At 38.1% G+C, this 72,089-nt stretch overlaps 1 protein-coding gene across 9 annotated transcripts; it reads left to right on the top strand.

Annotated features, from left to right (window-relative positions):
- The first annotated feature begins 25,003 nt into the window (after positions 1 to 25,003).
- tfap2a (tto transcription factor AP-2 alpha) lies at positions 25,004 to 44,263 on the top strand. 9 transcript variants are annotated; one of them, XM_012964483.3, is made up of 7 exons: positions 25,004 to 25,228; positions 33,408 to 33,842; positions 36,364 to 36,415; positions 38,874 to 39,045; positions 40,675 to 40,793; positions 42,297 to 42,438; positions 43,186 to 44,263. In XM_012964483.3, exons 1-7 carry the CDS (start codon positions 25,196 to 25,198, stop codon positions 43,463 to 43,465), a joined length of 1,233 nt encoding a protein of 410 aa, XP_012819937.1. In that variant the 5' UTR covers positions 25,004 to 25,195; the 3' UTR covers positions 43,466 to 44,263. The 9 variants fall into 9 exon arrangements, with proteins under 9 accessions (XP_012819937.1, XP_012819934.1, XP_012819936.1 ...); XM_012964480.3 differs by having other exon boundaries at positions 38,814 to 39,045; XM_012964482.3 differs by lacking the exon at positions 25,004 to 25,228 and adding an exon at positions 29,237 to 29,985.
- Positions 44,264 to 72,089: the final 27,826 nt, after the last annotated feature.

The raw sequence follows: 72,089 nt of genomic DNA, 5'->3' as shown, positions 1-72,089 counted from the left end.
TCTTCCACATGTTTGCTGTGTCCCCCACATGGCTTGTGGCAAACTGCAAACGGGATTTCTTATGGTTTTCTGTTAACAATGGCTTTCTTCTTGCCACTCTTCCATTAAGGCCAACTTTGTGCAGTGCACGACTAATAGTTGTCCTATGGACAGATTCCCCCACCTGAGCTGTAGATCTCTGCAGCTCCCCCAGAGTCACCATGGGCCTCTTGGCTGCATTTCTGATCAGCACTCTCCTTGTTCGGCCTGTGAGTTTAGGTGCAGTTGTGCCATCGCTTGAACAGTGCTCCGTGGGATGTTCAAGGCTTTGGAAATCTTTTTGTAGCCTAAGCCTGCTTTAAATTTCTCAATAACTTTATCCCTGACCTGTCTGGTGTGTTCTTTGGACTTCATGGTGTTGTTGCTCCCAATATTTTCTTAGACAACCTCTGAGGCCGTCACAGAGCTGCTGTATTTGTACTGACATTAGACACACAAGTGCACTCTATTTAGTCATTAGCACTCATCAGGCAATGTCTATGGGCAACTGACTGCACTCAGACCAAAGGGGGCTGAATAATTACGCACACCCCACTTTGCAGTTATTTATTTGTAAAAAATGTTTGGAATCATGTATGATTTTCCTTCCACTTCTCACGTGTACACCACTTTGTATTGGTCTTTCACGTGGAATTCCAATAAAATTGATTCATGTTTGTGGCTGTAATGTGACAAAATGTGGAAAAGTTCAGCTGAATACTTTTGCAAGCCACTGTAAAGTTTTTACACATATCTTCCCCCTGAGGTGGAAGAGAAGCCGAGGTAGTGACAGGCAGACTTTTAACAGTATCTGCGTCAAGTTTGCAACATTTGTTATAGGCTGCTGACATTGTATCAAATGGCCTCTGCCTGACCCTCGTCCATAGAGTTTGTAACAGTCTGCTTACATTGTTTCAAATGGCCCCTGCTTAAAGTGATTCTGACACTAAAAAACGACTCCTCAAAATATGAATTTACATAAAAAAGTTGCCTGTAGGTCGTATTGATTGATTTTCGCTGAGAGATTTGCTTTTGTAAATAATTGTTATATAAAGTTCCTAAACCTGACTGTTTTGCCAACCTGACTATCCCTTCTCAACCTGTCAGTTATAGCTTCTAATGCTAACCGACTCCTGCTGGACAAATATGGCAGCCCCCTTATAGGAGAACATGGGGGATCAGACAGGTAATATAAAAGCATTGCGCAAATACTTTTATGACAAAAATGAAGGTCATGCAAGATGTATGGTATGATAGATGTAAAAAAAAGGTTTAATTTCTGGTGTCAGTATCTTTTTAAGAACCTCTGGTACCCTCTGTTTTCATTTTTCTGCATAGCAGTAAGAGAGGTGTAGTTGCACAACACCCTCACCTTCCTCTTCCACTTAGCGAAGGCCCATTCTGGGTAAGAGAGTACAGTGTAACCCATGTTCTACTGGTACTAGTCCGGGAAGGCAGCTATTGAGCTGAAATAGAGGTTACACATGTTTACAGATAGTATTAATTTTTAGACCAAAGTAAAACCAGCACCATATATTATTCATAATTGCCTACAATATTACAAACATTTTTTTTGTATCCTTTATGTTTTCTTTGATAACTATTGTTGTAGTGCACCTTAATGAAATATTAAATTGTATCAGTAGATGGCAGCATTGGCTATGTTTTGAGCATTACAATTTTGAACTACAAGTCATGTTATAAAATTGACTTAGTGGTTATCCCCATATCTTTGTGAATTTGTAACCTGCCCACTCTCCAGCTCATCAGTTGGGTATTCTACAATTTAGCTTCTCAAAAAATAATTTTCAAAAATTGCCTACATAGAATTTACACTGCATCAGGTTTTGGGTTTGGGTTTTAGTCAGATCAACCCAAGGGGAACCCATACATCCAGTTCTCAAGCAGAACAAAAACTTGGAGAGTTTCTCTGCACAAAGCACAACTAGCACTGTAAAATATCCAGTGAATATTTTGCAATGGGCTTCCCCCATCCACTTTAGGAAGATGATGCCTGCAAAAATGATTAGTTCTCCGCATGGACCCATGCACTATGGGGAAAATTATCTACCTTTGACATGAAAAATATTCATTTAATCTGGCACATCTTTTTATTACAGACATTTTTCCATTTACAAGCAGATTACTTCTTGCAGAAAAGCAACTATAACAGGCAACATTGTGCACACAGTAGAATTTGAGTTTTTTCTTAATATTGAGAGATAGTTCCTGACAAAGGATTTTAGGGATGGAATTCCAGAGGTATGTTCTCTTGCATCTATTTTTTCCACAATTCTTTTAGTAATTGTTCTAATAAGAGCTGAGCCTCAGGGTGCAAATGGGCAAACTGGGAAGTGCAAAAAATAGGGGAGGCAATGTGGATACATTTTATTGCATGAGCTACTGTGGATTTATGAGTTAGACAGTGTAGCGCCTCAAGGTTTGTGTAAGGAAACCAAGTTCTTATAAATATTGGCATCATTTATTGCTGTTATTGATGCTGGTAATATTCCTATATCACACATAAAGTTTCCAGTTGAAAGTACCTTCCATTATGAACTTGTTATAGTTCCAAAATAAAAGTAGTTAGAATGCCAGTATTATTCATGTAATAGGGAAAATGTATTAAAGGTTAATTGTAGAACGTATATATTTTATCTTTCTTGTATATTTTTCCAGCTTTTTTTTTCCATGCATGTGCGGTGAACTAGCTATGTGTCCAGACCCCCCCCCCCCCCCCCACTGTTGCATGCTAGGCACTTGCCTTTTCTGCCTACCCTTAGTTCCAGCCCTGGTTATGGATTGGCATGTAAAGGACTTTATATTACATTACCCTGTTGAACTAATATCTTGAGAGCCATTTTTTTCCAAACTGCCCAGCGTCTGTGCACACAGGTGGATTTTATCCAGGTGGATGTTCACAGTTAGGAGCAATAGTAATTCTGTTTTTTTGGTGGATAAAACACCACATGTGCCCACTCTTTATAGTATTAATGTGATTATTAAGGCAGTTGTTATATGCACTTTCCCCTAACAGTTTTTGATGGTTTTCTCAGAGCAAAAGTCAGTAGGGGTTCTAGAAGTGTAGGAATTGTTTGCTTCATGGTGTTCCAGGGCTAGGCCAAAAAGTACTGTTACACATTTTTAAATACATTTTTAGAGAGTTTTGCAGAAAAATGAAACTGCTGAAAAATTTGTGAAATGCAGTGAATTCAATAGGCGACAACTGTTACATGCAACAAATTTTTACACACACATTTCTTACTCGCAACTTTTTTTTCTTACTCTGAAAACATTAAAAAGTCAATGGGTGGTTTTTTTTGCGCAGACTTTTTTGTGAAAATTTTTCCCGTGGTAAAATGCAGAGTTTCGCCATCGCTACAAATTTCATCCTGAATTATCTGTACATTCTTTTAATTATTTAACATTATATTGAGTCCATTAAATATATTCTCAATTCTCAGCATCTTTTACTGTAATAGAGCTGAGATAAAGTTGCACCTCTGATGAACGTATCAGTTAATATTAATAACAATTATCATAGATCATTTGTTGTTGGTCAGTAACACGAGAGATCACAATATTATATACACTGTATATAAGGCCAAAAGCTTTTCCTATAATAGTAATAGGGGTCACTGTCTGTATAGGATTCCAGTACAGAGCTTGATAGGCATTGTATTCTAAATCAGTGGATTGGGCTGATATTTAACATTCAGGTCATTAGACATGTTTGTGGGACTTTCTGATACGAGGGCAAAAGATTAATTAATAGTATTTGTTTCCCATATTTAAAAAAATGGCTCCTCCAAATCTGCTATTGCTCCAGCGGTTCATTACTTTTGCACAATCCATGTCCATAAAAACAGTAGCATCAATACCTGCAACCACTAAGATACTTAAAAACAAGGAAACAAAAAAGTATTCTTAATTGTACATGAGAGTAAAGTACGCAATGCATTTCAGAGCTCTCTTCACAAGACCCACCCGGGTCAGAGCCTTCTATTATTTAAATATATTGTATTGTCATATACTATCACTATACTATCAACTATCTTTATACAAGTGATGGAACTTATGTGATACCAGTGTACTATACAATATTGATATCCATAATTATTTGTACAGTGAGTCTCCTTGATGACTCCTCTCTATCAGTCTTTACTAAACATAATAAAACATTATAAAACCTCAATTATTATTGTAATACTGATATCACATTTGCAAACTCATGAAACTCTTTTCTTTTATTAGAGTGGGTTCTGTAGAGAGCTCCTCAGCAAATTCTGAACTCACACCAAAGTGTTCTGTTATATTTGTCTAATTATAATAAATGGTAACATTCAGTTTTCTTCTAAGATCCTTCTTTTATTATATTTATAGGAATCTAGTGATAATGGCATTGAAGCCACACCTACAATTACCCCAAACCCCAAGCATAATGAACAGAAGAAGGAAAAGAAACTGAGAAGAGAAAAGAAGAGAAAAATTAATTGTTGTGACAATGGCAATGAAGCTGCACCTAGAAATCATCCAGAACCCAAACCAGAGGATGATCTAAAGATGGAGCTTCTGGAAGCCATTAAAGATTACATGGAAGACAATGTGAAAGAGCAGAGAAATATGGAATCCAGTGACCCAAACATATCGAAGCTATAAAGAGGCAGCTTTAGGAAGAAATTAAAAAGAAATGGAAGAGAAATTGAAATAAAAGGGTGAGATGGAAACTATAAAGAAGAAGCTCCAGTGTGAGATGGAATCTGGTGACCATGGCAATGAAGCAGCACCAAGAATTCCTCCAGAAACCAAAGGAGCTATAAAGAAGAAGCTTCAGGAAAAAATTAAACAAAAAATGGAAGAGAATTTGAAACAAAAGGATGAGATGGAATCTGAAAACAATGGCAATGAAGTCACACCGAGAATTCCTCCAGAAACCAAAAAAGCTATAAAGAAGAAGCTTCAAGAACAAATGAAACAGCGAATGGAAGAAAAATTGATATAGAAGGAAAGGACGTGCTGAGTGAGAATCTCAGATACTTACGGGTGACTTATTATATTTTTGCTTATCTGATCAGTTACACCAGCTAGATTATTGTGTAGCAACACTTTTATACTATCAGGCTGATTTTTACATTTAAAGATTGAATTTTGCCTCAACCCATGTTTCTTTTTCTATTGATTGCTCTTTTCCCAGGATTTTTATTCCCTTTAGAAAAAAAAAAAAAAGGAGGAAACATTTTGGTCAAGGAAAAAAACTTTAAAGTTTGTAAATCAGCCCCCAAATAGAGTATATACAAAGAGCATAGACTCATCAGTTAAGTTACACCTATATCCCCAGTAAGTCAATTAGAGCTGCCATGGCACTATAAATGTGAATATGCTTATTATAAGCCTATTTGCAAATTATGATGTGCTTGTATTTATTTTAATATTATTTTATAAACCTGAGCTTAGAAACAACCTGAGGCAACGCTGCTCTATAACTAACACTATAATCTACCCCCACACAACCTTTATTCAGGATGCGCAAATGAAAATGTGTCCAGTAAAGAAATTGTACTAAGGATTTGCACTGACTCTGCCTTTTTTTTATTATTAGAGTCTTCAATAAAAAACTCTAAATTTGTACTCAGATGGTGAAGGTGAGTTTAGATTTGGGGAGACGAATGATTGGCTGCTTTATGCAGGCCTATTTAGTTATGATACAATGATAAAACACTGTAAAGCAATGTATCCAATATTACAGTAACTCCTGAGACCCTATAAAAAACCACGGCCAGAGGCTGGAGTTATCTTTCCTTTTTACACTGTAGATTCCTACAGGTGCAGTTTTAGAGAAATAAATCTGATTTTCCTCCTTAATCTTGAAGCAAAGTAATGATTAGAATTATACTCTAATTAAACTATAAGTATTTGGGAGGTGCAGGTATATGTTAGGGATCTAAGGCAGGAGTCATAGGTATTTGACTGCCCATTTAACCAGATAATCCAAAAACTAAGTTAGAGGCTAATGTTATAATGGGATGGAAACCAGCAGGCTTAGGCCTTCTTCTAGGTAGTGGTAGCGGCTCATTTCTGAACCTTTTGTTTAATTTTTCAGGACCTTTAAAGAGACAAGGGACATTCGCTAATCCTGAGAAACAGAAGGTGAGTTGTTAAACCTGGAGGCTGAAGGAGTCTGGCAGGAGAATTTACTCATACATGGAATAATGATCCAAAATTAATGGTATTTCTTTTCCTTCTCTAGAATCCTCACTTTTATTCTACTATTGAAAGGGTTAATAGAATCACGAGCCACACAAATCTAATGAGATCTAACCCATAGTAGATCAATGTCCCACTAGAATATCTGTTTAGGCTGTGGTCTCCTGCTAGGTATATGGATTTTATCCCAGAGCAGAGAAGGTTCCATGAAAACATTGATACAAATACAAACAGTAATTGGGTTAATCAAATGTATTTATTCTGTTTCAGGTTTGTGCCTGGAACCCCACCATTGATTGAGGACTTCAGGCTTCAATCAATTCTTGGTGAGGGAGCATTTGGAAAGGTAAGTTACTGGGTTTGTAACTAAGATTAAAAATATTGATTCATTTAACCAGGGATTGATCAGACAGGAGACTGAGCACCATAGTGTAGGGTTCCCCTATTGCCAGTGCTGTATATGAGCTACTCCTCAGATCTAACTACATGAATTAAGGCAACATTTGGAGATTTTACCCCTGTGTCTATCCATTTTAACTTTGTTTGTTCCATAGTTCTAACACACTAAGAGCTGTAAGTATGGATGTAACCCTATGGCCCCCTCTCATTCCAGGTCTATCAAGAGCAACACAGGAAACAGGAAAGACTGTCGCCATTAAGGCTATAGAAAGCCCCTGCCTGAATATAATGTATGCATATGCTGCGTAAGTTACACTGAGTTTAAGGATTAACAATAATTAAGACCTGTAGGGTGTTGGCTGTGTATTATTTAAATATAACTCTAAACCTGAAATAAGGTGCCATTAAAAAACCCTTATTAGGATAAAATATGTTGCTAAAATGAATGCACAAGTATAACAGACCCTCAATAATTCCATACTCAGTGTATGTAATGGAAAAGGGCAGTTTATTTTAGCTTGTCACATACAAAAACTGAGCTTTACATATTTTGAGCTGACATTATTTGCTCTTTATTTATTATTTGCTCTGCTACTATTCTATATGTATAATTTGTTCTGTGCATCTTTTCCTGTATTAACTCTTTGACTTTTTTTATTTCCCAGGGTTCTCCGAGAGCAATGCATCCTTCAGCTGGCGAAGATACAATATTGCCCCTTCCTGACTACACTAATTGCCTCCTTTAGAACGGAACATTATATCTGCCTTGCCATGGATTTTGCTGAAGGAGGAGACTATTATGTTACTATTAGGTGACCATGCAATATCCCAGGAGAGAGCTACAGTATGTAAGTACCAATGGGTATAGGCAAGGCCACACACTTACAAATCTGCTAGTTCCCTCCCCACTGGACCTAACTAGCACCATTACTTTGGGGAACCCATAGATAGTGTGTGGGATATTGCTTTATCCCAGTCCCACTGCTCCTTTGGAAAGATAGACAGACAAATAGCCATGGGCCACTGAATATTTAGGCTCAGTAATGACTGGCATTTGTTGCACTTATAGATGAATAACCCTGCATTTATACAACTGATATCATTTTCCTTTTTATCTTTGAAGATTCTATTCAGCCTGTATGGTAATTGGGCTGCAATTCTTGCATGATTGCAACATTGCCCATAGGTATGTAATGAATAATACACACACATGGTGCCTTGCCCTGAGATATTTGTGCCTTCTTTACATTATTAATACTAAATGGAAATGTTTTTATTTTGTTTTATTTAAAAAAAATCCTTTTTTTAATGCAGGGATATAAAACTAGAGAATGTTCTACTGGATAGAGAACAGATATGCCAAACTTACTGACTTAAAGTCCATAAATATAATTACTGAGCAGTCATTGAGTGAGGGACTGATGTGACTGACAATCTCTGTTGGCTCTATATGAATAATGACAAATAATAACTGCATGGATAGAATCTCACTTACTCTTCTCTTTCTGCTTCAGGAATTGGATTTTCGGACATAACCAAAACAGAATGTGGAACTGCATTTTAGATGGCCCCAGAAATCTTTACATTTCCCCAATATACAAGATCAGTGGACTAGTGGGCACTGGGAGTGGCCATTTATAGAATGCTTGTCGGCAAGGTAAGTGCCCCTTAAGATCATCAGACTAACGTAGGGGGCATTACACCAAACAAACACTCAGCCCAAGGCAGATTTACATTCCTGTAATTTGTACTTTTAGGGCTCTGGTACATGGCTCTTTGAGAGACAACTTCGGAGATTTCCGCAAATCACGGTGCCGCGTATGCCATCCCACCCGCGATTTACATTTTCGCCAGTGGGATGTCATATCGGGGAGATTAGTCGCCCGCAACAGGGGAGATTTATCGCGGGCGACTATTCTCCCCGTGTACCAGAGCCCTTAGGGGGATATTTATTATGCTGTGTAAAACGAATTCGCCGATAAAACGGTGTAAAAAGCTGTGTAAAATAAACAGAGAACATCGCCTTCCGAATGCCAGATTTTACACCATTATTTTACATAAGTTCTGATGCAAGAAAAAAAAATTACGCCAATCTTACGCCATTTTTTACACAGCGAAGCCTGGCGATGTGTGGCGAATTTTCTTATGCCCCTTAAAGTAAAAAATATTTTATTGGGGGTTCGATTGATTACCGTATATACTCGAGTATAAGCTGATCCGAAGATAAGCCGAGGTACCTAATTTTACCTAAGAAAACTGAAAAAACTTATTGACTCGAGTATAAGCCTAGGGTGGGAAATGCAGCAGCTACTGCTAAGTTTTAATAATCAAAATAAATACCAATAAAATTACATTAATTGAGGCATCAGTGGGGTGTATGTTTTTAAATATTTAACAGTAAACTAGCTCTGTAAGTGGAGAAGAGGGTCAACAAAAACAATATGAGTACTACCCCATGCTATTGCACATTGGCAAACTGGCGGCAGTCCCGATCCCGGAGGACACGTAAGGGGAAATAAGTATTGCAACTGGGAGCGGGTCAGGGCACTGGAGGGTCTGGTTGTGGGTGGCCTAATTTGCACACAAAGGACAGAGGGTGCTAGTCTGTAGGGACCCATGGCATCCAACTTGAGTATAAGCCGAGGGTGACTTTTTCAGCATATTTTGGGTGCCGAAAAACTAGGCTTATACTCGAGTATATACAGTAATTTATAATGACACATAAAGGCAAATTATAACCCCCTCTTGGTGTGTTAAGCAGTCAAACTCATTCATTTTCTATTGTTTATTGAAGCCCAGCCTTATTATTTAATGATCTGTAAAAAAGACCCAGATTTAGTTGATTTAGTTTAGTTTACGGGCAGAAGTGGAAAGTAGATTTTTAAAAAAATAACAAAAAGATTTTTTTTCTTAATTACCATAAAGTCACTTGTTCCCTTTTTTTTTTGCTATTTTTGAGCAAAAATGTGGTAAGGTGAATACTTCACCATTAGGATTGGAACAATGACATTATTGTAGAGAACAAGTAAATTATCTGTCAAATAGAGATTATCTGCTGAAAAAAAATCTTTTAATGGTGTTGCCCATCCTATACCTGCCATGCTTATAGATGTCCCTGCCCCATACCTGCCATGCTTATAGATGTCCCTGCCCCATACCTGCCATGCTTATAGATGTCCCTGCCATATACCTGCCATGCTTATAGATGTCCCTGCCCCATACCTGCCATGCTTATAGATGTCCCTGCCATATACCTGCCATGCTTATAGATGTCCCTGTCCCATACCTGCCATGCTTATAGATGTCCCTGTCCCATACCTGCTATGCTTATAGATGTCCCTGTCCCATACCTGCTATGCTTATAGATGTCCCTGTCCCATACCTGCTATGCTTATAGATGTCCCTGTCCCATACCTGCTATGCTTATAGATGTCCCTGCCCCATACCTGCCATGCTTATAGATGTCCCTGCCCCATACCTGCCATGCTTATAGATGTCCCTGCCCCATACCTGCCATGCTTATAGATAATGGTTTTCCTGTAGTTACATGACACACCTCAGCCTTTATCATTCTCAGAGTGCACACAACACATATGGGCCTCCTGTGGTGAAAGTAGAAAATAAAAGTAGATGTAGAGAAGCGCATAAAATACCTGTTTACCTGTATAGAGTTTAGATTCACCAGATGAATGCGCATTAAAATGCATCAGTGGATCTGTGCTAAAAGTTTGCTATCTTTTTTTGGCCTACCTAAAAAATGCATTCACTGTTTCCTCCTTCTAACATTAGCAAGTTAGAAAATTAGTTTTTTCTTTTAATTTTAAGCTTTAAATGAGATGTATAACTTGTATAACTGATTCACTACATTCCAAAGTAGGCAGAGGAAGCTTAATAACTTGCCAAAGAAATCTCAATGAGAATCCTGCCTGCCAATATTAGGGCACTGTCACACGGGATGAATATGCCCCATGCTCTAAAAATCTTATTGATGTGCCTGCACCTGGAGCCATTGGGTTGGCCTTGGTGCAGGCACACGGAGTGGATCTCTATGTGAAACTGCTTGAGTATGTGTTTATCCACCCTGTGTGAAAGTGCCCTTACACTGTAGGGCAGGTATAGAGCTATTTAGGATTTTAGAGGTAGAAAAAGCCTCTTGTGCCTTTGGCAACAATCATATGAAGCCCAAAACATCATGTCATGGATAAATCGAGCAGGCAGGATCCTCACTGTAGCATCAGATCAGCAACTGGCACTGGAGGACTTTAAAAAAAAAATATTGTTAGTGTTTATTTGATAATCTATCTCTGTGGAGCAAATATCTGGGTGGAGCAACTCTGCTATAGTAGATATAGTGTATGCCTCTTAATCAATTCCAGTTAAATCTATTCCAGTATTTCAGTGTAAGTTAGAAATTCTGCAAGTGTTTGCATTAAGGGGTGGCAAACATTTTGGGTCAACATGCAATGACAAACAGCATATTTAGGCAAATGCTAAACAAGGAAATATATCCTGTTTATCGGCATTTTAAAAACTTAAACATAATGTTTTTCTATCCATGTTGTGTGCTTAACCTTTTACATTTCCATATTTTATTATGTATCTATTTTCTACTTAAAAGCTTTTCACCAGGTTTTGATTATAACAGAGGGACAATGTTTTTCACTTGCCAGCAGTTACTGTAAAATATTGATTTAAGTAATATAGTGCTATAAAGACATAACAAGGAAAAAAAAATCATCAAACGTAAAAAAAAGAAGAACCAAATAAACAAGATGGGTGTATAGTATACTGTACAACGTTTATTGAAAACACATCCCCAGGCTTAGATAAAAGCTCTTACAAACAATAAACACAGCAAAGTTTCACCATACATAAAGTACAGCATTCCTAGCATAATCTATCTCTATATATGTGTCTTTCTACTCATAACAAATAATAACCCCACAACAGCAGCCCTAATGTAAAGTATATACACAATGATGTGTCCCCGTCTTAATTATAGGAATCAGGGAAGTCACCAAGGAATTTTAAAACAGTGGAATGCTATTTAGCATGGTAACATGGCAGAGTCGCATGTATAAGAGTTGCCAAACTAACAAACGTTTAAGAGCATATCATATTGATTATACACTTGACTTTGCTGCTTTTTATTCTCCATCTTAGTGAGAGGCATGCAGACTGGGTTAGCATGCAGAGTAATCCCATCTAAATGTGGCCATACACGTTAAGATCCACTGGCTTGGCGAGGTTGCCAAGCGAACAGATCTTCTCCCGATATCCCCACCTACAACGAGCCAGTGCGGTCCCCGATCCAACTACATTTTTAACCTGCCTAATTGATATCTGCCCAATTTCAGGCCAGATGTTGGTCGGGCAAGCCCGTCGCTTGTGCCCCTACAAGGGCCGCTAAGCTGCCAAATCGGTTTTAGGGCTATAATTGGCCCATGTATGGCCACCTTAACACTCTATTGGCTTACATTGTATTGGTCAAATTTAGCAATCATAAGGCCCATTCTTGGTACTACCACAATATAATTTTCCTCTGTACTTTTGTCTGTGGATTACTTATAAGGGCCAGATGCTCCTACAGGCTTATAAGTGTGTTCCATTTACACCCTTATAAACATCTTATTAAAAGTAAATCTGACTGACTAGTTGGAGTTTTTTATCATTTTCATAAAACTTTGAAGAAATAAAATGTACAAAGGTATGTATATCTTTAATGATACAGTGTTACTGTGTATTCAGGATTAAACTAAAAGAGAAAAAATTGATATTTACTATCAAGCAATGATTTAGTTGAACCTCAAACCTGGAGTATTGAATTCGAAGTATATGCCATATGTGTTCTTCACCACTTATTTGTCCTATGTAAAATTTTATAATTTCTACGGAAAAAGTCTGTATGTTGCCAACTTTATTATAAAAAAGTGGCCTGGCACGAATAAAATTATGCCCAAGCACAGACAAAGAAATAATTTATGTCAAAACGCGGAGTAATAAGAAACATTAAATAACATATCAAAACTGTGTGACAATTGCACTTTGCACACTATGCCTGGTAAGTAAATGTACCACAAAACAAATTAACATTTCAAGCATATACTGCACTATTACTGCACCAAGTCCTTAGGTTACTAGGTTAAGTGATAATAGTAATAACATAAAAGTATCTCAAACACTATTTGGAGATTAATCAGCCATTTCAGCGTAGTGAAAGCATATAAAGGTGAAATTGTGTTGGCTGACAACAGTCACTGTCACATGCAGGTCATTGGCCAACCTGATCTGATTATTAGGCCAAGAGGCTTAATGTATGCACCCATCAAAAACCATCGCTAATGAAATATATGAAATACTAGTACAGGGGCAGCATTACTATGAGTATTGACAGTGACAATGGACAAATTTATTTATTTAACTAGAGTAGTAATCAGCAGACCTTTGTCTAGTTTGACCACCCAAATGGTCAGCTATATTAGGCTGACCTGATGATTTGGCTGTGGCCCAGTGACTTCTTTACAATGGGGGGTCATTGCTAACCCCCGGAGAGTGGACCATATCCAAGCCCCAGCAAGTCTACACACAACAGAATTTTCCAGATTTCTTGATAGATATATGAGTCCCAATCAATCAATAACAATCAAAAATTGTAATATCGTGTTGGGTTAAGCTTTTTGAGGTGTTTCATTTGTTTATAGACAGGACTTGGCTCTTAGCAACAATTACTTTTGACCTTATATGTTGGGGGTGATTTTTAGTGTTTGTCCCCCTCCCTCCAAGTGAGAGAATGCTTGGGTGATTCTTCTAGTGTGCTGTTACCCTTAACATATTTCTTTTAGCTCTGAACAACAAAACAGCACTATTTTGAGCCGTGCAATGTTGAAGGACAGTGGTTTAGCAGCAAGCCAAAACTGCCCCTCTCACAATGTTTAATAACAACAAAATGACTGATTCATTGTCAGTAGGGGTAGTTGTCACTTCAGAAACTTCTTTTGCTATTTGCAGTGTTGGGTACAGTGGCATAACTACCATATAGCAGACTCTGTGCTCACTGGGGGCCCCATGGGGCAAGGGGGCCTAGAATGTGGGGTATATTAGACTGTTGTAGACTGCTGAATATTACATGAACCTCCACAGACCATTCTGAGCTTTAAATTTGCTCTAAAGCTGGCCATACATGCACCGATAATATAAACGAGGTTTCGTATGATATTCGGTGCGTGCATGGCAAGTGGGCGAGTCGACCGATATCGCAGGAAACTGCTGATATCGGTCGACTCGCCGATCGGGCCAGTTAAAAGATTATGATCGGGCGCCATAAAAGGCGCCTGACCAAAATCTGCCTTCAGCGCTGAATCGGCAGAAGGAGGTAGAAATCCTATTGTTTCTACCTCCTTATCTGCCGTTTCAGCCCTGAAGGTTAGTGGCTGATTGAACGATTGGTCGCACGAAAGATCCAAAATCGCCACGTGTGTCCACCTTAAACTTTAAGTTTGCTTTTAAATTTTCTTTTAAATATGCTTCTGAGCTTTAAATTTGTTGTGGACGATGATTGAGCAGGTTGGTGGAATGAGGGTTGGATTCAAGCTTTAGGGTGTGTACTTGGCCTTCTGCAGGGGGCAGGCTGATCAAGGTATGCCACTGTTTGTGTGCAAATGGGAGTGAAATGTCAGCTAATCTTCTCTTCACACCATATTGTAGTGTAAAATATAATCTTGAAAATGCCCAGACTGGATCATTAAAATGCAAATTACATAATATGGGGTTACTTTACATTTTTGTGAGGATTATGTCCCCCTTTAAATATGTATATGTGTGTATCAATATCTAGGTCTAGGCTTTGTTTGACTGGGGTAATATTCATTTTTTTGTGCTAAATCCATTAGTAAAGTGTTTTATAGCCACTAAAATAATTTAAAAATAATTTATCTGCTTCATTTTATGTTACTGTGAAAGTGAATCATAAAAAAAATCTAGGTGTGTAGGTATGTGAGACATAATAATATTAGCAGTGGGGGCCAGAATAAACTATTCGAGGGTCCTCCTGACTGATTTTCTATTAAAATATATACTGCTCATACAGTACTGACTATTTTCCCTTTAGATTATATGGCAGAGGGGGCTTAAAAGGTTTAACCAAAGTAGGCAGTAACTGTAGGTTGAGTAGTTTATAACTTAGTGTATTTTATAGGAAACAGATAGATATGATAAGTGGTTTCAAAGGAATGATGAACAGCACAAATACTCCCCCATTAAAAATGTACTTTCTTTGTTTTGCTTTAGGTGTGGTTATTTGAATGGCTCACAGGTATCTCTGGCTCATGCTAACAATACTGAACACAGTATAGCACGAAATATACACAACAGCAAATATTTTTAATAGCTCTAGCTCCAAATAAGACACCACTGCTGTCACTTTCAATTACACCTGTCAAGCGAAACAACAACTATGTGCTGCCTCTAAGATCAAAGGAGAAATTCACAGCAAAGGTATTTGGGCAACTCCACCCAGGTGCATCTAACTGGGGAGGATATTTAACCATCATTTCTCTGTTATGCTACACAACTCTATTGATTTTATCTGTGATTTTAATAGTGGTTACAAAATGCATGGTTTAGTGGGACGGTCGTGATGTGTCTTTTAAGGATGGGAAAAATATGTGTGTTTAAAAGTTCCAAGCATGTGTAAATATATTGTTTGTGTCTGTGTGTGCTACATCATCAACAATGTGGGGTGACAGAAGACAAATTTGGGGATTTTTATGCAAAATAAAATAAAACAAATCTGAGGCCTTCTCGGCACAAAAAAATCCCTGACCCATGGAGATTAAATGACTTTTCTCTGACCTCAAGGACATGACAAAGTAACCATCACCACTACTGTAGACTAAGTGGGCACTTTCTTATAAGTTGAAGGCTTGTGTCAGTGCAAAGCTGCCAAAAAAGACTATTTATGGCATCTTTAAGAACAGAAGTCAGAAAGTTCAGAATTTCATCCCTATTGTGGCAGCAGCACAAAGGTCTGGACTGAGATTTGAAATCGGCCCTGGCATTTCAAGTACACAGAGGCCCAGACAGCCCCCCACTAGCCTGATAAATAGTCACTGTCTATGGAATCTTACTTACGAGACTGTGTAACGTACACTTTAAAAGATTGTTTCCTAGCCTATGGCCCTTTAGATTAGGGGTACATGAAGCATATTGTCTGCTTTCCTCCTCCTGCTTTTTTCACTGTGGTGCACTCCTTCCTGTACCTCTGTTCACAGGCATGGCATCTGCCTGTGTGGTGCTATGTGAAGCAGATATCGATGTAAAATCGAAAAAGTATGTAATTTCACATCTATCCTTAGTTGTTGTTTAAATGCTACCCCAGCGCTTTAAGTAACCTGCTAATAAAAATGTCCCACCACCAATAAAGCTAGTGCCGAGTCAGTATGCATGAAAACATTTTACACCTGCCCCACCCCAAACCAGCTGCTTATTGCTAAAAAATGTGGCACTGAGCATTTAAGAGCAATAAGCTTAAGTCACTTGACTTTATGAGTGCATTTAGAACAAAGTGAATGGGGGTCAATATCAACTGTTTTGTCACCCACCCATGGAGCTACAAAATGTTTAGTTAATAAAATGCTTGAAACTGTTTTGAGTGCCAGTACCCTTAAAGGTGAACCCTCCATAAATAACTGTCCCACTGTGGCCTTGGGTCTCTAAAATAGAAGACCAAAACCTTAATTACATCTATCTACTGAATGGTAGTGTGTTGGGGGTTTCCTTAATGGAGAAGGATCTAGGGGTTTTTGTTGATAACAAGTTGTCTAATGCCAGGCAGTGTCATTCTGTGGCTACTAAAGCAAATAAAGTGCTGTCTTGTATAAAAAAGGGCATTGACTCAAGGGATGAGAACATAATTTTGCCCCTTTATAGGTCCCTGGTAAGGCCTCACCTTGAGTATGCAGTGCAGTTTTGGGCTCCAGTCCTTAAGAAGGATATTAATGAGCTGGAGAAAGTGCAGAGACGTGCAACTAAACTGGTTAAGGGGATGGAAGATTTAAACTATGAGGTTAGACTGTCGAGGTTGGGGTTGTTTTCTCTGGAAAAGAGGTGCTTGCGAGGGGACATGATTACTCTGTACAAGTACATTAGAGGGGATTATAGGCAGTTGGGGGATGTTCTTTTTTCCCATAAAAACAATCAGCGCACCAGAGGTCACCCCTTTAGATTAGAGGAAAGGAGCTTCCATTTGAAGCAGCGTAGGTGGTTTTTCACGGTGAGGGTAGTGAGGTTGGGGAATGCCCTTCCTAGTGATGTGGTAATGGCAGATTCTGTTAATGCCTTTAATAGGGGCCTGGATGAGTTCTTGATCAATCAGAATATCCAAGGCTATTGTGATACTAATATCTACAGTTAGTACTAGTGGTTGTATATATAGTGTATGTATGTGAGTGTATAGATTGGTAGGTGTGGGTTAAGTGTGCTGGGTTTACTTGGATGGGTTGAACTTGATGGACACTGGTCTTTTTTCAACCCTATGTAACTATGTAACTAATTACAGACACAAGAATTTTCAATAAGAATTTTACTTACCATTGCTATGTAAGTCATCTTACTGTAATGTTGATATAGAGATTTTTGTTGATGTTAGCGTCATTATATTACACTTTGAAGGCAATGGCAAAAATTACAGAAACTGGGCGGGCATTTTCATTTTATTTATTTATTTATTTTTTAAAGGGCTGCTGAACCTCGAAATTGAGCAATATTTTATAGTGTAATATTGCTTTAAGAATACAACCCTGATGTTGCTGGATACAGTTCCCAGCATTCTTTAACATTTTACAGTATAATAAACAGTAGTACAACGATATGCAAAAATTCTTTGGAGGGGCTTGGTGCACACCAAAGCCTATGTGCACCCCCACGCAGGCTTACAAGCATATACATGCCTGCTCTCTGTGCGGCTGGAGCATGCCCACAAATTTTCAGTGGCTATAGAGGACGCAGACCCCATGGTCTGGGCCCCCTGTTCTCCGGGCTCCCCCTTGCTTCCTTTATAGTTTGTAGTCACAAATGCAGGGTCGGACTGGGCCCAGACCTGACCCTTTCCGGCGCTACCCCTGCCTGACCGCTCCTGCCCTGACACGTTAAATGTACACGCTCGGGGGAGGACGTCGGGTGGGGGGCCTTGCGAGGGGGGTTAGGGGGGCCCCTGTGGAGGGGGGGCAGAGGCACCTACAGGGCTCCCGGGGTGGAACCCCGGTGGGCCCTTCACCCCCCCAGTCCGACCCTGCACAAATGAGTGAAGTCTTTCAGTGCCTTCAGAGAAGACATAAAAATCCCAGAGCAGAAAGTGAAGACAGGCAGAATTTTCCCCGGAGGACCCTTTTGCACTGGTTGGGCTGCTGGCCATTGAGAACAAGGAGTAAATGTGTATTGCTGCTTTAAATATTCATCTGTGTATTTAATTTGTGAATTTAAGCAGTTAGACAATCTTGTCCCTTTCCTTTGAGTCTGCTAGTTGTGCAATGCCACTTACATTGCATTTGTTCATTCACATTTGTTAATTTAGTTCAGGTTTTATTGGTCATATGTTTTGATAATGTCTTATTTATAGAAATCTTTGGCACATTTCATCACCTACAGACCAATAACCAGAGTACCTTATATGGGCCTGTGATGGCTGTTTCAAAGTTTACCGCAGCAATTTCTTGATATGCTACAAATCTGTATATTAGTGGTACTTAAATACATGATAAGCAATACTAATATATGTTTAGCATGGCATGGCCCCCCTTATATATGTGTTGATTTTGGTAAGAAATCCAAACTAAAGTGTTTCTGAATATGTATAAAAAAAAGTTTAGGAATATAAGTCATATTTTAGTCTATCCTATTAATAATAATGCTTACGTGGTCATCTTAGAGAAGATTGAATAAAAGGTCAGTGTCACGTGGAATGGATACATAATTTAGCCAGCTTATAAAGTGCCTATAATCAACTCCCATGGCACCCATTACCTTGAATGGGAAGCTCTCAGAAGTGTAAGTGTGAGTGACTTTGAGGCTGAAAATTGCTCATGCAGTTGCACTCATTTCTCTTTCAAGTGAATTGTAATTTAATATTGTAAAGACCACAACTCCTGCTGCTAGGGCACATGCCCCACCCATGCGCAGTCACCTTTATGCATAGGATTGTGTCTATATTCTTTCTCTCAAAAAGCAGCTACCCTTACATACATTATGCCTCCAATGCTACCTGCCTTCATAGCAGAGTGTGCAGTTACAGGTGTCACATATTCTTCTTGAAATTCGCTATTTAAAACGCTGTAGCCTTTAGGGCACTGGCAAACTAGGTTGATCTTTGCAGTCTTATCAAGAAAACTCATTGGATCTTTCTGCATTTTCCCATAATAATCCTTCATGCCTGGGCCTGCTGTATTTCCCATTCATATCAAAGAGAATCACTCTGCAAACAGTAGTGGTGTTTTGACTGTTATTCAGCCCTAACAAACTTATTTATATATTATATATTATGCATTTAACTAGCACTGACTTATTGGCCCAGTTTTACCAAAGGTCAGTATTTTTTAAGCTGTAACTTTGCCATTTCTTTAACAAATATTAATATAGAGTAGTTTGTATTTCCCCTGGTAATAATGCATTTTAAAACAAGATATATCCGAAATACCTTGTGCATGAAACAATGTATTGTGGGTACCAGATATTAAACAGTAATTAAACAGTAAAAAAAAACCAGTATTAAACAGTAATTACCCAGCATTGCAGAGGCACATAGAGCTATATATATAGATATGTGTGTGAATGTGTGCAGTTAAAACTTGGTCCCCTTTTAACCAAACTTGTTTTTCCAGCATAGTACCTAGCATTAGTTTTTGGTGTTAATGTTCCCTGAAAAAAAAACATTGTAAAGTTCCATGTGTATGTTGTTCTTGATATGTCAAAATGACACTTTTGCAGTGTTTTTATACCGCTTTTTTATTAAATTATAATAATTGTTATTTCATTTATTATGAAATTTTTATGCACGTAAATCAGCTAGGCATATTTCTGATATCTCATGATGCAATAATGACAAACTCTTTGTAGCAATGTATAACCAAGCACTGGATGTTTATACGAGTAATGACTTTTGGCAAAAAGCCTACAATCAATACAGGGACCTGAGCAAAGAAACCTTAAGGGGTAGTTAACCTTCAACTTAACTTTTAGTATTTTATAGAATACGCAATTCTTAACAACTATTGAATTGGTCTTCATTTTTTTATTTTTTTAGAATTTTTGAATTATTTGCCTTATTCTTTCCACTCTTTCCAGCTTTTAAATGGGGGTCACTGACCCTAGAAGCCAGAAAACTATTACTCTGTGAGACTGCTGTTTTATTGTTATTGTTATATTTTATTACTTATCTTTTTATTCAGGCAACCAGATTGCTAAAATTTCAAACTGGAGAGCTGCTGAACAACACTACTAAAACCACACATAATAAAAAACGAACACCAATTGCAAATTTTCTCAGAATATCACTCAGAAAATCAAAAAGGTGAACAGTCCCTTTAAATAGTGATTTTGCAGAAATTCCATAATAAAGCCATGTATTAAGTGTATTACAGTGTTTTCTTTAGTAATGGTTATTTGGCATTTTCACTTCACATTTGTAAAAACAGCACATGTGCTGTAGCCCCTAGGACCCTGCCATGTGCAATAGCAGACAAAATGCCATGTGCTGAGGGCCTTAGTGATTCTGGGGCCATTATCTCTAGGTCAGTGATCCCCAAACTTTATCACTTGTGAACCACACTAAGATGTAAAAAGTGTTGGTGAGTTGCACAAGTATTAAAAAGGTTATTTGGGCATAACAAATAAGGGCTGTGATTGGCTATTTGGTTGCCCCATGTGGACTGCTAGCCTGCAGAAGGCTATCTTGGAGTAAAACTGTATCTCTCTGCTTCCAAAACTTCAAGCCAGAAATGTAAAAATGAGCACCTACTTTGAGGCCATTGGGAGCGACATCAAAGGGGGCGTTGAGCAACATGTTGCTTGTGAGTCACTAGTTGGGGATCACTGCTCTAGGGTATATGAGATCTTAACACCACAAAGACCTGGCACTTTACAGAAAAAAAATGTTTTTAATTAAAAAAGTACCAAGTATCACTGCTAGGGATGCACAGAATTCTAGATTCAGTTTGAGATTTGGCAAAATCCAAGCCTTTTTCAGCAGGATTCACAAAATCCTAATGCCTGGCCGAACAGAATCCGAACCCTTAAAATCACAAGACTTTTGGTCACACAACAAGGAAATCAGTCATTTTTTACTGAAAGAACTCTAATTTGGATTCTGGTTCAGTTCGGGATATCCTCTGTGCAATGATCAGTGACTATTAGCCCTCAAATTAATTTTTATGTTTTAACATTCACTGCCCACAATGCTTTGCACATACTGCTGGTCTTAAATTCCACTGCTAATAATGCTGATAATATGCTTCATTAGCACTGGAAACATTCTTAGTGAACTGGTAGATGTCTGGTTTACTGGGAGCCATTTAACCCAAATGTTTCAACTGGAACCCAGAAATGCAAAGCAGCAAGGGAGCAATAGTAACCACTGTACCAGCCAGCTGTTATATACTACAGGTGTAAAGAGCCCTCATTACATTTAACCCCTGTATATCACCACTTATATGCTAAAACCATATTATTAAAAAGGCATATGTGCTATACAAGGAGCACCCTGCTGAAAAGTGACATGTTTCAATAACTGTAACTACTGTTACATTATACAACTGCAGGAAATGAGTCCATTTTATTTAGGTGTGTATACAGTCATTTCATCTCATTTAAGTGTTATTAGCCCTTTAAAATAGACCTATACCATACAGGATATCTTAGAGTTTCTATAGTACTTGGATTTACATATTTTACTTCAGGTGATTCTCCCAAAAATAGGGAATGTACATTAAACAGAAAAATTATAAATATATGAACAAATATGCTGAAATAAGGTAAATGACACAATTACACATTGATCTAAACAAGCCTGATTGTGTGAAAACAAGTGTTTATGCTTAGATCCCTAGATACTAAAGCAACACAATTACAGTTTATTTGTGTATATTTGAATCTGTATTTTGTAATAGTTTTGAGACACAGAATAAACAGAATCTTTAATATAATAAATGTTAATAAATTGCCTCCAAGTTTGGGATACAACAGGACTCAACACTTAACAGCACTTAATGTAGACAAAAAGTAATATTTAATAAATGTATAATGGTCACAAAAGCTTCTCTGTAAGTTTTACAATTGCAAAGGCTGTTTTGGTCATTCCGTTTTGTAGATGTGTAGCAGGGTGTTATATTAGTTTGCTATATAACAAATAGTGCATATTCTGTGCACAAGTTTTACATAAATTGGTGTTTGTTAAAATGCCTATATCAGATAATAGTGTATATAAAAATATAATAAGTGCTGACAGTCAAATTGCTTTGAAACATTTACTAAAATTGCAACACAGTTCCAAAAAATATTTGTAATTCAAGAGAACATTGTTGCATGCCATTTAGAAAGTTAATTTACCAATAGATAAGGAGACCTCCGTGTAGTTCCTAGATCACTACATTTGTTTGTAATTGGTTAATAGCCTTTAAAACCTGTTATTCATAAAACACACATCACACAATTCATTCGAACTGAAGCACCTTCATAATACCGTAAAAAGTTTTTCGTTGTTGTTTTTAAAAAAGAAAATTATACCATTTTTTTCAGTTGCACGTGTTTAATATTGATGCAAACAAATGATTCATGTATAGTGTTACTATTGCTCAAGAACACAAATCGTTATTTTGTTTCAAGACAATAAATAACTTACATGCGCCCATTTCGTTTACAAAACTAAAACCCTGCAACAGTTAAACACAAACAATGAGCCTTTGTGCTGTACAGGGACTATATTACCGAACTGTACAGTTTAGAAATAAGCCTGTGGCTAGTTAGAATGAATTTATTTACCATCACTGGTGTAGACTAATAACCCCTCCCCAGGAAATTGCCAGCTTAGTAAAATACTAGTAATATTAACACGTGGTTTTACAGAAACAGCTATGGCAAAACTTGCCTTCAGATTGTTATTGTAACTTAAATATAATGTTTCCCTCGGATCCAGCTGGCTGGGTGAAAGGGGGGTAGCGATTCGTTTCTGGGCTAACAAGCTGAAGAGCAGTAAAGCCTTATTACCTCTAGAATGTTTCAGTGATAATTAAGTTTGCAATGTAAATTGGATTTCAATGCAGGCAGCTGTAATGGTCCTGCCCTTTTGACATTAGCTACCTGTCTTTTGTCTGGGCAAAGCAAAGACTTTGATGAAACCATTGAAGTTTCCAAAACCTGTTTTTAAATTCGTTTTTGACCTGGGGGAAAAATAGCAAGTAACGATTTGCATAATTTATACAAAAAATGTCAGTTGTACAAACAATCGGTTTGTAGATACAGAGAGAGAATATTCCGTCTTGATAAACGGTGAGCATAAAGTTTCAAATAATGAAGAAAAATAGATCATTTGTAATTCTGTGTTCTGTAATTCTCCAATTATTTTTTTTCAGTATAAAATGTAATATATATATATAAATATATAGATATAAATATAGATATAAATATAGATATATACCTAGATATAGATATATACACGCATAAAGACGAATTTAGCAAAACCCAGGCATTAAGAGTCTTATTTTCAGCACAGTGCACAATATTTACCCCCTAGGGCAGATTAGCCTGTTGCGGGATTTCTAAGTGCTGATTTTACTTCCATTGATGATAGCCTTGCTTTGTAAACAGTCAGTAAATACAATGTAGATTATTAATTCTCACGGGTTATCTTGCATTTAGAATCACCTGCTACAACAAAAGCTTTAAAAGGAAAACAATAGTAATGAGGTGAGTTTTAGTTACATGTTGTTCCTAAGTACATTTCTAGAAAAATAAAAAAAATCATCTTCACTGTAGTGATTTTCAATTATGATCTCCTTAAATGAATAATTCCATACAGATTATAACAAAGATGTTTATTTGGAGGTTGTCTATAGGGGTATACAATGTATTTAGAAATTTTTTGCTTATCCACTATTACTTTGAAATTCGTTTAAACAGTAATTTAAGAGGTCGCAAAATTAAAAAAAAAAAAAAGCAGCCTTGTCCGTACCCTCAAATATATGGCATACAAACATCAAATATATTAGTATCAGACTAAACTAGTGTGTGTGTATATATATATATATTTATATATATATATATATATATACACAGTTAGTGAACAGCTGGGAAGTATTCTTCCTTCTCTAACTTCACTTAATAAACTCCTAGACACTGAGATCATTACCCACAAACATGCCACTTACTCTTGCCACCTGAGGCACAGTGAATCAAAACGATTAGCATAGGGTTCTGGGATGTTGCAGCCCCGGAGCTCAACTTAATAGAGCAGCTGAAACTATATTTATATATACTATATAACTATATTTATAAATATTTTTGCACTATTGCACTGCACTATTGCAATCTGTACAAAGCATCCTTCTTGACAGGTGAATGGAAACACCCGGGTGATTTGCCCCACTTGAATTAGCTATCTAGTGTAACTGATGTACATTGGAGATTAATGTATAAGCTGTAGGAATTGCTACTTGATGTGCTGTGAATTGCATATTTCATGGCTCATTGCTTGCCAGATACCTGTCCAAGGCAGAGTAAGCACCTACACCTCCCGACCAGACAATCTGCTACCCTTACCTGAAGTCTCTGCAAGGAGGGCACAGGATACTATTGTGTCACTCATACCCCTTGGCAGGTGGGTAGCGCAAAAAATGGAAAAAACAAAACAACACTGGGGGAGTAGTAGGGAGTGTAGGTAACATCACACGTTATGCACTTCCGTGTATAAGGCTATCAGTATATTCTCCAAGGATAGTGCAGCAGTGCCAGGCTTGCCCAAGGGTTTGTGTGTGTCACTGTGTAACCAGTCAGACATGTATTCGCCGCAAACTCACACACAGACACTCATATTCACACACACAAAGTTATACAAACTACAATGAAAAAGAGCAAATTATTCTGGAATTCTTGAGATATTTTCTCTAACAGATAATAATTTGCTTTTTTAAGTATTAACTTTGGTCCATTTGGCAAACGCAAGGAGAGGTCACTAAAGCCCAGTAGCAGCCCCACATTATCACCTTAGCACTAGATGACATCAAGGCATTAGGCTCCACACCTCCCAGCAATAAAGTAGCTGGTAAGGGGATCCTTATAGGGGGAGGGGGTGCAAACTAGTGTTTATGTGCAGAGACTTCTGTTGCTGTAAATCCATCAACTCCCCAGCCAGTTCTCAGCTTTGTGAGTGAAATAGCTGAGCGAATTCCAGCAGCACTGCGCAGGCGCGCACAGGTACCAACCAGTTCTTATGAACAGGTGAGATATTGCTGTGAAGGGAGAAGAAGGATTTGTGCAGTTGGTCGTACCAGCAGGCGGATCCCGGCGTGTATCTGCAGTGAGATATCGTAGGATGGCTCTACTGGCTAAAATGGGGGAATGGCAGGTGAGAGATCAGTGTATTCCCTTTAATGTTTTATTTGAATGAAGTGGAAATGGAATCGATCCTGTGTAAATTGACCGTGTACGTGTTGTTACTGTACAGCGGCTACAATGACAAAATCTTTAGGTGGTTATCTATCTTGCCAGGCAATGGCACACCCTTGCATTGTGGTACCTTGCTGCGAACCACATTAATGTAAGTGCTTGTCCCGGGTGATGTGCTGCTTCAGTTCACTCCTCTCACAGGTCAGGAATAAAACAGGCACGATCCGCCCTGAGCCACTTCTTTTTTTTCTCCGCGTTAAAGGTGAATTATACAGATTAATAATGACTTGCTGGAATTCAATGCGGCCTTGGCACTTGTATTTAGTCTGCCTTGTTGCTAGAACGCTTACTGTTTTGATGCCTACTGCCCACTAATTGTACCTAGGCCTGGTCTGCGCACAGAAACGCTGCGCTTTTGGGCGACTGGCAGCGTTTATACCATAATGGGCGGTTTCCATTCGTTGACAGTTACGGGTGATTGTCAGCCTATAGGCCATTATGGATGATGGTCATTCTATAGCCCATTACTTGTTATTGTCAGTGCACTGATATGGGCCATTGTTAGCGCAATGATCATTATGGGTGAGTGTTGCGCACAGACCAATAGACATCAGTTCGTACAGGTGTGTATATTTCAGCTGGTAAACGCTCAGCTCTGGCAACTTCAGGTCTAAAACACGGTACTAGGCACTGAACCAAATGAATACTAATTCCATGTCCCCTTTCTAACAGAGGATGCAATAACACTTACCCCAGTCAGGTCTGGGGTTTATCTGACTGTAACTTACATTTTTCTATTTGTTGTTATGCGTAAAGCAGGGATTTTCTGTTTCGTTATCCACCTCACCCTGTCCCACGCATTTTAGTGCATTATTTGCACCCTGCCTGTTAGCCAATATAAATATTACATATTTAGACAAACTCTATTTACATTTAGGATAACCAAGTCATTTGGAAATTCAGGGGCACTTCTAGAAAATCCAAATAGAAGGGCTGCACAGATTGCAATTGTATTTAAATGTAATCAGTGGCCCTGTAACATGTATGTATTAGATGTACCCCTGAATTTACAAGCCATCTGGTAACCCCTTGGAGGTTCCTTTATATTCATATTCCATTATCACAGCCAGGGTTTTTGTCTCCTGTTTATAATAATATAGCAGCATAAAGTGAAGGCGCTATGAACTTGGCGTAACTAGATGCCATTGGGCCCCACAGCAAATTCAATTTAGGACTCCCAAAACAATGGTAAGTTGACATATTCTACCTATATATATTGAAACTGATCATTATCTAGGGCCTAAATTAGGGCCCCCTAAATTTCTGGGCCCCCCTGCAACCCTAGGGATCTGCTTCCTCTATAGTTACGACCATGGCTATGAAAGTACATCGTTGTTGCAGCAGCCACTCTAATGTGCTTCCAAGTGTATCCAGAAAACCCAATTGCTACTGACCCCAAACTAGTATACGAAACTGGCCTTCAGGCTGGGCCCTAGGCATCTGATGTGTGTGTAGTTGTTGGTTAGTTTGTTGAGGCACTGAAATGCCGAAAATAAGTTGCTGGAAGAAAGTTGTAGTTGTTTAAAGCTCATATACAAAATATTTCCTCTCTCTGGCCTGTGCCAGGTCCCCTTACATCAGGCTTTATAAAGATGCAAATGAGGGTTGGGAACTTTTAATAGCCAGTGTACAAAATATTTACTTTCCCTAGGCCAAGTTAGGCCAGGTCTCCATAAATTAGATTCTATAAGGTTTGAAGTGAGTTTGGGAGCGAATGATAATTAAACTTTTGATGGCTTTTTCAATCCCCTACTTGAAAATTAAGATTGCAACGATGATTATAAAGTATTGCTGCTAATCTACCTAGAGCCATTTCTGTTTTGAGGAAAAGTAAATGTTTGAGACAAGCTATGGATAGAGCAATGGGATCCTGACAATGTGTACACAAAATACAGAAAGTGGGGAAAGGTTCGTCTTACTGGTTATGTTACATTGGAATATTAGTAGCTACTACTTGTGACTAACAAGAAATCTGTTTCCCGCTGCCCTATGGCTCAAGCATTGTATTGTACACCTATAGGAGGTAATGCATTATTCATAGCCAGGTAGCAGTTACTAATCTCTGTGTAACACTTGCATGGGTGTGTGGCACAACTTTGTGTGTGTGTGGTTGTAAAGGAGCTGGTTGGTGTACTAAATTCTAGACCATTAGTTTTTATATGTGTGTGTATAATTGATTTTATTTATTTCGCACGGTGTCGTTTTTTGCTGTCAGGTATGTATAACCTTCAGGTTTTCTTCAGCAATATCGCTCTCACGCTGAAGTTCGTCTACAGCTAGAGGGCAGCAGCTTGGCTATCAATTAACTCCATGTTGTCACGGGGATTGTAGCCCTGTCCTGGTTTTGCCTACTTTGTATCTCTGTGATGACATGGAGTTAGCTGACTGACTGAAAATACATAGAAAAAATACACATGGCCATCAGTCCCAAATCAGAAGCAGCCAAGTCAGGCCCCAGAATAGAAGTGACCTGTGTGCACCAGGGAGTAGCGCCTTGTGATGGCTTTACTGATTCTGCCATTACCATTCTGTAGTTTGAAGATTTGCAACTGGGAGGCACAGGGGGTACTGGGAGATGCTTCATATTCCTTGTTACTGTCTGATCTTTTATCGTCCTCTTTGACAATTATTTCTGTAATCAAAATGCAATGATATTCTAAACGAGCTACAATATCACTGCACTTACTGTTTACATTTGGCATTAACAAAAGTGTGATGCATGAGGAAAACTAAAAAATGTAGAAATGTAGTTCCAAGATCTTACCTAGCCTGCTGGGTAATACTGGAGACACGTGACTCTATTGGCATATTATGGATATGACTTATGGGAACTTCAACCTCCCCTCCCCCACACACACACACGAAGATCAAACTACATATTTGCTATGTCAATGTATGAGTGTATGTAAGTATAAAAGCAGCAAGATAAGCCATTTAGTGGACCATGTAATTTCCTTAAAATAGTGGTTTGAGTAATTTGAGTCACATGACATTGAAACTTGTTTGTAAATAGGTGGCCTTTTTAACAGCACCTTAGATTTTTACTAAAAGGGGGGGGGGGGTGCTTTATTTAACAATATACCTGGTCGAAACACAGCAGCAATAAAAGTATTCAGTGTATTATATTTAGCCGATACTGAATTATTTAACCCTGTGCTTAGAGGCAGATGGAATATTTACACTGTAATGCTTATTTTACAGTAAAATTCCTTACCTTGTTTTATATCACACGGTAATAAAACTTTATATTAATTAGTTCAGCACGTACCCAATAAGGAACCACCGCATACATCTATATTTTGGAGTTTCACATCATTAGCAGTTCTGAAAGCACCTACTCCACCCAAAAATGTTAATGGCGATTTAATGCGAGGGCTATTGATCTGGGGGCTTAGTGTTAAGGGGTCGCTCCCACCCTCTCTCCCCTCTAAACTTTAATGTTTGATCCTCGGGTGAATATTCACATTCAATTAGCTGGGCGGTCATGGTAATCGTGCCGATGGGGCCTGGGTCTGTCTGGCCTCCCTGCATGGCGCTGGCTGGAGATGGACCCTTTTCAAGTTGCCAGTCAATCTGCATAGGCTGGGGAATAAGGCTGAGCTCAATTTCAACCTGAATGAGAGAAAAAACAACTATTTATACAAGACTAAAGCGAGAACACAATGAAGGAACCTTAGTCTTGTTTTGTAGATACTTCTAAAATCATCATGACATTGGCTTTAGACCCCAGTAGTGGCTCCAGACACCTTCTTTAGTCAGATGGCTATTCTCATCTCATTTACCACCACCCAGGGTTTTATCATTATACCCACTGTGCCCCTATGAGCTAAGCTAGAGACTACATACTGACATACCGAGAGAAGAGACAAGAAGCACATTATCTGCTTTGATAATTACACCAGACAAATCTCGTCTCCCTAATAACCCATTGCAGCCCAGAATAGGCCACTCATTCTCCCAGTGTAATGTGATTTAGTACAATTAGCTCTGCTCCCACAACCTAGTGTCAGAATGAAACTCATCTCATTAGATTCAACATCATTTCCTCATCTCCCTTCAATTAAAAGGTTCTCTGAGTGCTACATCTAGAAATTAGTGGGGGATATATTTTTTATTATGCAGGTTATAACCCTGAAATAATTGCCAAGTGGCATAAATCATGTATACAGTGCCATTCTTTTTTTCTATGGTATCTGTGTGCAAAAACAGAAATAGAACTGATGAACAGCAACACATGGAAAGGAATAAAATGTAACGGCCTTGGCAAATATGAAATCTATTGATGATTTGTGCGAAAAACATGGATATTTTCTGTATGGAAAGGAATGTATATATTGTTATAGGGACTGATATTGGGGCTATGGGATCCCAAAGTGCTCCCCTTATGCTGACTGGGAGGCTGGGAGCAGTGGGGCAGTTGCCTGTATGCTAATGAGCACATCAGGACTTGGTACTGGGAAAAAAAGAAACTTTCCACCATTAGAGGGAGATCTGAGTGCACCAAAAGCATCGCTCCAGCCTCCCTCTCTGTAAGGCACACACAGGGACTGCTGCACACAGGACCAGGGACAAGGAAGAACTGGAAAGGTCTCTTCCCAGCCACCCATGAAAATGCTCTGGAAACTAACGGATAATATCAAATATGAGGAGTGTGAGGTAAGGGCCCTGCAGCACTTTTTCTAACAGTTATATGTCCCCCTCCGATCTCTACCTTGTGTGTGTACAGAGTTATTCTGTAAGGTCTGCCGGAGTTTAAAGTACCTGACTCTCTGAGCCCTTTTACTTGTCGGACAGGAACCTTGCACTGCCCTGTAAATATGGCTCAGATTCAGAAATACGTATTTATATACACACTCCCAAACTTGTCTCTCTAATATTACTTTTTATTCATTCAACAACATTGTATATGCTTTTGTTCCCTATGGATAATATGTTGACAAATGAACAAATTATTTAGTTATTGATATAGTTGTGATTTTTTTATACACTAGTTATTTATATCACTATATATATATATATATAGTGTATATAGTAAGTATATATGTATATCCCCCAATTTTCTAAACAGGTAGGGTCGGATTTGTAGCTTTCCAAGGAACGCAGAGTGCAGGGCAAATAGTGCAAAGTGTGTGAGTGACGGATGTGAGTTCAGCATTGGAGCTCACCTGAGAGAGACCCTGATACAGAGGACATGTTGGTGGGGGCTGCCACTGAGCATGGATCACTGTCTTGTTAGGACTTGCAGGCAGCGGCACTGAGTCGCACTCACACCAGACAAATTTGCTAGCATTACCCAAGCGGTTGGTTAAAACACTAAACACAAACACAAGTATATATATATATATATCTAGTGTGTGCTTCATTGTACCTTCATTTTATTTTTATCTGTATTTTTAGGAGACTAAATTAAGCGCAGTTATACATGAAGCTGCCACAATGCAGCAGGGGCACAGCACTGAGATTTCTGATGTTTTACCTGGACTGAAAGCTGAATATTTTGAAAGGCTCTGGTGTCTCAGGTAAAGGATCAGACAGGAGGGAGAGGGCAGAACAGGGTCCCTGTGCATTAGGCAAAGGCTCTTGTAATCTCCCTTTCAGCGCCTGCTTGAAGCCTTATTTTGTTAGCTGTGCATATTTGTACAGGGACATGCAGGCGGTAGGTGGCTCTTGTTGTTCTAACCCCAGCCAGCCAGGAGTTGTGTATAGTTGAACATGACATATTTTGGAGGAGTTGTTTGCTGGAGTGGTAGAGCCAGTCTGACGGGTTTCGAGTGGGAGACTAGGAGAGCCGGGGACGGGCGGAAGGGAGGCAGATTCGGAGCCGGGCAGAACCGAGCCGCGCTGGACTCAGCTCACCCCCTCACTATTGCGGACTGGGGCAGAACCGTTGCCGCTGCGCTGTGCGAACTATAGCATCTACTTCCCAGGCAAAGCGCCCTATCTGCACCCTGGATCTGCCAACGGGGACAGGAAATCAGAGCTAAACAAAAAGAAGAGAGTTGCCCTGCTCCCTTCCGGGCCCTGCATGCTCCCACAAGCACAGCAGCAAGGGTGGATTTCTCTTTTGTCTCACACTGAGCTACAGGGCTTTGCTGGGCTGAGGAAGGAGCCCTGTCTCACATGTTTAGCCCCAAGCAGCGCAGTGGTACAGGTTATTCGTGTACGAACTAAGGACACAGGTTAAGAGCTGCTGAGATCTGGGGCAGGAGGACATACAGAGAGCTGCCGGGCAGAATTTTGGAGGCTGCCATTTTAAGCTGGTTCTGTTCTGTGGCACTTGTGGTTGCAGCCCATAGGGCTATGGATCAGTCACAGAGGGCAGGAGATTCGGGCCCCTCAGATACAGACATGAAAAGCAAAGGGTTGAACTCCACAGAGAACATTCCCGTCCCCAGCAGCAAGAGAAGGACCTCAGACATGGACATGTCATTTCCAGGATATTCCCAGGATTCCCAGGTGCCAAATCCTTTTATCTGCCCCTCACCCCCCTTGCCTGTCACTGCTGATCCCCATACTCTGGAGCTGTTTCCCTTTTGCATGCCCTGCAACCTTTAAAATGTCCCCCCCTTCCTTGTGATTCGTCAGCCAGCCCCCCTCTCTCCCTCACTCTCTGAGTCTCTCCCTCCTCTTCCTCCCCCTCCACCTCTGATTAGATACACTGCCTCTTCATTCAATGGACGTCATTTAGAACAGGGCTCTGCCTTGAGTTGCCTCTTCGGTTCACGCTCGATTTCCAAGCATTCTTCCTTTATTAAGTATCGGTGTAATATTAATAGTCATGAATATGAGGGCTGCAAGGCTGGCAGCCTGCGCCTGTTAGTAGGAAAAGCCTGCGGAGCTGCATCCAGGAACAGTGTCTAGGGGACAAGGATTAAGGAAACCCAGAAATCCAAACTTTGCCTAAAACATCCCTCCCTGAATAGCAATTGTGCTCTCAACCCAAAATGAAGAAGAATTTCCTCCACATCTGATGGATTATATATGCTTATTATGCCTACAGAGCCTTGGTCCTTATGATTTTGTAGGGACCAGTTTCTAGAGCTGGGATTTTATTTTCATTTTTTTTCCACTTCTCTAAATTTTTTTTTTCACATTTCTTCTTTGATCAACGTTTTCTTTCTGATTTCTCTTCTTCAATTTGTATATATACTCTGCCCAGATGTTGGTTCACAGTTTTTCCGCTATGGTGAGTGGCTTATTTCTAGCAATTATACAGTATTATTTCTGATCTGGGCGATTTTTATCTTCTTTTTTTTCCCTTTTTTTTACACTGAACCTTTGCGATTGCACAGAAATTGTTATCCTTTTATTTGTTTGGATCACCCTCAAATTTTTACCCCCCTCCTTTTTTAATAACAAATGCTGTATTTATTTAATTCACTGAGTGTTTTCTAATTTTTTAAATTAGTTTTTAATGTTTTTAAAGAGAAATATTCTGCTCTTTCGATGCTAAAGCTAAACACATGTTACAGCGCTGTGCCCTTTAATTTAATGCACATTTGCCTAACATTTTATTTTCCTACCATGGTTGATTAGAAAAATATTGTGTGTATATTTTCTATCCTGAGGTTGGTTTTTTATTTAAACGTGTAGTGCAGTCGCTGATTGCTTTCGATGTACTTCCTATAAATCCATGATGTTTTTGTTCAGCCTGAGCACATTGTTACAAAGGGTTCTTTGCAGCAAAATGCAAAGGGAACAGGCATTTCTAATAAAAGACAGACTTGTCTCTCAGATCATAACAAACCATTATGGTTTGTGCGGCTGAGGCTTTTTATTCTGTAGACATGCAAGAGGGCCGTGCACTTTTATCTAAGAACATGGCCACTGATTCCAACAGAAATGTGAGTCTGTGCTAACCATTGCCTTAATGTATTTATAGGCATCTTTCAGCACATTCGTGTGTTGTGGGCCTGTATAATAAACATACTTTTCTGCTGACAAAATGCTGGTCTTTAGACTGGTATCTGCAAGGAAAGCTTAAACAAGTTCCTGCCAGTACAGAAAGGAGTTTAAAGGTCTTGCTGCTAAGTTGAAGAGTATCGCTTTAATACAATTTGCTTTTGTCTTTTTTGTAGGATCGCCATGATGGCACCAGCAATGGGACTGCTCGGTTACCCCAACTGGGCACGGTGGGACAGTCTCCCTATGCCAGTGCCCCCCCACTCTCTCACACTCCCAATGCTGACTTCCAGCCCCCCTACTTCCCTCCGCCCTACCAGCCAATATACCCCCAGTCTCAAGATCCTTACTCCCACGTCAATGACCCCTATAGTCTTAATGCCCTCCATACCCAGCCACAACCACAGCACCCAGGCTGGCCGGGACAGAGACAGAGCCAAGAGACTAGTCTGTTACACACACATCGGGGGATACCGCACCAGCTCTCTGGCCTGGACCCACGGAGGGATTACAGAAGGCACGAAGATTTACTACATGGGCCTCATGGACTCAGCTCAGGACTGGGGGACCTGCCTTTACACTCCATACCTCACGGAATTGAAGACGTATCGGTAAGCATAATCCCTTCAATCCACTCCATCTAACACTAAAGCCAAGTGTATTTCTTTAACTGCCGGGTCTCCAGTCTGCCGCCCACCAGTTGTGATACACATTTAGGGGAGTTGTAGTTCAGTTAGAGCGATAAGGCCACAGATTGGGCATCTATGTGGGATGAAGCGACCATAGGGAAACCCCAGACCTAGTCATATTCGCATTATAGCGTATAAATTTAATTGCAGCTTTCCAAGAGCATGTATGTTGAATAAAGGGCATCTGCCAAAATAATTATACCAACTGAAAACCTAAGGCCACAGGCAGGATAGATGTGTTGTGTAATAAATAATATGTCCCTTATAATTAAGGAAATGTATGCAGGAACAGTCGAATGCGACCTGAATGCGTACTTGCATGTGGCTTTTCTGACTGACGAACCCCTGATTTATTAGATCTATTTTTATTCTGCCAATTCCCTCATTTTTTACAAAGAAGGACCAATGTGTTTATCTGATGAATCGTTAGTGAGTTACCAGCCTTTAGTAAAGTCACCTCCCCAACTAATATTAGATTAGGTATCATGGGAAGATTGAACAATAAATTATTTGGAGGTAATTCGGTTATCAATGGATGCAATTAAAATGTTTCACAATTAAACATGACAGTGATAGTTTGCTTCAGCAACACCCCCCCCCCCCAAATCCCCATATCCAACACCAGACATACTGAAAACAGATCAATAAAGCTACATTCCACAATTCCATTTTAACCTTGAAATATTCTGCATTATTCATTTAAACAGATCATTGGGGTTAATGAATCCATATATCAGTCTAAACATATTAATAGGTAATAAAATGAAATGTGTTTAGCTACATGGTGTTGCGATTTGACAGTTTTAACCATTAGAAATTCACACTTTAAGAATGAAAAAAAAAAATTTAAACAGGCCCTATACACACGTGATGTTATTTTAAGCCTTTAAAACCATTAATGTTGATTCATTAGAAATGATGTATCACTTTGTATAATTAATCGAATATTAACCCTAAATTTATTAAAGTGGGCACCCTGGCCTAAATGTATACATCATTTAAATAAGAATTAAATAAGAACAAAATACATTATGAAACATAAATGTATAAACATAGTTATTCACCATTAATGTATTTGCAAAACGGTAAATTGGCTAATGTTAATTTGTAGCGATTACCCAATTACATAGTATACACGAATGCCTATCTAGATAGACCCAATGCACTAGGCGTGTCAGTTTCACTAATTTTATTGCCAAAGGACAGTGCCAGTCTAGGCTTCATTTTTGTAGAATATAAAACGACTGTTCAGTGTAAACAGAAATATTGAGCATTTGAAACCACAAATGTCAGAACATAGAAAAGGATCCCGGTAGATACATGGCAGAACAGAGTTCACATTGAAGATGTTTAAATCTGTATCAAAGCGAGTAGGGATGGGGGTGTAACAGTCTGGGCTATCTAGGAAACTAGTTAATGATAAAATAGCACCATGGGGTACTTAAATGTGGATCTGATGATGTGTTGAAGTGAACGTTTCTAGAAACCACCGAAATCAAAGTTTTATATACCACAGTACATTTACTTTATGGGCTTAGTTCGCAAGCATAAAGGGATCATATTTCCCCATATACTTAAAACACAAGAACTGTAGAAGTCAATGCTGAACATTTCTCAATTTAATTATACTTAAATGCAGGAGCACTTTAGGCAAGTTACAAATGAGAGCATGGAGTATAATAAAATCTGTAATAGACTAACTTAGTACCATCCACCCGGAATCATTGAGATCAGGCACAATTAACAGGAGCATAAATCCAGGAAGGGATAAAAAAAATGCTACAATCTGTATTATTGTTGGACAAAGCCTTTTCGAAGCACTGTGCCTTTAAATCACACTGCCAGAGAGCTGTAATATCCCCAAAGTGAATCAGGACCAATTTTTTTTTGCTGTAAACAAAGGGATGCATGTTATTTTACCCTGCCAAGCTGCAGCATCCTATTTTTATTTAACCACGTCATTTCAGACTTAATCTTAGGAAACCATCATCTAAATATTCAATGTGTTGTGGTGAACTAAAACAAATTTCCCTTTCTATTTCGGTTTAATGTTGCTTGCCACTGTCACTGGCAGAAGTGTTTGGGGACCTACAATAAGTAATGATTTACCCCTCTCATCACACAATTATACTTGCATATATTTTATGGCTCCCCTTTCATTCATGTCGCACTTACCCTTAATCTCTTATCGTTTATAAACAGTATTTGAGACGCAGCGAGTATTATAATCTTATTATTTATACTGTTCAAGTAACCAATCGAAAAATGTAGGAAAATATCAATACATGTATAAAGGGAGCTTAATATAATTTTTCGTTGGGGATACTGTATCCAGTTTTGCATTAAATCTAGAACGGCAAGATCTTTGTCTCTACTGACAGCAGTAAGCGAATCTACTCTAATGAAAGTGTAATAATATATATTTTTTTCTTTTTTCTTGCAGCATATTGAGGACCCGAGTATCAACATCCCAGATCAAACTGTAATTAAGAAAGGTAGGCTATTTTCCTCTGCATTCCTAACAAGTCCGCACAAGCTTTTTCCCCAGCGAACAAAAACAGAGGCTGCCAAGCTTCGTTTTGAAGTAGTTAAAACTTGAAGCCTGAGTAATTGCAGAGTGCACCTTAAAAAGCGAGCTCCAGCTCATTAAAGTGTTATAAATATGTTGAGGAATATAGCAGCCATGCTTGAGCCTGGATATAGTCATTTTAAAAGTAACGATTTGTTGTAGAGTATAGAACTTGTGTGTCACAGATTTGATAGTGTTTAAAAGTGGCAGTACATTATTCCATCTAATAGTCTGCATGTGTGTGTTCTATTGTATGTGGTATTGTAGGCATTTAGTGCATTTGTGCTTTGTACAGTTGATTCTTCCTCTTGGCATATGGTGAGGGCAATGAACAATAGGCATCTTTTATTCCCTTATTTTATCAAGAAGATTCGTTGCTTTTGGCAGCACACGTGGGTGAGAGAAAGGTGCTTTATGTTGGGCAGTGCTGGGTGGAGGGGTTTATGTAGAACACTTATTTATCCCATGAATTTTCGAAACTGAAAACAAGACTGCTTGGAGCCTCATATTTTTCGTGTGTAAGATTATTTTTTTTTCACTACGTGAAATTTGATTTAGAAGAGATGGATCTTAGGGATGCTCTTTTGCACGTCAACATGATAATTGGCTCTTTTATTAGTAATCTCAAGAGTTCGTTTAAGTCCTATTGTCTCTATTAGCCTCCCCAGAGCTATTAATGTCACAAGTGATCTATCCAGAGCCGAGAGCCCCCATACGTCTGAATACCCCCAACAAATCAGACTCCCAGGCTGTTCATACCCAGATGATTATACGTTTAGTTACATCGCTGCCCATTTACATTCAGGCTACATTGACATTAAACAGAGCCCATTATCTACAAGGCGCTGATTGACTTCAGTAGGGATTTTGTTCAGTTTATTTTGTTAAATCATTGCGTAGAGTTGGTGAATGCTTCCATACCTCTGACCAATAAGAGGAGAAAAAACACAATAATATAAACCCACTCCAAAGTATGGTTTTTAACATTTTTAATTTAACTTATATGAATAATCACATTATTGCTGTCTATGTACTGCGAAAATATAAAAAAATATACGTATTTTAAGCAAAACTCACTTTCAGAACGACCCGCTAGTACCGATTTACAGCGATTTTTCAAAATGAGGCCAAGACTCTTTTGTATCAGTAAAATTGTGTCTGCTCTTACTGGCTCTGCAACATTGTTGCTTTGTTTAATTGTGAGTTAATTGGGAATCATTTCCTCCTACGAATATTGTGAATGTTCTATGTTGCGTTTTTATGTACAATGTTGTCAGATTTCAGATGCTAGTTACCTTTATTTGCGAATGTGTATAAATATATGTGAGGGGTATGAGACTTTCTGGTTCTGATTTTACGAAAAGAGTAAAAACAAAAATGGCTGAATACCGTTTAAATGGGTCTTTTCCACGGGAATTATTACATGTATCGTTTCTAAAACGTAGAATAAATGCGTTTCGCTTTGATTGAAGCGAGTTATTTTAAGAGTTACTAACTGCAATTTTACCAGACAGAAACACAACTTGTATTTTTCTTGCTTTTGTACAATATTTGCCATAACTTTACACGATTTTGATAAAGATGCCAGTGACTGCACTGATATGAAAAATATCTAGACCCTTGTTTTAATTCTATCTTAACCTCCATAGTCAGTGGTTCCTTGTCTTTTGCTTGAGCTTGTACCTGGGAGTGAAGCCTACTACAGAACTAACTTTAATCAGTAATTAAATCAGACAGCTTTTTCCTTCAGCAAGTCTTGTTGGTGTTCGACTACCACCTTCCGCCTGTACGTGGCGCTAAAGGACCTCGCTGATCCTTTTTCTTTACTATCCAAGTTAACCCTGATAATGACGAGCATTTTCAACTTTATAGGGTTGCCTGCCTATTTTCAGTAAAAAATAACAAAATCACAAATCTGAGGTAATAGTGATACATAACCCCTACTAAATAATATTAAAATATGGAAAAAAATAAACGCTAATGTATGTGAGGAAAAATCCTGGCATTTGCTCTGCTTAACTATTTTATTTAAAGAAGGCCAATAATCTGACTGTGCATTAATAAAACCAAGAATATAAAAGTCCACAGAGCCATAACTCTTTGTTCCACTATCCCTGTTTCTTAACATTGGGCACCCAGATGTTGCTGGACTACATCTCCCACCATGCTATGAATTGTGGAGTTGTAGTTCAGCAACATCTGGGGACCCAAGGTTAAGAAACAGAGCTGGGTGACAAGCTGCTCTGAATACTGTTGGTCATGCTATGAGGGGGGAACAGCCCCCCTTAGTTTCTTGGTGTGACTGGCATTCCTTTATTTTGCAGGGCCTGTATCATTGTCTAAATCCAATAACAATGCGGTGTCGTCCCTCTCTCTCAACAAAGACAATCTCTTCGGGGGAGTAGTCAATCCCAACGAGGTGTTCTGCTCAGTACCTGGACGCCTGTCTCTGCTCAGCTCCACTTCAAAGTACAAGGTGACAGTTGCCGAAGTCCAGAGAAGGCTGTCCCCGCCCGAGTGCCTCAATGCCTCCCTGCTGGGGGGAGTACTAAGGAGGTAAGGACCGTTTCCATATTCTGAAGGGAACTGCGCATGTCTGGTGGTGGAGGGGCTTGAACTGCCAACTGTGTGTGTTTGCGGGGTGGGAGTGCATAAGGGGACTGGAATGACATGGTCAGATGATACATAAAGTTGACTCTTTGTCCTAGCTGGGAAAATTACTGTGCATCCAAAAAAGTATTCTATTTTAGTGTAAGGTACTTATGGCAGCAATAGCAATCTGTATTTCAGGAGATACATGTAAAAGTTTCCCAGTAGCTTCTAGTATGGCTTGTGTAATAAAGGAGATGAAGCTTTAGGTGCATATTGCTTGTGTAGGCTATTTACAACGCTAACATAAAGTCTGAGGGGTCTTAAATTGTCGGCGTGTCGGGTATTTTTGCTCTGTTATTGATGAACTACAACCCCCATACATATGCCCTAACAGCTGCTGGGGGTTACAGTTCGGTGGTACCAAGCCCAGTTTCACCCTGTGTTATATTTTTTGCATTTGATTTCGTTGGTAAAATATTGTGGACTATGTAATTAAAAATGAGGCGGTATTATATATTATAGGTAGTCTTATTCACAACTGTAGTTTATGTTCCACGCTTAGATATGACTATTAAGGCCAGACACACAGGATATTTCAGTAAGAAGCTATTTCCGGTTTTGTTTGGAAGAACATGTGATGCCATCTTGACTCTAGGCTATATATAAGGGAAGGCGTCCCACCCACCCATTCTATGACATGGCACAACCCATTGCAAATGATTTTACAGAAAACAGCAACAGAGGTTTTGAAGCACAGTTATGGGCAAACTATCCAAAGGCCATTTGAAAGAGGCTTTGTGCCCTGAAATGCAGCCACAACAAATTGATGCCTATGACCTCCTTTAAAAAAACATCTGAGTACAGTTCACATTTTTGATTCGACATGTCAGTTGTTTTCCCAGCAAACTAGAGAGTTGATTGGCTATGGTAGGGGTGCTTTTATTTTAAGGATCTCCACCCAAAAACTGTATTTTGTATAAGGAAAAAAATGAAAACAATTTACATTATTAAAACTGTTTAATAGTTTAACAATTACATTTAAAATATTTCCCTTTCTGTTCTCTGTTTCCTACAGACCCTACAGCTAGCCTCTAGTACATTGTTTCAGAAGTCAGAAACAAGTGCAGAGAATATTAACAGCCAGATTAACAGCCAGCTACAGCTTTCAATATCAGTTATAACTAAAGCAACGTTTGCTTATCCTTTCCCATTCTCTGGGTCTGACTTTTAAACAAATGTATAATTAATCCCTCAACATTGTTTCAGCGGTCAGAACCAGGAATACAGAGAAAATAGATAGCCAGACACATATTGATTTTAATAGGAATTACATTTTTAAAATATTTAACAACTTTTGTAAAAAAAAAAAAGGATTTGCTGTATTTTTGTAAAAGTTGCTTTGAATTACATTTTATTACAATATATTTTCTAATTAAGGACTCTTATCATGGCTGTGGCTGGTACAATAGTAATGCCAGGCTGATTCACTTTAAAGCAATACTTTTATACTGAGATAAGAATGAATCACACAGCAATGAAAGTCGTTCAAGTATTTATTCGACCGGCGTAATCGATGTTGTTGACTTTCCACAGGGCAAAATCTAAAAACGGAGGAAGATCCCTGAGGGAGAAGCTGGACAAGATAGGGTTAAACTTGCCGGCAGGAAGACGCAAAGCTGCCAATGTCACGCTCCTCACATCCCTAGTGGAGGGTAAGGAAGCGCTGTTTATTTTTCTTTCAGCATCTTATTGCATAACTGCTCCTAATGGCTCCTGATTGCCACCATTTTGTGCTTCTGGGTGAGGGGGGGGGGGGCTTTGTACTAATAGTTACTAACTTACAGCTGATCTTGTTTCTAACATCGCTGATAACGATTGGTGGGGGGGGGGGGGGGGGGGGGACTTATGCCAGGGGGCAGAATGCATCCTGACATTCTTTGTCCCACCCTGTTGTAACAAGGCATCTAACTCCTGCAGCTGCTTCTTCTTGGAAAGTGACTTGATGAATAAAGAATAAAAATAATAAGGATAATGGATTAGTGTGCTGCCCGGGGGAAGGGATAAAGTGACCGATAATATGTACTATATGTTGAGATGTTTTCTTCTTGTATGTAAATGTCAGGCATACAGATGCATTAGAAGGCATGACTATGATCAGTTTAAAATCCTAACCTTACCCATTACATTATCATTAGATAGAATTCTCCCAACTAAAGGTCATCTCTGATTCTTTATCAATACTGAGAATTTTTGCCGAAAAAAGACCAACACCCAGTCCCGTTCGGTGCAGTAAAGTTGTTGGGCAGACGGGACTGAGTGCGACTGATCTCCCTGTGCCTGAGCTTCTCCATCTCCCTAAAAACCAGCTCTGCGTCTGTCTCCGCTTTGATGCCCTAATTGGCGCATGCGTCTTTCCGGAGTGCAGCTAATAGCAGGAAACCCTGCAGTAAAATCCAACTGCTTCAGGAAATTAAAACCAAAGATTTGAAAATCAACAAAACAGGCAGATTCCGCACACTGACCCTGTGTTCCTCATGCCTAATGGCCCAGCGTGCACAGAAAGATCAGTGTAAAAGCCTTGAATAAATAACAAGTCTGCCTGCCTGGGAAGCGCCTGCCTTCACATTCTCCTTATGCAACACAATATTCACATTATAATAGGACGAGTGCCTATATAGTACTAAGCTATGGTTCAGTAGAGATAAGCTACTTGTGGGCTCTAATAGAAAAGTAGCTCTAAAATATGAGTCTATTTGTCACATTATAATTAGGAGCTATTATATTCATACAATATTATGTTAAAGAGAATTATCATTGCGAAGCCCCAGCAATAATATAAAATCGTTGTATCTACACAAGAATTAGCGTGGATAAACTTATGTTTGCACATTCAGATCGTTACTGAAACAATATTAGTGCCCTAACTGTCAATAGCATTTAGTGCAGAATGCTCACAATCATTGGGACCCAATACTAGTTCAGTTTGTTTGTACTACATACAACTCAGTTTTGTACAGGGACCCCGACCACAGTTAACAATGTGTAGTAGCGCAAACTCTTTCCATATATATTTAGTAATTTCCATATATATTTAGTAATTTCCATATATATTTAGTATACTGCAGTCCGTATACAAAATAAACCTGTTTGTGCGACACCTGACTGTACCTGATTCTGCCATTAACCTTTATGCTATGTTTGCTTTTGTTCTGAAGGGGAAGCAGTCCATCTAGCCAGAGATTTCGGGTATGTGTGCGAAACAGAATTTCCTGCCAAAGCAATAGGGGAATATGTCAACCGGCAACATTCTGACCCGAACGAGCAAGTAACGAGGAAGAACATGCTTCTCGCCACCAAGTACGTCTTTCTTTACCTGCAGAGCTTGCCTGTTTGTCTCAAGTTCCATATTACCCCAAGTTAATAGTTTACTGAAGGAAAATGACTTCCATTAAGAAAATGACTCCCCTCTACTAATATTCTAGTTAAACTGCACCCAATGTAACATTAAAATTAGCTTTACTTTATGTGATAGTAGAATAATAATGAGCCTTTGTATAGGAATGTTTGAACCAATAGTATTGAGATAGCTATTTGTTATTTTTATCAATATCACTCCAGCTGTTGTACCACCAAGATTCCCAGCATTCCCTCCTCACATGTGCCCACAAGGAGAAGAGTGAGCAGAGCTAAATCTTCAATGGTGCTGAGCCCTGTTTATATATACTGTATATTATAAGTACAAGTGAACCAGGCTGCAAGGAACATGGCATATAAAACCTTGTTTTTAGCTTGGGGCAGAATGAAGCAAGTACTTTTTGCTTTCATACATTGCATCCCTGTTGTGCATTTGTTCCATAACAGCAATGTTGTCAAGTGAATAAACCAAGCTCTAGGTGTAGTTCAGCTTTATTTCCATGTTTCCTAGATATGGTCCATTTTTACTATATAACTATAACATGTTCTTCTGAAATGTTACCAATTAGTATAAAAATTGCATTTCTCCTGTTTTCTGGACATTAGCTGTTTAGCCCTGTACTCGTCTATGGTTTGATTGTATAACCATATAAGAGCTGATATTGATTGTACATGTGTTTTGTTTTGCAGACAGATTTGTAAAGAATTCACAGATTTGCTGTCTCAGGACAGATCCCCCTTGGGTAACTCCAGACCAAATCCCATTCTGGAGCCTGGGATCCAGAGCTGCCTGACCCACTTCAACCTTATATCTCATGGATTTGGGAGCCCAGCTGTGTGTGCAGCTATCACCGCCCTGCAGAATTACCTCACTGAGGCACTCAAAGCAATGGACAAAATGTACCTCAACAATAACAGCCATACAGATAACAGCAAAGGAGGGGATAAAGATGAAAAACACCGAAAGTGACGCCACCTGCACTCACCAACTCTTCTCCATTGGTCTCCTGCCCGCTTGAGTGAGCAGAACGTGTTTTATGGCTAACCAGGATCTAGATCATGGGAGTCCAGTCTGGTCTAGAACATTGCCCGATCCTTTTGGTGGTGTCAATCCACACCTGGATACTAACAGAATAGGCAATGGAGCCACGCTGCGCAAGACAGCTCTGTTTTAGTGTTGGAACTTTTTATAAGAGACATTTTTTTCTAAAGAAAAAAAAATAATAATACAAAAAAAATCTATATATATATGTGTGTCATCGGACTGATTCACCACCTTCCCTTCAGCTGAGATTGTAGAGGCCCAGAGGATGACAATTATCAGTATTGTGAATAAACTTGAACACAAAATACTTACAGTTCCATGTCATGTCTTCAAGTTGTACCTACCCCCATCCCCTCTAAAGGTAAAATGAAACACCTTGAACTTTTGTTTTTGGACACAAGTCGCAGTCAATTTAAAAGGGAATCAGTGTTCATGTATATATTTATTTATGTGTAATTTAATGGGGATTGTAAATATGGTGCGTCTGTTAAAGCCTTTTTTTTATTTATCTGGTGATCTCGTTTACCTATTGTTTAGTGGGTTCTCACTATACCTTCTAGTTCTCCATGTTGGTCCTTGAAACTTCTTTAGATAAGTCAATTTTTTAACCCCCACTCTCCCCCCAAATCAGCATTTTTAGCTCTGTTGTAGCATGTTCAGCCATCCACAAAGCAACGGAACAAAGTAAAAGACAATAAAATGAGTTTTATATATGACTGGAAACACACTAGTCTTTCATTTCCAGATGAAAAGGCCAACAAAAAAGGGCAACAACAAACCTCAACGATTTTTGTTGGGCCATGGTATAACCCAAAGGGTGGTTCTTGTGTGATCAAATAAATAAAGGGAACAACATCGTCAATTAATATTATGAGCCAAAGTAATACTATAAAGTGATACTATAATCAAAATACAAGGTTTATCTGTGACTAAAATAGAAAAAACTGCAGGATTCTGCTGGAGATTGTGAAGGAAATATTTGTGATGTTTTTGTTAGTAACTTGTATTTCCTGGTAGTCACTTGACTGTCCCTGCTACCATCTTATGAAACACAGAAGGGATTTTATGAAACAGGGCAGGGCTTAACAGGCAAGTCTTCACACAGTTCCTCATACAATTCTCCAAAACCTTGACAAGTACAATGACATTATAAGCGTTATATGTAGAATTTCACGGAGAATAGTCTCATCTTGCTTTGATGATTATCCAACACTGGCTGTCTATTATTTTTACACCACTGCAACATGGAAAAGCTGTAACAAATGTCAGCAACAGTAAGAAAGAGACTACATTTCAGAACAAAGTTTGATATTTTCCTGTAAAGCTCATGCGGCAAGGAAGCTGACTTCTGCTTTTGTAAATAAATTCAATGGATTCATTAACAAGAAAATGATAATATCTAGTGAGAAGTGCAAAATCAAAAGGGACAGTGCTAAGTCTATTGCAAGAAGAGCAGGCTGGGTTATATACACGCCTGTCAGTGATTCATAGTCCTTTGTTGCCCAGGTGAATAAATATTTGATACGCTTTATGTCGATTTTTTTAATTCAGTGGCTGCCTTTACCCAGGCGTATTTTTGTCCTTGGCAGTATTTTTTATTCAGTATGGTTACAGTAATTGAGTTTAACTTCCCCCTGACAATTGCTCCTTGCAATAAGCAGCTGAACCCGTTGTTTCCCTAAAGTATAATGAAAACTTACTTTCAACTCAGAGTTCAGAGCAGGGGATCATTCTGCAGTATGAGCCTGTATTCAGATAAATGACGCTAAAATGATACATTCTGTAATTTTTTCAAGTAATATACATTTCTAAATACATACACATGGATTAAAATCAGGTAAAGGGAAGACAACAATTTAATGTTTGCATGCCATCCTCCAGACTTCTGGGTTTGGGATTGGGTAAAAATACGCATATAAATTGCTATCATTGGAATTGGAATGTGATTGGTTGCGTTTGAGATTCAATATATCTCCTTACCTTACTTGGGTAACTATATCTACCTGGCTGTTTTGTTTTTACAGATAATTCGGTGTATTCGCAGTTAAATATAATTTCTCTGTAGCGTTATTTTAATGAAAACGAAATACATGAAATCAGTGGTAAATTTCGGATGCTTTTTGTTTTTAGAGGAGCATGGTGTATCAGACAGCCGTTTAGAAGCTAGCATGTTAAGATGCTTACAATAGCTATGGAATAAGAATTAACATCTCATGCTGTTTGACGTTTGGTTGAGCAGTTGCAGCAACACATTAGATAAAGCACAAGATGTTTCATTTTGCACTGGTAATCTACTTATGGGAGGCACTGTAAAATCAATCTCGTCAGGCTGAAGGAAGTTGGATTTTAAATTCTATTTTCCCCAGCCAGCCAGTTCATAACAATGCTAGATATTTAAATACAATTTCAAAGTAGATCAACTGAAAGCTTAGCAGCGATTGTTTATACAGCGTTTATTTTATTTATTCTTTTATTCTGGAGACTGAGCCTGGTTAGCTAAAAAGTCGATGGAAGGAAAATAATGAGGTGAATGAACCCTAACTGTACATATTCCTGACAGAAATGAAATGCACAGAGCTGCAGCAGGTGAAGTGAAGCATTGTCTATCAGGGCTGTTTTTCTTGGCTGCCCCTCAGATTGTGTGTGGGATGCTTCTAACCCCAGGCACAATAGCATTCAGCAACTGCTCTTTCTGCAGCAACACACAAACACTCACTCACAACCCACAGCAATCTGATTAAACACTGTTCATTCTCGTGTGGATTAGCACACTGCTTAGAAGCTTCTTCGGATATAATAAAAATGAACGTGTGCAGCCTTGTTGCAGATTATGCAAATACATTTGGGCACCCTAGTAAAATAATGAACACCTCAGTATGAAAACTAATTTATATTTGGCTTCCAATATATTAGCTATTTACTCTGTGCATTCCTATTTAGATAGGTGTTCCTACCTATAATCTATCTATCATCTATCTATCTATCATCTACCATCTATCTATGTCTATCTATCATCTATCTAACCTATCTTCAATCTGTCTATATCTATTTTTTTGTCAGCAATGTATCTATTATGCACCTTTAGATGGTCCTTTTTCTTTTACCATCTCTGTATCTAGTATACACCTTTTAAAGATTTAAATATTAATATATATATATATATATATATATATATATAAAAACTTTAAAAGGTATATACTAGATACAAAAATGGTATATATATATCTTTATTGTAAATGACTAGCTGTGACTTTGAGGCATAGTTTATTTGTGACATGTCTCTATCACCTGTCTTCTACCTTGCATGTAACGTGTTCCCACCGCTTCCAACTTTAAATCTCTTTCCTTAATGTCTTCATCAGTTATTGGAAACGTTGACAATGATCCATTTGCCCCGTTGCGTTTGTGCATCTCATGGTCACTGCGGTTTTAGGAGCGTATTGGTGATCTTTTTCATTTTAATGTGATACATTAGTCAATCTACAACGTCATAATTACTTAATAACAAGGCTAAATTCTCTCTGTGCCTTTGGCAAAGTAGAGCAAGTAGTTTAAGTAACGGACTCTGTCATTAGTGGCCTCTCTGTCTCTCTCTAAACATAGGTCTGTGTACAGTATATTGTTAGAAAAGCTTGGTTACTAAAGAATTCTACCACTCCTAAAGTTCTTAAAGTAATGACTGAACACCCTTTTGTTACACCACCCCACCCCCCACCCCGAAAAAATATAATATTAATATAATTTGAGATTTAACTGGTAGAACAGTCATCAGAATAGCAATGCCCTGCAGCTGAAATAATATTAAAAATAGAAGGGATTTGACATTTGAGAAGTCAGTGGCTTGAAATACCCAGTTGTACTTAGCTAATTCAGTCCTTAACCTCTGGTTTCAAATAAATCAATTACAGTCGATTCCACTTCAGTTCAGAAGTACACGAGATTTTTAGTTAATTGAATACAGTTTACTCATTTTGTATAAATATTCATATCTTAAACTGGCTGTTTCCGCCAATATAAAATATATGTCTATACTGGCTGAGCAGAAATCCATGAATGGTAACTTGATCAGAAAAAGGTGCTCTGGGGGCTTGCGCCCAAGATACAAGTCTCTGCTGTCCCATTGTTCAATAACACACAAAAAACGGGGATTTGCTTTCAAAAAGACACTTTCTAATCGTATCTATCTATCTATCTATCTATCTATCTATCTATCTATCTATCTATCTATCTATCAATCATCTATCTATCTATCTATCTATCTATCTATCATCTATGTATCTATCTATCTATCTATCTATCTATCTATCTATCTATCATCTATCTATCTATCTATCTATCTATCTATCTATCTATCTATCGGTCTGTCTGTCTGTCTATCATCTGCCTGTCATCTATCTATCTATCTATCTATCTATCAATCATCTATCTATCTATCTATCTATCTATCTATCTATCTATCTATCATCTACCATTTATCTATGTCTATCTATCATCTATCTATCTATCTATCTATATCTATCAATCATCTATCTATCTATCTATCTATCTATCTATCTATCTATCTATCATCTATCTATCTATCTATCTATCTATCAATCATCTATCTATCTATCTATCTATCTATCATCTATCATCTACCATCTATCTATGTCTATCTATCATCTATCTATCTATCTATCTATCTATCTATCTATCTATCTATCTATCTATATCTATCAATCATCTATCTATCTATCTATCTATCATCTACCATTTATCTATGTCTATCTATCATCTATCTATCTATCTATCTATCTATATCTATCAATCATCTATCTATCTATCTATCTATCTATCATCTATCTATCTATCTATCTATCAATCATCTATCTATCTATCTATCTATCTATCATCTATCATCTACCATCTATCTATGTCTATCTATCATCTATCTATCTATCTATCTATCTATCTATATCTATCAATCATCTATCTATCTATCTATCTATCTATCTATCTATCTATCTATCTATCATCTATCTATCGATCTATCTATCTATCGGTCTGTCTGTCTATCATCTGCCTGTCATCTATCTATCTATCTATCTATCTATCTATCTACTATCTATCTATCTATCTATCTATCTATCTATCTATCTATCTATCTATCTATTATCTATCTATCCGCCCTGTGTTAGATATCATCAATTATTTTTGTATATATCGATATTAATAGATATTACAAACATACACCCAAAGAGTGTTTAATTCTTAGGGCGTTAATGCAGTGACCAATAAGAGTGACCAATTCCTACCAATACACCTCGCTATAATGATGAGGGAAGTTTAGTTACATGGCTAGCAGCTTCGCCTGTTATCTACCTTAAACAGATCTAAACAGATATTGATGAATGCAATTGTGATGTTTATTGCTTGAAGTATCCTGCTGGCACCGGTTTAGTGTTTGGAGAGGAAAGGGGTTAATTAACGTCATTATCAATCACTAATGCTTTGCTAACGTGTCCAAAGAATAATCGAGTTAGAGAGGTCTGCATGGACGCAACATCTGCTCCACCCGGCTCCACTTCCCACAGTGGGTAGCGCAACTATTGGCAGTCCCCTCACGTCCCGGGAAGAATAATGTGTGTGTGTGTGTGTATTATTGGCATATAAACCATGCTCCAATCGTTATAGATCCGGCCTACATGGGGAATTTAAAACATAAATAACAAATGCAGATTTCTTTTCTATAGGAATTGCAGGTGCAGGCGAGCCCTGGTCATCCTTTCCTCTTTTGGGAGTTGGGGTAATGCTTTTGTTTAAACGTTTCAAAATTACTTTAAAAGAAAAATTGCATTTAAAATGCAATTTAAAAAAAAAAAGCTAAACAAATGTGTATATATTCAGCGTTTGACCCCTACAGCAGTAGAAAAACTTCACTCATTATGTTTGTATGGAGCTAGACTGCGATTTAAGTGCTAAATGTGTTCTCTCTGACCCACACGTTGTTTGATAATCCTGGGTTATGCACCTGCCTTTCTGCAGTATGGGGGTAGGATCAGTGTGTGGCCCCATGTCTTGTCCCCTGTGCAGACAGGATATAAGGCATTAACGGTATCAAAGTTGCAAAAGTAAAATTCATGTTGTAAACGTTTTAGGAACTGTAGGTGTTCAGTTGGCATCAAAGTAGCCCATAAACTTACCCATAACAAGCTCCTTGCGCTACACTAAGTGAACATTTGAGGGATTAAAACGTGCAAAATAAAGAGCTAGGTATTTCAATTCCCCAATGATCTTTTATGAACTCAGATTTAATTCTATTTCTTCTACCATCAAAGCGATGTGTAATGTATAAAAGCATTGAACAGCTTTGACAGGAAATTATTTTATTGTATTCATAACCCACTAACACAGTTCTACTAAATGAACCAGTGAAAGTGCATTTTTAAATTTTGAACTGCCAGCTCTTGGGTTTTAGGGCTGCAGGGGGTATGGGGGCTGTAGTCCCATTTAAGCTAGAAGGCCTGATTGAGATATGTAAACAATCTAAAAAGCAGATTAAAATGTTGACCCAAGAGCTTGAAATGTAATTTGTTCATAAATAAATTATATTTGGTAATGCGTCTTCTACGTTATATAGAAACAGCAACAGCAGCAGAAAGTTGTGACCACAAATGATAACCTTGTGAGTAATAAATATATATCTATTTATTATTACACACGACCAGAAGGCGCAGAGCTTATACATGTAATGATATCTAATAACACTAGTGATGAAGGATTTGGGTTATCACTGGCTTCAAATCTATTTGGAATGTCCTACCCCTGATCCCTGGGCTAAATGTTATGATAGTACTAATTTTATAATTATAGATAAGGGGGAAAAGTCAACTACTGTGCCTTGCGTGTTCTCACAGATGTGAGACGTCTGAACACATATGTCTTCTTTTTGTAGCCTTGTGATGTACACAATGGTGTAGTGTTGTACAGAGCAGTTATGTGTCCTATGCCATACATAGCCTGGGATCTTCATTCCAAGGCTTATCATGTGATGTGTCAGGGTAGCACCCTACTCTTATAAACTGCACAGACTGCAGACACAAAACACTGTATTGTTTTGGATTTACCCCTTCCTTTCCTCCGATGAATTCCATTATAAGGTCGCACAGTAACCATATGCTCATACATTCTATTGTTTACATTAATGCAGGAATGCCGTAAAATAAGGTCCGTAGGGATTGCATTCCAGCTGGAAATTATAAAAACAATGAGAGCCAAGGTAAAATCGTTTTTTAACAGCCCAAAACATGACACCAAAGTTCCCAAGTATATTAAAGAGAAATTAAAAAGCAAGAGTAATATTAGATCCACTGAATCCAATACCAGATTCTGATATAAAGTCAAAGCAAAAACTGTTTCCTCGCTTTGGGAGTTTTACATTTCTGTTATGTATAGTGCTATGGGTTTTGTAAGGACAGTAAAGCTTAAAGAATCGTTCGTAATACATGAAAGCTGCAGACTTTTAGAAGTACTGAAATATACCTTTTAGTAAAGGCGTGTTTATGCTTTGTTAGGAAAGAAACTAGAAAAAAATGCTGTCATTTTCCGACAATAATCTTTCTCCGCTTGGAGAGATCTCTGTATCAGCCAAAGATGGTAACATGTAACACCAATATCGAATAATGGCAACTTATATTGTATCCAAATGAAACATAGACTAATGGTCTTGCATGGAGAAAGTAAACAAGCAACACAGAATAACTGGTATTATATAACCACATCTAGAGAGACTGTCCTGCTCTGCTTTCATTCTAATTGCTCTGCGTCACTAACAGCTAACTGCCAGCTTGTTGCTATCGTTTATCTGGGCTGGTCAACCTTGCCTATCTTATAAGATCCAATTCTATAATTGTGCTATCTGGAGTTTCAGAAAATGCACTTGAACTTCATTCACAGATACATTAGTATATGCTTGACATATTTTGTTGCATTAAAAAGTAATCAGTCTAGGAATCATTTTTTAGCACAGTAATTTTTTTTGTATGGGGACAAACTGTTGAATATTTTTATTCTGTAAGTTATGTCCACTTGATCCTGGGTAAGTTAACTTATGAAAGAGTATGTTATAAACATGTTCTAAAGTAAAAATCTAAGGACAACCCATAGGGAAGCAGTTCTGTTTTCGAGTTTATGTATTATTACAGTGAATTTATTGCATGACATCTGCACTATCGACTATCATTTCGTATGTCGACTGTCTCTTTAAGAACCTTTGCGGAAAGTGTAAATTGACATAGGTGTTAAAACTGTTGCGTGTGATGATTTTAGTGGGTAATCTATTAATTCTCTACAGCTGCCAAACTATGACAAAAATCAAGTGCTAAATCGAATGTGTTACCTGTATGACTGCTCGCTTTTACAAATAATACTGTCAGAGAGGTAATATACAGGCTTCAACTAATCAGATCTAAACGGTGTTTATATGTCCAAAGCCCAAGGCTAGATATGATCAACTGAAATCATTTGCGTAAGAAAAGGGGGCAAATCCCCGTGTGAGGCGGGTGGGGATGTTCATGGGACATATTCTCTGCCCTATTGCTGTGGAGTAAGAAATTGTTGGTAAACCTTATACTACAAAAAATAAAATATAAGTACAATACTGGCCCTATTCTCACGTTCAGTAAAGCTACTTAGATATTAGCGAATATTTAACTAAACAAATAAAGGCTAATAGCTGTTTTTGTTGTAGAAACACCAGTACCCTTATTAAATATAGAATATACACATATACATATATGTGGGAATTTGCAACAGATCTAGTGCCACACCAGGGGTAAATATCAAGGTATCGAAGTTTGAGTAGCCATGTGCATGTTTGGAATATTTACCATATGAGGTTTACTTTCCCTTTGACCAACTCTTGTTTACAATGAGGGAAAGCAAACGATTAGAAGAGTGCAACACAATCAGCATTTCACCGGCTGCTGAGAAACAGAACCTACCATTATAAAGATTATAGATTCTGGCAGGGTGTGAGCACTCCCCTCAAACATTTGTTACAAAATACTCTTTCTCTTGGGTTTCTGGTGTTGGCCCTGGGAGGCAAATCATTGCTATTCCTAGCAGCAGAGCAAGTCCCAGTGCAGACTTTGTGCCTTGCTCAGTAATGGCAGAAAAGGCTCTGCTTCTGCTGTACTTGATATTCCAGCTTGAGCCTCCCATTCTGTAAGCTCAGCCAGGGGGAGTGTCGCCCCAGGCCAAACATATGCTTCTTTCCATTGCACTAATCCACCTTCAGCTTGGAGGAATAATTGCCTGAGTGGCCATGGATTCACAGCGCATTGTCCCTTGTTGGCTCCCATCAGCAAGGCACACGCCATTTCAATCAACTCTATTCAGGGCACTGTCTCCTTTTATCAAACCCCAGACCTTGCAAATGATGTGAACATTTAACAAACAGCACCATGTTGTACCAGCATCACTTGGCACAAGACCTTGTAGCACCTCAACAGAGACGAATAGAAATGCACAACAGAATATTGCTGCAAACTAAGGGACAACTTTTGCATTTTAACTTTGTGCATCCTAACAGTAACTTAACTGACTAATAAACATGGGTGGTAAGATCATAAATGCTGGTATTATTTATGATCCTTTTTGGCTTTTTGCTAAATGATTGTGTTGCAAATTGAAAAATAGGTGCAACTGCTGTGCGCAGCGGGGTGTGTAGCAATGGCCTCAGATTTCATCATTTTGTATTTAGAGTCAGTTAGTAACAGTTGCAGTTATTACAGGCTGCTCCCTTGCCTTCAGCTTATATAGCATATCGTTTTGATACATCCCACCATTTAAATCACCAGAACACATTTGTCATACCCTATTTACAAGTGTGGTTTATTAAAGTGCAATAAAATATAAAGGATAGTTTTTTTGTGCGAAATATTACCTGCATACATGCATTTAAACAAATTAGTTAAGTTTATAAATTGTGGGTGCATTCTGTAAGCTACTAAACTAACAGTGTAAATTCACAATGAGGGGTTGACCTAGTTGACCCATACCCACGAATATACCCAGTACACAATGCCTTACTTCTCTAACTGCCTAAGGCCTACTGCATTGGAAAATGGCTCTGTAAATTGGTCATATTTTTCATGTATTCATTTTAGTGTGAACTGCCTCATGGATGTGCAGAATGTTTACAATGTTTTGGGGAGTTACAAATGCTTTTTAGATGATTGTGGGAATTGTAGTCTTGGATCCTTGTTGGACATACCTAGAAAGACACAAATGATAAAACTGAAGGTGATGTATGTTGATGCAATTACCGTAAGAACCAAAAAATAAGAAAACAACAAAAAATGCAGGCTAGCCACCTGCAGCCCTCCTTATAAATAGAAGCTAAGTTATAATAAAGGCTACTCACTCATATTGTGAATCCAGAAACAGTAGCCACTAGAAAATGGATTTCAGACAAACCAACAAAAGATATCTCGGGCGATCATCTCATACAATGAAAAATGACCGACTGGCAAGAACTGTCACTTTCCCAAAATGATTTGTGGCCCAGTACTAGATAATAAATATGTGTATTTCCTAGCTGAAAAGGAGGGCAAGGTTTCCTGCATGCAAATAACAGTCACTGGCTGGAATAATACATCAGAATTCCAAGGAAAATCGATGTATTCAAAAGCTTCATTTATTTGTCATGTTTTAGAATAGAATATTGATTCATTTTACAGACCTAATTATACTGAGACGCGGACACAAATTCGAACCACCTAACTGTGGATTTACATCTCTTATTTATGGTAGAAACGGAATCATGGCCGCCTTGTACTACTTAAAATGCTAACTGACTCACATACCTAAATTCCTGAAATTTATGCCAGTTACCATTAGTATAATTATTATTGTTACCAATTAAATTATTGTATTATATAACTTTTAAATGAACCCAGTCGACATGGAATACCCAACAGAATATGACCTCAGTGAGAAGCAATGTTGGCCAAATCACTGTCACCTTTAAATTTTCTCTCAGATCAGATAATTAGGGAAGGTTTTGTTACAGGGTACCATGATGATAGTTTTCTATTGGGAGTTTCTTCGAAGCCCATAAAAGTTGAGGCTATATGTATCCCCCTGTCCTGCAATCACTGGGTCGCTTTTCGTTCTAGTCATATCTTCCTGGCCTTCATATTCGTGTGATTACACCCTGCCTGCACATTAATCAGTTACTAAACATGGGGAATTGGGTTCTATTCGGGTAATGCTAGTGCTACAGTCTGGGGATTGCACCGGTACAGTACTACAACCAGCAAAGGAACATGAAAGGGGTGGATGGGTGCAGTTTGATTTTCTAAGACATTTGACAACAAAATTGGCTTTGGTATATTTTTCTGTTAAAGCTGTGATCGTTACACCGCTGGAGCCTGGAAGCATCTTGCCCATTTATTATTCACAAACGTGCTTTAGTAAAATACCTCTAGAAACCCCTCAAAATAAAGTGCTATAAAAAAAACAAACTAAGAATTATTACAGAAATGAAGATACAGAAAATACTTTCATAATAAGTAACTGGGAATTGGAACGGTGTTAACTCATGGGATTGTCAGACAGAGCAGTAGAGAATACAAATGGGCCTAAAGTCTTTACTGGATCACCTTCCGGCATGTTTTATTTGGCCTATGACTGCTTTTCGACTACAATTGGCCAAGGCAGTGTCACTTTTTTAAGGAACGGTAAATACACAGATGAAAGGTTATAAATGACATTTAATTACAATATATGCAATAATAAGGCAGATAAGTAGTACACCTAAGACAATGGATGTCACCACTGCTGCTGGGTAAGTCTATGGCTGATAATTATTGATTAATAATACACAAGAGCCATGAATATCCTTTAAATGATTTCCTTATAAACTGTCCTAAGTGATGGTATCAGTTGTAATCGGTGCTCAATGATGTACTTTCTGTCTCATGAATCACTGAAATATATGCATTATAATAAAAAAAGCACCCCCTAGTAGGATATTAGAAATAAGCTTGGAGCTCCATAAGCTGTATAAAAGCACTTGGCCTTCTTTATATGGCCATGGAACCCTTGGTGACTTATAATAGCCTTATATTTTACAAGACTGGGTACATTATTAATTTTACAAACCACACTGGAATAGGTTTGAATTCCTACACCTCTTTGAATGAAAGGGATTCTGTTCTATGGCTGACTTGAATCAGGCCTGGCTTGCCATGCACACTGTGCTTATATTATAGAAATAGATGTGTGCGGGAAGAGAGAAACAATGAGTGAAACAATGAGAGGAGTAACAAGGGAGAGAGTTGTGATCAGAAGAAAAGGATAGAAGATGAGAAAGAAAGAGAAAGATAGAGAGGGGAAATCCTGAGAAAATAGAAGGGGGAGGGGAGAGTGAAAGAGATGGGAGTCAAAAAATAATGAGACTGACATTAGAAAATAGGAAACTTAAGCAGACAGGCAGTTGGTTATATACATGGAGAGTCAGAAGGTAGTGAGTGAGGGGGTTAAGGCAGAAAGAAAAGAGAGAGAGCAAAAGGATGTATAAAAAAGAAAGAGAGAAATGATGAATGCAAGAAAGATGATAGAGAATTAGCAATGACATGGGGGTGGGAGATGTAAAAAGTGAAAGAGAGAACCAGGGAGAGATATGAAAAGCTGGAGATAAAGGGAACGGGAGATAGAACAATATGAATGCACAGATGCGGACACATTAATAAACATGGTAATTTCCCCTTAAAAGCAGGACATTATAGTGAGGGCTAGCAGCCATGAGACAGGGTCAGCCAGCAGCTGTGCCAAGCCCAGAGCTCGAATGGCGGCTTCTGATTGGCCCCCGCTTGCCATCCCAGTTTGCCCGGAGGCAAGCAATAGCCAGCGGCTGTACCAGTGCCACCTAATGATAAAGGGCTTAGCCAGTGTGTCAGGGAACAGAGCCGCCCTCAGATCGGAACTAATCGCTTGCAGCCACGGTCCCCTCCCCCCCTAATCTGGAACATTTAAAGCCCCTTTCTGCGTCTCACATGGCGGCTCTTACCTCATCCCGAGCTCCCACAAAACCTACGAGTGCTGAGATTTTAATTAACAGGAATGATAGGTGCAGAAGTTAAGCAGACTTGGGTATGATAGATTTCTATTGTCAAACAGAGGGTCCAAGAGCTGTGAAACGATATATTAACTGAGATCCCATCTCCTGTTAATCACATTACACTTTAAGTGAGCATGTGTAATTTCACCCACCAATGATTTATTTAAGCGATGAAACAAAATTACAAGTCTCATATACAAACAGAGGCTATAGGATTGTTTTCTGTAAAGGCACGATTTGATTTATGAACATTTATGCTCCAGTTTGCAGGCCCAAACTGATATTAACCAATTAAAGGTCCATCCAGACACCTTTCTGTGTTCCTTGTTTGTGCCAGTCTCTTTTATGCATTAAACATACCAGCGTTTCAAATGTTTTGCCCCCAGTTCAATATTATTTCTGTCATAATGTTACCAATTCTTGTGTGTGTAGAAAGTGCCATACTGTAATTTGCTTCTATGAATGGCTGGAGTGTATGGGACTGCACTGGCTAATTGCTCTGATGCATAGGACTGGCCCTCAGGTTGAACCAGAGGGGACATGTTTCACTTAACCCCGACCTTCCACTCTTAGTGGTGTATCTACAAAGTACTGGGTGCCACAGCAACATAGTTACATAGGGTTGAAAAAAGACCAGAGTCCATCAAGTCCATCCAGAACTAATTGTTTGAGAGACAGTTTTTATCCAAGAGCAATTATGGCTTTAAATATGAAACAACAGAACAATATTTCTATTATTATGCCACTGCTTTACTGCTTTGAGTTGTTGCTTGCTTCTTTTAAAATCTCGTTGTTTACTATGTGACAATGACAATAAAGATATATTCTATTCTATTCTAAGTTCAACCCTTCCAAATAAACCCAGCACACTCAAACCTATACTGACCTATCTATACACTCACATACATAAACCATATACTGTATATCAACATCAATATGTAATATTAGACTTTACTAAACTTGGGGCAAAAGATATTTTTCATGAACATATATTATCAGAAAGAGCCTTGCAAAACCCCCTAAACCCACCAGTTGTAAGGTTGGCTGCTTCCTCTACAGTTATTCAGCGCTGCCCACTCTGGCACAATGTGCAGTCTAGTATTTTAGAAAGGTACATTAAACATAATTTTTGAAAGAAAGAAGAGGTAATGTGGTGTTCAAGATTAATAATCTACTTTTATTAGACATGATGTACAGTAGGTCCTAAATTGGCATTTAAACAATTCACAGACCTTTTAAGGCAGTGTAGTAGCAGTCACAGCTCTGATAAAGGCACAGAGAGACCACAGTTACTAAAGCTGGATGTGTTTTTGAGAGTGTGATTGCACCTGTTTCCAGTAGGGATCCTGGATTTGGTTCAGGATTCGGGCTGAATCCAGCCCTTTTTTGAAGGATTAAGTTTTGGCTGAATCTATGGTCCTGACCGAACCAAATCTGAATCCCAATTAGCATAAATTAGCATATGCTAATTAGCATTCAGAGGGGTTAAACGGTACAGTAAACATTTTTTCACAGAAGTAATTTTTACACAGAAGTAATTTTCCAACTGGATGACTTATTTTAGGGTGAATCTTTCCAATAAATATGTTTTACAGGTTTTGCTAATAACTACATACAAAGCTACTAACACCTGGTTCATGAAACGCTATAATTAATTCAGAGGCTCTTTTCTTCTAATCACTCCACCCATATATGACATATTATTGTGGAAACTGCAACTGGAAGACTGTGAGATTGATTCATTTATGACTGTAAGGTTTACAATTAATACCCCAGCCATAGTTTTGATCACATAGCAATATAAAAACACAATTTTCACAAATTAAACTTCAAACTCTATCTGCCCCATCTTTTTCTTCTCTGGCCTCTTTTTCTGACCTCTGCCATCCACCTTCTTCCATTTCCTGTCTGTATATTTCTCCTCTTCCACCTAGCCCTAAGGCCATGGGAACATGGAGTGTTTACTCAGCCTGTGTTTCTTCCCTATGTATCTGTACTGAAAAGTACATCTTCTGCCCGAGTGTAGCTACATGGAGTGGAGGTTGGCCTGAAAATGCCTGCTTTCTTGTTTTTCTGGTTGACCTCTGTTCCGCTTTGTGTGCCTGCACTCAGGCGGAAGCTGTATTTTCAGTTCAGATACACATGGATATGGAAGGGAGCAGCAAATACGCAGGCTAACAGAAGAGGAGCAAACCCTCTGTGTGCCCATGGCCTAACCAGTATGCCATTTCTTCATATCTGCCCTTTCTTCATTCACTGACTCTAATTTACAATGCACAGGGCAGGGCAAAAAGTGCAATAAACATGTTCTTAGCAGTTTGCACCCTGCCCTTATGCTTAGCACCCATGCCTATTCCAAGGACCACTGCAGTGCCTGTGTTCAAAAGCATCTTATTGATCAGAGGCAGGCTAGGAGCAGAAAGAAGCAGCCCTCTTTTGCACCCCCTACCTACTCCCTAACTTGTGTGTCATTCAGATGTACAAGGTAAGAAAGCACCAGGGGAGCAGGATACAGGGCCATAATTCTCATGTTGGCACTTCCTAACTTTCAAGTTGGTGCAGTTTACACTGGATTAAGCACCAGGCAAGGCACAGGCTGCACAAAAATCCCCCTGCTCTGTAACCATGCACTAAGGGAATTTTCCTCACTGTATTTTTGTCTCACCCATCCTCCCCTCTACTTTTTTCTTTCCTGAATACCCATTCTCCTACTCTTTCCCCTCTCCTCTTTCTAAAGGTGGCCATACACGCACCGATATTATCGTACGAAACCTCGTTTCGTACGATAATCGGTGCGTGTATGGCGTGTCGGCGAGTCGACCGATATCGCAGGAAGCTGCTGATATCGGACGACTCGCCGATCGGACCAGTTTGAAAATTTTGATCGGGCGCCATAGAAGGCGCCTGACCAAAATTCTCCCTTCAGAGCTGAATCGGCAGAAGGAGGTAGAAATCCTATTGTTTCTACCTCCTTACCTGCCGATTCAGCCCTGAATGGTGTGTGGCGGATCTTACGATGTTTCGTGCGACCGATGGTCGTACGAAACATCGTCAGATCGCCACGTGTATGGCCACCTTAACCCTTCTCTCGTCTCTCTATTTACTTTAACTCCCTTTACCTGTATCTTCCTCCCCCTTCTTGCCATCCTCCTTTCCCACCGACTGTATATATAAAAACATGGCTGTGCAATTTGCTGAGTCACAAGTTTTGTTGCTGGTACACTTGGAGCCCCTGTGTGCCAAATTATGACTTCCAGTAGATTTGGAACAAAATGGCAAAATGTTTTCTAAGAGAAAAATAGAAGGTAAACAAGTTTTTCTAAAATTTTTGAAACTATTTCTTTCTTTTAACTACTGAGTTAGTGCTTGACGTTGTTGAAAAAACTTTGCATTAGTATTAACTCAACAATTACTATTCCCAATCTCAGTCATGTAACATTCCATTACATAGTATTTCAGATTGATTACAGAGTATATGGTACATTCATTTTAATATTTGGGATAAAAAGCACCCATTATCTGTTGGCAACGGTAACAGCTTTTTATCAGTTGTTTTGTAAACTAGTAATATATCTAATAAACTATAAATGGAAATGGTACCACTACCAGAGGCAGTGTAAAAGATAACTGATGTTTAAAAAAAAAAAAAAAATTTAAAATTTTCCTTTTGAAAAAGTAGTTCTGGCATATTGGCTAGCAGGTCCTTTAACAATTGTAGGGCAATGTGCTGTATATATGTTTACTGAGTTAAAAATGCATTTAATTTCGCCTTTCCATTGATGCATATTGGCAAATTTTGATGTTGTTGTGTGAATTTGTATATGAAGGCCAATGCATCAGATTAGCTTATCACTAATGCTGGGTGCTGACCAGGCCTGGACTGGGATACAAAATAAGCCCTGGCATTTCAAGTACACAGAGGCCCAAGCAGCCCCTCACTAGCCTAATAAATAGTGACTGTCTATGGCATCTTACAGCAGCCCCTTTGGCAAAAATCACAGCTTGGTAGTCTGGGCTTGATGCTGACCATCCCAAGTGCCATATTAAAGAAATGGTAGGAGTCAAGTGCTGTGTGTGGGCTTGAGCAAAGCAAGAGGGGACCCTGGAACTGCAGCATGCAGAATGCAGAAATCCAACTCCTATTATCCCTCAACAGCCTTTTAAAGATTGCTTGTACTGAGCAACCAGGTGAAAATGCACTATGAAACCTATACTGGCATAACGTTAAATGTAGAACAAATGACCTTCTGCCATGCGTCTGTGTATTTTTTATTTAGAATCTACTTTGGTAAGAAGATAATTACCAGTATCATTCTGAGTTGCCCAGAAGCCATTTGGAACCTGTTATGTCCTCACATTATAACATTACTTAAGGTATTAAGATCAAGTTATATAAATATTGCTGTGACCTTTCACCTGAAATAAGTGATTGTGCATTAGCCCTAAAACTACTTAAGGAAAAAGATTATTCGTTGAACAAGTAGTGGTTTCACATGCCCTGGGGCTATGACTGGGTTTGGGTGACTCAAAAGTGCAACTGACATATAAAATTCTTCAGAAAATCTTTCTTTACTCTTTTCATCAGCAGGGCATTGCCAAAGTTGGAGTCATACCAACAATTTTTTATTGAAAGACAAACCTGATATTGTGTTAACTTTTATATATGCATATTTCTCTTTGTCTTCTACTGACTAAAGCTGCAGCTATGTTGAGAGACAGACCTGCAACAACATTATTAGGTGTGCCTTCTTAATTAAGGAATCCGGTTAATACAATGATGATATTGCAGCGTCATGTGACATACTGTAATTGTTTATAGAAAACAAACCTCATTCATTTATTAAAACCATGTAAGTGTGGAGAATTTGTGGGTGTATATTTGTTGAGATTATAGTAATCAAGTTTCAGTAATGTATCAAAATCTGTTTTAGTAACACTTGGACAATAAAAGAAGAACATATGCTGATTTACATAAAAGGTGCAGAAAGACCTGTAGTGTGAAAGAAGTAAACACATGGATATATCATCTATCTATCTATCTATCTATCTATCTATCTATCTATCTATCATCTATCTATCTATCGCTTTCTTTCTTTCTTGAAAAGACATTAGAAAACTGTAAAAGGAGAATGCCATTAGCTTATATTCTGATCTTGTTCCAAATCTGTCCTTCGAAGAATGGAGCAGTGCATTCCCCAAACAAACTGGTGAAGCATTTCAAGCTCATCAAGTGAAAGAAAGAGCTAATCTGAAAATTACTACCTTCATGCAATCCTTAAGGATTCAAGGCATTCCCCGGACTATGCAGAAGCACAGCCAAGGGAACTGATGGGGCGTACCCAAAGATGACCTTTGCCAAAATGCAAGAGTAGCAAGTGACACTCAGCATACCTACATACCATTACTGCTGTAAGGTGAGACAGGCCTGACAGCCTGCAATTATTCAAACAGGAGCAAACAATACAGGCAGTTCTGCTTATATTTTTCTTACAGCTTGATATACACAAATATTATGTAACATAGAAGATGGTTCTGCTGTAGCTGTGCCTAATAATTTTACTGCTAAAGGGATTCTGATGGTATCTAATACAGTGCACTGCAGCAATTACACTTTCCCAGGAAAAATATAACTCATGATAAATGGGGATTAATTAACTTTACAGCCATATTATACTATGCCTTTAGTAACATTTATCACAACTTTAAATAACCCTGCATTGCTAAAGCTTTCAGAGGATGGATTTAATTAGGTGTGATAAACTTTATCATATGTTTAACACTTGTGCATTTTTTTATTCTAGTAAAAAATGTTTTTTTTTTTTTTTTGCAAGATGTTATCAGCCGCTATGAACAAAGCAATTAGTTAACACTTTCATGTTTACTGGGAGCTGGGAATGACATTTACCTGTAATTGGCTAAAGGTCATGAAATTGCACCTTAGATATCTGATGTGTTTAAATGTTATGAGAAATGTAACCCAATGTGACCAGGTGTTTCAAACAAATTTGTAATCTCCTTTAGCGGAGACGAGAAATATAAGAAGGAATATCCCACACATATTTTATATTAGCCAGTGATGCCACAATAGGTTAAAGTCCCCTTTTTATGTAGCACATTCATTACTATTTAATATACTATAAAAAGGTCAGTTATTCTCAGTTATTCAGGAGTTCTATTTCTTAGCCAAGGACAAACTGCTGGGGCATAGGCACTTAATATTAGGATATACATTTCCATACACGAAAAACTGGATAACTGGATAACTGGAAAACTGGATAAGATCCTGCACACTATAAGATGGAATAAAAACCCTTACATTTATTTATCCTAATACGTGACTTTATAAAGGCCAGACTTTTTTACTTGTTCATAGTAAATATTTTATTTTGGCTAAATTTATAAACCATTAAATGTGTACAGGAATTGTTCTTCTTTGTTTTCAAGTGAGCCATATATGTGATTGGGATCAGGTCCATTGAACCATTATCAGGATTATCAAGGATAATTGGACAGTAAATACTTTTACATTTACAAAAAAGCTGAACTACATTTACAAGGAGGATTCTTCAGCCCCACCAGCCAATGATTTTATAACATCAGGGTACTGTGCTGGTTCATCACCCAGTGTGGACCATCTATATTTCTAACACTAAGCACCATTTTTTTCTGACATTTCAGGCAGTGTACTGATAAGCACGTGTAAAGGCCCCCATACGTGTAAAGGCACGTGTAAAGGCCCCCAAAGGCCCGTGTAGGGGCAGAAACGAGCGTGCTGGCCGACCGATATCTGGCCTGAAATTGGCCAGATGTCGATCGGCCAGGTTAGAAAATCCAGTCGGATCGGGGACCGCATCGGCTCGTTGATGCGGTCCCCGAACCGACTGCCCCATGGCGGCAAATGTAATCCTATCGTTTGGCCCCAGGGCCAAACAATCGGATTATTATTTTTTTAAGGCACTTGCTACCCGATATCGCCCACCCGTAGGTGGGGATATCGGGTGAAGATCCGCTCGCTTGGCGACATCGCCAAGCGAGCGGATCTGCCCGTGTATGGCCAGCTTAAGATACACAACTGGGTAAACTTTTGCCATGATTCTAAACAATCCTATTTATAACTCAGAATATCCCACAGCATTAATAAAACTTTTGTCTGAAAGAAGTTAGCCTTGATTGCTAGCAATGCTGAGGATTCCTCCAATGTTCAGTTATTCATTAGTCTTATGTGGAACTGCTAGTAGTTTGGAGTCTTCTGCTGAGGGCTGCTATTGTATATATAAAATGTTAGTACAACATAATTCAGGAGCAAGTTACTTAATACTTTCAAAATAATAGGATCCCAGCCCTGTCAGCATTTTTGTCACTCTCCTCGAGATTAACTACAATACCACAGGACATATTGGTCTCTATTTGTCTCAAGGTCTGAATCACACATAAAAGGACGAGAAAAGACAAGGGAGATCTAGCTTACAGAAAGCTAAGCTACTGCTAAGGCACCTCCTACATACAAAAGGTTTAATTAAATGAGCCTCCACATAAATATGTTGTTTATAGAAATTTGCAAAATGTTGAGGAGAAAGTTCTCTTCACCTGATATATGTTTCTTGATTGATTAATTATAATGCCAATTTTAACCCACACTTCCTCCCTGTTAACAATCCTAAATAATATAAAATACTGCCTTTTCTCTTACACCCCTAAGTTGGCACCCACTGTAATAGAAAAAGCTGGGAGCATTTGTAATTTGTAATTGTCAATGCTTCCTTATTCAATACAGAATTGTTTATGTCAGGATAAATTATGGAAATGGATATTTAGATTTCCTCAACAAAACAGAGCTACTGCCCAAAGAAAATCAAAACAAATACAGATCCCCTGACTAGGGTATGGGACCACAGAATTATTTACCAGAGACTTTTTGAAGATTTAGGACACCTATAATCTAATATCGATGATGATAAAATATCCATAAATCCCATTCTGCCATGTCAATTGGTAATGGAGTAATCCTATACATTTCTAACAAAAGCCATTAATACTCTAGCAAATGAAACATGGGAAGAGTAGATGGAAACAGTTCTCTACACAGAGAGAAATAGCATCTGCCAACAGTGTCTCCAAGTAAATATGTGGAACAATTAATGTTTACAGTGACAGTGGTGAGTGTTAAAAAATCTAACAGCCTTTGTGTTTATTGGTGAAGCAGATGGGCTCATAGTCATCCATTAAAACACTGTCATCATAAAGCTAATGTTCACTTCTTAGAGTCTGAGGATGCCGCATAGCCGCCTAGAAGCTTGGTAAGGCCTCTTGGAGCAAATTAGCCTTCTCTCTCTCTCTCTTTTTTATTTGTTTGTTTGCTAATGTAAATGTTTCAGTGCTAATTTAACATGTAAGCGAAAGTTAAATAAAAGAAAATTTATTGCACTCGAGTGAGCATAGAACATTCAAAAGAAAAAAAAAAGCCACCACACTTCATTGGTACATATGTTTGAATTAATACAGTATAATTTAATTTTAGTGGCAGTGAGGGTAGCAGGGAAACCAGTGTGCCTTTTACAATTGTTGTATATTTAATTGGAATAAAAATAAGTTGTTTTACAGGAGTTTAAACAAAATAAAGCAAAGGATGGTATTTTTATTAGCAAGATAATTTGAAGGTAACTTAATATTTTGATGCTGTTCTATGAAAAATGAAAGGATACACAAATATTCTTTAGGAAGATTGTGATCCATAGAGGCAGTACAACATAAAGGCAATATGTACTTAATTATGTTCATATTGATTAGTTATGTTACATACTATAATCACTGCATTGAAATTTTTTTTTAGCATATGCACTAATGGGAAAAACATATTTACCATAACATTAAAAAATCACAGAAACTGACATGACTAAGGCAATCCTTGTGAAAATGACTAGTAATTTGCTATACAGTTTCAGGCCCAGGCAAATCATTTGTACTACAGCACTAAAATATAGATAATCTTTGTTGACACTTTTTAAGTTTTTTTACGTTTTACGTTTCAAAGTATTACCTACAGTAAGAGGCTACGTATAGGATACAAGAAAAGAGTTACCTACAATAGGTATTGAATTACAGTACAGGCTGTCCAACCCCCAAAAATCTTTGCTTAATTATGTCTTGTATAGGGGAATGTGTAGGTTGTGCACAGCTTTATGCTGTCCTTCAATACTGGTTATGATCAGCCTTAGGGGAGTCTATATGCTTTTCTTGCCACTGTTCTCTACCATATTTAGATACAGTTGTTGGCAAATTTTATATATACTTGTAAATGTACATTCGCCCCAAGGCAATTCCTTGTATGGAGAACAACCTGACATTTGTCATATGTGTCATGCCTCTCTGTATAAGCATGGTCTTCAGTTCCCATAATTCATATTTTTGCTCTTCTCTAAACCTTTTATAAATCTATTCAGCTAATGTAATAAATGGCCTTAAAAGAGTAGTTTATCTTTAAATTAACTTTTAGTATGTTGTAGACATTGTTATTCTAAGACAATTTGCAATTGGTCTTTGTTTTTTTATTTTTCATGTTTTTTTCAGTTATTTAGCATTTTGTTAAGCAGCTCTCCAGTGTGAGAGCAGCTATCTGGTTGCTGGGGTGCAACTTATCCTAGAAACCAGGTAGTCAATTAAACAAAAGTTGGGAATATGAAAAGAAGGGGGCTTACATAGAAAAATAAGTAATACAAAGTAACAATAACAATAAAATTGTAGCCTCACAGATCAACAGTCTTTAGCTGATGGGGTCAGCGACCCCCATTTAAAAGCTGGAAAATAATTCAAGGACTATTAAAGATGAATGATGAAGACCAATTGCAAATTTGCTAGTACAGGTATCGGACCCCTTATCCGGAAAACCGTTATCCAGAAAGCTCCGAATTACGGAAAGCCTGTCTCCCGTAGACTCCATTTTAATCACATAATTCAGAATTTTAAAACTGATTTTCTTTTTCTCTGTAGTAATAAAACAGTACCTTGGAATTGATCCCAACTAAGATATAAATAATCCTTATTGGATGCAAAACAATCCTATTGGGGTTAATTAATGTTTTATTGATTTTTTAGCAGACTTAAGGTATGGAGTTCCAAATTACAGAAAGACCCCTTATCCGGAATACCCTTGGTCCCGAGCATTCTGGATAATGGGTCCTATACCTGTAATGAGTATTGGTATCTGATTGGTTTTAGTATGATAGAAAGAGTGATTTTTTTCTTGATTAAGAGACTAGAATATGAATAGGAGAGGGACTGGATAGAATAATAAGGAATAAAACATAAAAATAACAATAAAATTGTTGCTTCATAGAGCAAATGTCATTTGACTGCCAGGGTTAGTGACCCCCATTTGAAAGCAGAGTGGTAGAAGAAGAAGACTAATAATTTAAAAACTATAACAAATAAAATAAAGATAAAACTGAAAAGTTGCTAAAAATATGGAATTCTATAATAAAAATGTCAACAAAAGTTAAAAAATTAGTTAAAAACTCCCCTTTAATGAATACACTCTAAGTTTCTTTAAACCTAGTAATTCAGGGGCTGATTTATCATTGCATGTTAAATTTTACGAAGCAGTAACTATAATTATCACTTGGTAAAACTGATCCTTTTAGATTTAACATTTTAAAGAATGCACCGGAACAATTTGTCCCAGCTCAAAACCAACTGTGCAAATAAGGCCTTCCCAAACAGGATACACATTGCAGAGCAAGAATTAAGACAGGGGTTTGTGCTCAGAACTGCCACAGAGCAGCACTAACCAATATCACTCAATAGAAAAGAATGGCATTTGTTTAAAACAGTTAAATATATTCTGACAAACTGACATAGGCATCAGCTTTGATAAATGCCAATTGGTCAAAAACTTACATTTATGCACAACTGCCTTGGATCACCACATGTACAGTGTACACCTGACCTGTCACAGACAAACCTACACAAAGGGGCTGATTTATTAACCCACGAATCCGACCCGAATTGGAAAAGTTCCGACTTGAAAACGAATATTTTGCGACTTTTTCGTATGTTTTGCGATTTTTTCGGATTCTGTACGAATTTTTCGGATCCAATACGATTTTTGCGAAAAATGCGCAACTTTTCGCGTAAGTTTTAACGCTACGCAAAATGCGCAACTTTTTACGCAACTTTCGTAATGGATACGAAAACTCGCGTTTTTACGCAAAAATCGTATTGGATCCGAAAAATTCGTAAAGAATCCGAAAAAATCGCAAAACATACGAAAAAATCGCAAAGTACCGATCATTACGAAAAAAACGCAATCGGACTCCATTCGACCCGTTCGTGGGTAAGTAAATCAGCCCCAATCCCTTACATAAAGTGTATTCCACCACTATATGAAATAAAAACATAGCCTTATTACATTAATATGGTTACAGATCAACAAATCCTGTGTATAAGAAAAAAAAAAAAAATGAATTCTGGTCCCGGAGCGTCCCCTGTGAACTTTCATGCTTTCTCCTTTCCCCTACCCCTAACTTGCGTGTACAGATCATCTGCTTATGGCTTAATATCCAGAATTTTAATTTACCATAATTTGTAGAAGAGGCACATGTAAATAAGCACTAAGGGGTAATTTTTGCTCCCTTAATGCTCTTACATTTGCAAATAGGGCTGGGGTAAATTAGACCTTTAATGTGCTATAAGTCAATAACATGATTAAATGAGTTCTGACATGAATATAAAGGTTAAGTGATCGGATAGGGTCACTTGTGCAAGTGTCATGTTAGAGGATTATGCTGTAACACCCTATACAACTGTGGCATATTCTGTTTTAATTGGCCTTGCAACTTGCACACACAAACATTTTCATTACTTCACTGCATATTTAAACCAACATTAATAAATATTTCTACAACAAACAGAACTGAGGGGTTATCCATACCTGCCATGTGTTCTGGGGGCATAATAAATGGAATTGGCATGTGTTCTTGGATACAGTACATAAAAATATATTTTCATGTATAATTATACATGAAACTGGGACAACATTTATTTTGCCATATGATCTGGGGTATTATTTGGTACATAGAGCCTCCCCAAATGCAGAAATCACCCTTTGCATACATGCATTTATTATTTTACATTGTATTTTTTTATTACTCAAATTATTGATTGGTTGTAAATTTGGATTTTTATTGTACAAAAAAAAAATAATACTGGTCTTGATAAAAAAACAAAACACAAAAATCCTGGGGCTTTCTAGTGAATTTGCACCAGTTTGAGTCTTATAAGTGCTGTTAACACTTTCCTGACAGTCAAACTGGCACATTTATCAAAGTCCTTCTAGCTTGTTTAAATGTGACAGTTACTCAGAAATGATTACACTACCTTGAGCAGTCAAATGTAATTCTTATCTGTGAGGTGTTAGAGTTCAGCTTCAGGGCTTAACTATAACACCCTCCTAATTCATTAAGCCCCTAAAAAGGAATGGGTAATGCAATTATTGCAATTATTAATACTGTAATAAAACGCTACTCTATAGTGGACTTAACAAATCAGAAGAAATATTTTGCTTGTTATTACAAATCAGTATTACAATTTGACTTAAATCTGATCAGTATTCTCTATTTCCAGAAGTAACTATTATACCAGTAGGAATAACCAATTAATTTTGTGTGACAGATTTACTCCATAGAATATATAACATTGGAACAAAAGTACCACTGTACCAACGTCATAGATTCTATAAAAGATCCAAGGCTGTTAATGTTTTCTAATTTTTTTGTTGCCCTGTAATCACAGGAGTCTTTCTTGTAAAAGTTATTTTTTTTTACCCATATAGTAAATGTAAAATATATTTTCAATGAGGGTATCCTGGCAAATAAAAGCAAAAATAATGCCTCTACTAGAATTCAGGATTTGGTTCTGGATGTAGCTGAATCCATGTGGGGTAATGTAATAAAAAGGGCAAAGGTCAGGTGAGATAACACGCAGCAATCAGTCGGATACCTGTCACTGATGGGTTGGCAGACTTGTAACAAACTTTGCATCTTTTATTACATCTTTTATTACATTACCCCCTTAGGGTTCTAAATGTTTGAAGCAGGTTTAATAGCCCACAGCAACCAATCGCATGTTTCCTTTCAAACAGGTGACCAGTTAATGGTACCTTGCTGTAGATTACTAGACCAGGTGCAACTTTTATTACATTCTGTTCATCAAACTCCTTCTTAACCATAAAATCTTGTGACTTTAGAGCACACTACAACTTAAAGAGATAGAGTTTTTACATCTATTTCGCTCAAATGTAAATTAGGTTTGGTATTCTATCACATAAAGAAAAAAAATCACTTATTTGCTGCATCCCTACTTATTATAACCCTGTTATATTAGTACTTTTAATATAAACTACACATTTGCCCATAGCTAATGATGTCCCATAGGTGTCCATGCTAAATTCACTTTACTTGTGAACCATTGTAAAAAGTGTCAGTGAGCCACAAAAGCATGAAAAAAGTTATTTGTGGGTGCTAAATAAGGGTTGTGGTTGGCTATTTGGTAGCCACGTGTGGACTGCTAGCCTGCAGGAGGCTCTGTTTGTCCAGAGCGGACTAACAGCCCCAAGCCAGAGATTTAAAAATGGGCACCTACTTTGATGCCACTGGGAGCACATCCAAGGGGTTGGTGAGCAACATGTCGCTGATAAGCCTCTGGTTGGGGATCACTGCTTTAGTCTTTGTCTCTTGTTAAACAATAACCTATTTCTCAGAATTACTAAGGTCTCTCCTTATAGCCTTGATAGCCAAAATATTGGGTAGTTGGGCTTGCCGAATATTTTTCTAAGCATAATGGGCAGTTAAGTGTGAAATGACATGAGGATGCACACCTGTGTGGTAGCACCTGCATTCAACACAATTTATATCTCATTTACACAAGCACTTCCTTTATTTTGGTAGCAGACTGTAATTATCTGCAAAGCTATTTTCTTTTCTTAGAGGTCAGCTTAGTAACTGCATGCCAGTTTAACCCTACTGTCGAAAATACTCTTCTGATCCGAAAACTGCATGTTTGATAAAAACCAGGATCTGTCATGCTATTGGGAAACAAGGCATCTAGCCTGCTTTGCACATAACCATCTAATCCATGCAGTTTAAGAGTTCTGAAAGTAGTGAGTGGACAGATCTTCCATTGGACTACACTGGTAAATTCTTGACATTTTCCAATTTATTGTGGAATTGTTACTAGATGCAAACATGTCCACAGTAATACTAATTCTAAGGGGCAGATTTTCTCATTTTTATCATTAAGAAAATATGAAAAAAATGATTTTTATCAATAGCAGTAATTTCTGAAAAGATCTAAACTAAAAAAAGTATGAACAAAAAAGTAATGCAACATGACCTGTTGCATGATAACTGTGACTTTTTCGTATTGTTGCATAAAAGCCAGCATCAAAAAATCTGAAAGCCTCTAAAACCATGAAGCAAAAAAAGATCTTCTGCCATTTACTTCTACATGATTTCAAAAGGTTTTAGATGAAGCATTTTTGGATTTGTAATTGTCACAGTTTTGTTGCATAATAAATCTCGGAAAAGTCACAACTTTTTTTCCCGTTATTTTTTTCCGATTTTCAGACGACAAAAATTAGTGATACTAATGGGTTAATATTATAACAGAAAACAGTTTGACAGAAATATGCACAAAATCTAATTTTATTTTTTATGCAAACATTTTTCTGCTTATGCATTTTATTACAATTCCCTCTAGGTGATCAAACTGGAATATATTGTATATGTATTGTCCAAGTAAAAGCCATAGTAAAAAAAAAACATATAAAATTACTAACATTTGTTTTGTTAAACTATAAATGTAGTGCAGTGTGTTGAAAACAAGCTGGATAAAAAACTGTTCCCAACATATGCTGTTTGCACAAGATAAGAGAACAATTTTGATCATTCTGATGCTGAGACTTTTTTTCAGAAAATCATTACAAAGTGAATAGGAGATATAGATACATGCTCCTTACATTGTTGATACCGACTGCTGATTGGGCCTTGATTGAACTAAAAGACCTGTTCACAAATGCATATTAGCCTATCTATGAAGTTCTCTACCAAATGCACTACACACCTTAGGGTCTAGCAGTTACATCAGTCAGATTTGTGGAAAAATTTAGAAAGCCATAATTCTTTATAGATTAGCTAGGTTGGTTAATACTATATGATATTGAACCCTAACCACTCTGGCACCAAGTAATGCAAGACATACTTTTTTGTGTTTGTTTAGTGTGTGCATGGGAGTATGGATTTAATTTTTCCTTGTACCTGGTACAATCAAATTAATCTGGCCCTGGGTCAGAGTGATAGGCCTGATATTTAAGTAGCTGTCACTAAAGAAGTGCCAGAGAAGTATATCACCTAAGTGAAGTCAGAGAGAGAGACTCCATGTATGATTACTATT

This window comes from Xenopus tropicalis, chromosome 6 (assembly GCF_000004195.4).
Source record: "Xenopus tropicalis strain Nigerian chromosome 6, UCB_Xtro_10.0, whole genome shotgun sequence".
Lineage (NCBI taxonomy): Eukaryota > Metazoa > Chordata > Amphibia > Anura > Pipidae > Xenopus > Xenopus tropicalis.
Note: the sequence above shows the minus strand (reverse complement) of the source record. Positions and strands in the feature narration are given on the sequence as shown.

Coding starts and splice junctions, on each gene's coding strand:
- tfap2a (XM_012964477.3), top strand. CDS start 31,630: ATGGATCAGTCACAGAGGGCAGGAGATTCGGGCCCCTCAGATACAGAC. Junction 33,843..36,363: donor ACGGAATTGAAGACGTATCG/GTAAGCATAATC, acceptor TTTTTCTTGCAG/CATATTGAGGACCCGAGTAT. Junction 36,416..38,813: donor TCAAACTGTAATTAAGAAAG/GTAGGCTATTTT, acceptor TTTATTTTGCAG/GGCCTGTATCATTGTCTAAA.